The 72,089-nt window shown below is 33.0% G+C and overlaps 4 protein-coding genes across 4 annotated transcripts; 2 read left to right on the top strand and 2 right to left on the bottom strand.

The window, feature by feature from the left end:
• Window positions 1–14,598: 14,598 nt before the first annotated feature.
• Window positions 14,599–15,024, top strand: LOTGIDRAFT_111605 (hypothetical protein; the record flags this gene model as incomplete). The annotated part of the gene is made up of 1 exon (XM_009049777.1): window positions 14,599–15,024. One exon carries the CDS (start codon window positions 14,599–14,601, stop codon window positions 15,022–15,024), a length of 426 nt encoding a protein of 141 aa, XP_009048025.1.
• A 23,404-nt stretch (window positions 15,025–38,428) lies between these two features.
• Window positions 38,429–47,028, bottom strand: LOTGIDRAFT_111943 (hypothetical protein; the record flags this gene model as incomplete). Its single annotated transcript, XM_009049776.1, has 3 exons — window positions 38,429–38,662; window positions 43,621–44,327; window positions 46,599–47,028. 3 exons carry the CDS (start codon window positions 47,026–47,028, stop codon window positions 38,429–38,431), a joined length of 1,371 nt encoding a protein of 456 aa, XP_009048024.1.
• A 3,944-nt stretch (window positions 47,029–50,972) lies between these two features.
• On the top strand, window positions 50,973–52,418 carry LOTGIDRAFT_157569 (hypothetical protein; the record flags this gene model as incomplete). The annotated part of the gene is made up of 3 exons (XM_009049775.1): window positions 50,973–51,120; window positions 51,394–51,549; window positions 51,880–52,418. The coding sequence occupies 3 exons, from the start codon at window positions 50,973–50,975 to the stop codon at window positions 52,416–52,418; spliced, it is 843 nt and encodes a 280-aa protein (XP_009048023.1).
• A 5,638-nt stretch (window positions 52,419–58,056) lies between these two features.
• On the bottom strand, window positions 58,057–58,506 carry LOTGIDRAFT_111952 (hypothetical protein; the record flags this gene model as incomplete). The annotated part of the gene is made up of 1 exon (XM_009049774.1): window positions 58,057–58,506. One exon carries the CDS (start codon window positions 58,504–58,506, stop codon window positions 58,057–58,059), a length of 450 nt encoding a protein of 149 aa, XP_009048022.1.
• Between the last annotated feature and the right edge of the window lie 13,583 nt (window positions 58,507–72,089).

Below are 72,089 nucleotides of genomic sequence, written 5' to 3'. Positions count from 1 at the left end.
AGTTTGAATCAATTGCAGTTGTTAACTTGATACCTTGCAAAACAGTGAATTTCATATGATCGAATTAAGAACCGACAAAGAAATAAATGGTTTTTTTCTTTTGCCTTAGCTGATCATGAAATTGTGGTACCATAAAACCCCTCTTATTTAACACTTGAAGTTATACAATTGTTCTCTTCCATGTTTCATTACCTTCTTTCAGATCATGTCTATAATTAACTCAGGTCTATCACATTTCTAGCAGATGATTTAAAATAATAAAAATAATTTTTAATTGAAACCCGTATGTATTGTTCAGTTGATGTAGATAATTGTGAATAATGCAGGTTTCAATCAACCCCTAGACACTTTCTTATTACGACAAGTTTTTATTCTTGAAAACAATATTATTTATTTATATCCTGAAAAGAAAACCCTCGAGTCGAAATTTTAACCTAGAGAACTCGAAAGTAAGTATAAAAGATGCACAATACACTTACTTTCATCAAAAACAATGTATTTGAAAAACATATCACAAAATAAGATATTTAATATGTCATGGTATAGGTGTTCCATACTCTGACGTACGTGTGCTTTTTTATCGAATGACTGTCTGAGTAATCAGCCACAAATGGCAACGATTATTTCTATACGACAATCTTGTTCCGACCATCGGATTACATGACGATACGTTCCGTGGAAATCATGCAACTCTTGATATTACAAGACTTCAAACCAATAATTTGTCCCCAATTAAGACGGGAAAATTAAAGAAATGTTTCCAACATCATTGGTAGTGTCAAATTGTTGCACGTCTGCTTCTGACGTCTGACAAGAAAATTGCAAAACACGACGAAATTTCTTTCTTTTTCAAATTATACGTTGAATGAAGACTAATTAGTTGACAAGACAATTGATTATGTAAAAGATAACAGTATAATAGATTATCTTTTATTTTCTTTTCATTACATTGTTTATGTTTCAATTTCTTATTTTCAATCGAATTATTTCATCTCAAAACATCAGTATATCTGATTGTGTTTCTTCAGGTCAATCAATAAACCTACGTCAAGTAACAAGACTTATTGCTAGGTATGCCGGTCCTGGAAAAAACCCTTTATAATTGTTTTTCTTTCTGGGAGATATGAATACTTTCATAAATTGCTTCATTTTACTTCGGCTTAAAACTGAAAATGGACATACGAAATAATTTGTTGTATATGCGTTGATTAGCTAATGGTGTCCAAGTGTTACTCCAATCAGACCAGAGATCTTTAAACGATATAATTAAGAGCGAAATATGTGTAGACCTATGAGACAACTAGGACACTATAATTTGTAATCAATAGTCCAAAACAGCTGCTAACTTATGACCAGCTTTGACAATACACACGTATGAATAACCCTTTTTTTGTTATATTTCTGATTGGCAGCAAAAAGAGCCAAACTGGATTTCTAATTGATACAAACGCACTGCTAGAGAGGTTTGCTAAACTACCGCGAATGATTTACATTAGGTCAAATAATTGTAGACAGTTCTACTAAGAGTTAAAGTTCATTCCAAAGAAAATTACTTAGCTTACTCCTTACAAGTTTCCATTTTTTTTATTTATGAACTAAACGTGAATAGAGATTGGCGACACGTATCTCACATCCTTTAAAGTAAACCTGCTTTTAGTTAAATAAATGAGTCTAATAAATTTTAATGGTGAGAAGGAAAGGAAATTGTAATGAAATAAAACTCTCTCGGGATAAATAACATTCAGTAAGAGTTTTATATTGCCCTCATTAAAACGCACATTTTTATATTTTGTCGCCTTTTAATTTTCTCTCTTGCTGATTCAATTCCCCTTCTCTTTAAATGGATATTTTCAAATGAAGCATCATGTCTTTGGTCGAATTTAAGAATTGACCATTATACTAGATTTTGCATGACTTGTAGGAGTGAAGGTTTTTATAAACGAATTTTTCAGGAAATTTGTTTGAATGACCTGGTACATGCAGATTCGATTATAATGATAAAACATGCTGACTAGATATTGAGTTGCTGACTAGGTATTGAGTGGCATGCTGACTAGATATTGAATAACATGCTGACTAGGTATTGAGTGGCATGCTGACTAGATATTGAATAACATGCCTGACTAGATATTGAGTGGCATGCTGACTAGATATTGAGTAACATGCTGACTAGATACTGAATAACATGCTGACTAGATATTGAGTGGCATGCTGACTAGATATTGAGTAACATGCTGACTAGATATTGAGTAACATGCTGACTAGATATTGAGTGGCATGCTGACTAGATATTGAGTGGCATGCTGAGTAGATATTGAATAACATGCTGACTAGATATCGAGTGGCATGCTTATTAGATGTTGAGTGGCATGCTGACTAGATATTGAGTGGCATGCTTACTAGATATTGAGTGGCATGCTGAGTAGATATTGAATAACAGGCTGACTAGATATTGAGTGGCATGCTGACTAGTTATTGAGTGACATGCTGACTAGATACTGAATAACATGCTGACTAGATATTGAGTGGCATGCTGACTAGATATTGAGTGGCATGCTGACTAGATATTGAGTGGCATGCTGACTAGATATTGAGTGACATGCTGACTAGATATTGAAAAACATGCTGACTAGATACTTAGTAACATGCCTACTACATATTGAAAGGCATGCTTACTAGATATTGAATAACATGCTGACTAGATATTGAATAACATGCTGACTAGATATTGAGTGGCATGCTGACTAGATATTGAGTGGCATGCTGACTAGATATTGAGTGACATGCTGACTAGATATTGAATAACATGCTGACTAGATACTTAGTAACATGCCTACTACATATTGAAAGGCATGCTTACTAGATATTGAGTGGCATGCTGACTAGATATTGAATGCCATGCTGACTAGAAATTGAGAGACATGCAGACTAGATATTGAGTAACATGCTGACTAGATATTGAGTGGCATGCTGACTAGATATTGAGTAACATGCTGACTAGATATTGAATAACATGCTGACTAGATATTGAGTAACATGCTGACTAGATATTGAGTGACATGCTGACTAGATATTGAGTAACATGCTGACTAGATATTGAGTGGCATGCTGACTAGATATTGAGTAACATGCTGACTAGATATTGAGTAACGTGCTGACTAGATATTGAATAACATGCTGACTAGATATTGAGTAACATGCTGACTAGATATTGAAAGACATGCTGACTAGATATTGAGTGGCATGCTGAGTAGATATTGAATGCCATGCAGTCTAGATATTGAGTGACATGCAGCCTAGATATTGAGTAACATGCTGACTAGATATTGAGTGGCATGCTGACTAGATATTGAATAACATGCTGACTAGATACTGAGTAACATTCTGACTGCATATTGAGTGACATGCTGACTAGATATTGAATGCCATGCTGACTAGATATCGAGTGGCATGTTGACTAGATATCGAATAACATGACCAGATATGGAGTAGCATGCTGACTAGGTATTGAGTGACATGCTGGCTAGATATAGAGTAACATGCTGACTAGATATGGATATTGTGTGTCATGCTGACTGGCCATTGGGTGGTTTACCGACCAATTATTGAAAAGACTACAAGATGTACAGTATGATAGATTGCCTTAAGGTGTAAAATATAGCGGAATCCTTGACTAAACATCATAAAACACGCTATTACCGCATTATAAACCTTGATTATTGCTTCGTTTACAAATTATCCTTTCTTCTCGTGAATGTCACAAAAGACAAATTGGAAATCTATAATATCAATCAAGCAAGTCACATTTACAACTAATGGAACAAAAAAATACCTGATACCAAACAAATGAGTAGGTCTAATTTTAATCTAACAGAACATGAAATCCAACTATAATATATACGGACTGGATCACCCAACCATTTATCAGGCATTGTCAGTTATTTCAACCAATGGAACCCTATAATAAACATCTTTTCTACAAGAAACGCAGCTTATTTCGGCAAATTCTCATACATAACCTGATCAATATTTCCTATAATTGAGTACAACCGTTCCCAATACTTGTTCATTTGTAACACTACGTTCCCGTATACCACCACCGAATCGATGTATCATTAATTTCAAATCGGAAAGCTTTGAAACTTTACTCGAACGGTTATAAGAAGCTGACTGAATCTGAGACCATATCACGTATTTGTAGAATTCTTTAAGGTTCCTGCCAAATAAAATGTGGAATGGAATTCAAGAAATAGCGTAAAGAGTTATAGAGAACTGTTAGTAGTTATCTTTTATATATCTAGAAACATGTATTGATTATTACAGCTCTTCAACTCTTTTCCTAATAGACGAGGTTAATAACCCTATTAAGTATTCCCTCCCTTTCTCTCGTCTGCAAACATCGATTTGTCATCTTGCTAAGGACCACGTCTCATAACTATTCAATTCTTGCAAGATTTCACTGAACATTCACCATGACCATACATTTTTTTCCAATAGACTCTAGTTTGAAGCGTATATATAATTTGATATCCGTGTATTATGATCCTTTCAGTGAGTCACTGGAGATCACACCGTCAGTAGCAAGAGAAAGAGGGGATCAGCGTTAATTTAGATCCGAAAAGAGACGAAAACATTTTTTAATCTGTTTTTGGGACCAAGAAAGATTTCTAGATTGTTTTAACAAATTATCTCATCAGAACGAAGGATACTGATTCAGAGTGAATGACATTTCCTGGACGTAGATCTTGAAATAAGCTTCTTCTGGATTATGTGAAACACCTTAAAAAATATGCTTTTCCGAGAATGTCCCCTTTTTGGGCTTCTTTGATCAAAGGTACCAATCAGTAAATGCAGTGATACAGAAAAATGATTTTTTAAAGTTAATTTCAGCACGTTAGTCGCCATTTAATCACACTACACATCTAAATCACTATACGGAAAATAAGTAAAGATGAAAAAAGAATCAGATTAAGTCCAAACATAGAAATAGACTTTGGTTACATTTCTGTAGGAGTAAGATTTTAATCTTTGCGAATTAACCAAAATACAAATAGAACAAACATAATTTCCAATAATCATCTCCTAATTTCAAAGATGAAAACTTTTTTTTACGATAATTCTTCTTTTATTGCTGATGTAAATCAATTTCATGCTTCAAAGAAGTCTACAAACAAGAGAGCCGTTGGTTATTGAACATTTCTGTTAATATTTCACTGTTTTGCCTTCTACGTCAAAGAGTAAGTTCCAACCATTCTGGGCACACCCACAATGTATGTGACGACGTATTGAAAATAATGTTGCATCCGATATGTTTAAGGTTTCTAAGAAAAGTTGTCAACAGTATTTATTCTAAAGAACATTAAATCAAGTATTGTAAGTTTAATTGTGAGATAAGTATTGATTAATGATGAATATGGAAGATTCTGAACACAGATTATATCCACCCAGCCATTTCCGTACCTTATCTAAAAGAGAAATACATTAAGATAATTACACATGCGTTCTAAAATAACGAATCAAGCTCCTGTTTGAGACGAGCAACTGAACACAAATTACAAAATATTTTTTTCGATCATTATTTCTAAATGATACAAATTCCACCGCTGTTGATATCTTACAATCTTGGGTGTCCCTCGAGGGTAAGCATGCACTGCTTCCAATATGACATACGAAATACACATTATTGAAGTCAAGCTCTGAAATGTCACAATAATCATTGTAAATTGTTACAATCTACGATTCAAGACCTGCTTGACTGAGTGACAACGACAGGGGGGCAATAAACAGACACATTTGAACGTCTGGCAGGAAACAAGAGGATTAGGCTCGCCGTAATATGAGCATCAGATAGGAAAGGAGAGCATATTAAAGGAAATACTTGTATGTAATTACTGGTGACTTGCGATTTCCCCTGATACATACATCTGTACTTTTGGTCAGCAGGGTTAATGTTACAATTAGTTTGGTTCAGGCACAGCCTTGTCGTGTGCAAAAATTCGTTGACAAATTACTATCATATACACACTAAAATAGTAAGCCTACTAACTTGTAACTTTTCCTACAATAATTTTTTATTGTTCTGAAGCTACAGCGAAAGAAAGTTATCTTCCATTGCTGATCGTCCATCTTGCACATTCACACTTATATTATCCAATTGTTATCAAGGATTGGTTTGATTCTTGTCTGATTCTACTATACAAGTCGTAATTTCAAAATACGCACTGAACACACTGTGGGGCAAGTTTTCTTTGGGAATGGAGGGAGTGTAATAAACAAGACATTTATATAAAATTATTAATAAATAAAGATTTCCCTTGATACCTTACTCCTAGATACTTATAATAAGGTTAAACAAGTGTAAGTGACTTATAACAAAACGGCCTATTGCAAATATTGCCCTGAACACATTATAGGGACAGTTTTTACCGAACGTAATGTAATATAAACTCATTGGAGGGAGTATAATAAAGAAGGTACTTTTATAAAATTGTTAGTGACTTGAGATTTCCCTTGATACTTTTACTCTTAGATTAATATGGTGAGGTTAAGGTTAAGGTCAGTTTTTCTATCAACATGGACTAATCTAGTTTATTCATTTCTTCTTACATTCGACTCAAATGGTTTTCCTATGAGCTATTGATATTTTTATCTTTTGATGGATGTCACCAATATTGATGTCTGTAATTAAACAAGTCTCTGTCACAAGAATTGTAAATATTCATTCCTAGGCTATATCTTGAAAACAAAGCTACTAATGGTTACAAATGGTTAAAAACATAGGTTATTTTTAATCATTTCCGGCAAGACTAAGTCATTATTGCTTCACAGGCCTCCAATGCGGTGATAGAGGCGGGCATTTTGTAAACAATAATTAAGTTCTAGACGAACACTGTCACAGTGGGACTACTTAATGTTGAATTTCTGGTAACGTCTAATTACTTCCAATCTAATTTGACAGAATGAGGTCAATATCTGGACACTGGAATATTTATTTATAATATAAAGAGAGGTCATCATAAAAATATACTTTACAAAACAATTTTCAGAAATATCACTTGATGCTAGAAAAAGTGTAAACATTTATTTTTTAACCCTGTTCATAATGCAAACTGCAGTTTCGTGTAATCCCGGATTATTTTAAGAAAACCAATTTAAAGTCAAAACAAGGTATATATTTTATTTGGATGTTAGGTCTATAAATTGTAGGAAATATTAGAGAAATCGAGCCAAAAATATCCGTCTCCTGACAAAAATCATTCGTCAAAAATTGTAATTTCTTAAACCCATTTCAAGTGGTCTCATCCTATTACACAGTTACTCTGTAATAATTGGTGACTAGAATCAGAGAATAATACGAGTCTAACTATTATCTATTGTCGAGAAAACAGAACAGAAATTTCTGCCAATTATATTAAGACAGAAAGCCATTTAAGATAATAGAGAAGATTAAATTGGTCCAAAGGTTGTTAAATCAAAGCGGCCACAATCATCTTGAGACCAAAATGGACATTAATGTAATTGGGTAAAACAGAATATATTTCTATGATAATAATAATGATGTAAAGGGTCCGAATATCCAGTATTGTCGGATGCTACGAGGCCAACATAAGTTGAAAGGAACATGCTCTTTTTTCTAGACATGGAAATGGACCTTAAAAACTTTGTGAATACCAGACATTTTCATAGATGGTGTTAAAAGCTTTGACTTATATAACTTTTACTGTACTAATGAATAGAACGAAGGACGTTATATCGGATTATCTATTGACTATTTAAGTCTGTACTAAAATATATCTTCCAGTTCAGAATTACTTCTGGCATCATATTCAAACGGTTTCTTTCTGAAATTATCTCAGTACGATATCCTATTACTGTCCACAATAGAAGAAACTCCATTTAAAAGCTATAAATACTAAAATAAGGTGACCTAAAACTATTTAATTTCCTTCAGTTGTATGGTTTGATAGACAGGATCATTTTAATCTCAGACCTCGCTTTACTGTGTCACTTTCATTTGTTTCATCCCAGTCAAGTTGGGCGCCATATTATTATCATCTGACAATTGATTGAATAGGTTATACAAACTCACTTGATTGGCTTGAAATGCTGTGAAATTTCTCAACTTTAATAATGAGTATTTCTATTCAAATGTTCAAACAGTAGTTTGTAGCACTTATAATTATTTATCAGAGCCAACAACAATATATGTTTTCTTCATACGTTTTTTGAACATTTTGTTCATATTTGCCATATTTTGCACGCAACATTTTTCCCAAAGCATAAAATTGTTATTTTCTCAAAGATGGATAATGTGTAATACAATTAAAGTGAACATCTCGTATTTCAATCTGGCTGGAAGAAGATAAATGTAGAATAAATACATGGAACACTTTAACTTTCCTTCAATTCTCCACTAAATTAAATTCACCGCTGACTTTCCAATAAATCAAATATCAGTCGGTGTGAATTGGTTGGTTAAAAAATATCCTGCTAGTATTTAAAGCTGTCTATGACCTTTAAATGCAGTGAAAATCTATAAATGATGATAATTGTTAAACAGACGGGATGATCTACAGTTACAGTTTAATTTTATTGGAGAGAATTGCAGAATGTAGCGGATTCACTTGATAGATTCTGTCATTTTAAAGATTGTTTATTTCCATCATTCCGTAGTTACTAGTACATAGTATAAATTTGGATAGTGGAGATATGTTAATTTAGTATGCTTTGAGATATCTCTATTGTATTTTAAAAGCTGGGGTAAACCGAATGTTATGATGAAGGTACTGAAAATTGTACTTTTTTTTAACTATTTACAAAAATTGACATAAGTGTGCCAAAAGAGATTCTTGTTATTTTTAGGTATATTTTCATTTTAAGTAATAGCTACCTGCTTTCTTAAAGTAGGCGTTCAGACATGTTCAAGATTATGCTAATGTGACTATCGACCCTACAGCAGTTTATATTCTTTCACTGCTTAAAAATACATAATATGGCCTTTAATAAATGAGAGAGTATTATAAGAGAACATAGCTACGAAACTCAATGCAATTCACTTGTCGTGTTGGTGAAAATACTACAGTATTCAATTTTCAAACCATTATGACAACTTAATGCAGTAATTATGCTTCTGTTTTAAATCTCTCATCTACACAGACAAAATCTGTCAAAATGAAATAGGATTTCAATCTGAAGTGATTATTACTGTGGAAGGGAAATAAATAAATTTGAACGTGCTGAAGAAACGATGGAGAACGATCAGAATCGCCACTGTCATTTTTAAATACATTTCAGACTTTTTCCGTCTCCTAGTCGTAGGCTATCATGATTCATGCCCTACTTATCATCTGCTATAGGGTTCTAACCTCCAGATAGATATGATCACATACCGTCTGAAATATGGTCTGTTAGTGATTGAGAAGATTATTGTTTACGTGAATCAAGTTGACAGCTATATAGATTTTCAATTTGTAATTTGATGGCTTGATGAATGTAGCGATTCAATTAGTGAACCTATAATATAAGGTTAATCATAAAGGTTCTTTCTATTTAGACCTTGACAGGCTTTTAGAATAGCGAATCAGTGTTGAAAGACTTGTGTGGCGTATTACTTTGTCAGCACGTATAATTTTGTAATACAGTTATATATCAAACCCCAGTTTCTCAAGGTACACTTACATGTACTATGTTATACCTTTTCTATATGTTTGAACTATGTTATACATTTTCTATATGATGTTTTACACTCTCTATATGATGTTATACACATATACACATGATACATGTTGGAACTACGTTATACACTTTCTATATGTTTTGACTATGTCATACACTTTCTATTTGTTTGGACTATGTCATACACTTTCTATATGATGTTATTTTTATATGATTGGTCTATGTTATACACTTTCTATATGTTTGAACTATGTTATACACTTTCTATATGTTTGGACTATGCTATACACATTCTATATGTTTGAACTATGTTATACACTTTCTACATTTTTGTACTATATTATACACTTTCTATATGATGTTATACACTTTCTATATGATGTTATACACGTTCTATATGTTTGAACTATGTTATACACTTTCTATATGATGTTATACACTTTCTATATGTTTGGACTGTGCTATACTCATTCTATATGTTTGGACTATGTTATACACTTTCTATATGATGTTATACACTTTTTATATGCTTGGACTATATTATACACTTTCTATGTGTTTGGACTATGTTAGACACTTTCTATACACATTCTATAGGATTTGACTATCTTATACATTTTCTTTATGTTTGTGCTATGTTATAAACTTTCTATATGTTTGGACTATGTTATACACTTTCTGTATGTTTGGACTATAGTATACACTTTCTATATGATGTTATACACTTTCTATATGTTTGGACTATGTTATACACTTTCTATATGATGTTATACACTTTCTATATGTTTGGACTATGTTATGGAACCTGGCTAAGGCTTCTGCTTGTCGAATAACACTGCTGTCCTTTCTAATTTTCATGCAAATTGAGAATTATGCAATGCATCAGATTGAAATAAATAGACATAGCTGGCAAATCTGACATCTCGTGCTTGCATACATAGAATATAAAGTAGACAGGACATGAATATAGACATCACACTCGAACTTGACGTAAATCTAATTAATTGAATATATGTATATTGGCTGTGACTTGTAATAGACATCTTTAATTATAGAATTTTGATTAATTAATTATAGATATACGGTTGGTATCTCACCAACTAGTTTCGAGACATGCAAGCAGGTGATAAACACATACTTTTCTGTAATACAGTATTGGGGGATAAGGTTCCTATTTATCGTAAAAACCAGCCTTCATTGGGTTGATGATAACTGAGAAACCAAACTTGTTTATAGTAAGTGATGTCCAGAAACCACCACCACATAGCCAGAATTCCGCCTTCATTTGAGTTGTTGATAACTCTCCGAAATTCTGTCTTCATTTGAAATCTGAATAAATCCAAACTTTTTTCAATGGACATTTATCCAAAATTTTACCTTTATACGATCGGAGATCAGAAATACATCTTCAATTTGGTTTTTGATGACTGTTCAAAAAGCATTGACGTTGTTGAGAGTTATCTTGAAAACTAATCAAATTTCACTGAGTGTTGGTAACTGTTCAGAAAACTAAATTTTACTCAGTGTTGGTAACTGTTCAGAAAACTAAATTTCACTGAATGTTCGTAACTGTTCAGAAAACTAAATTTCACTTAGTGTTGGTAACTGTTCAGAAAACTAAATTTCATTGAATGTTGGTAACTGTTCAGAAAACTAAATTTCACTGAATGTTGGTAACTGTTCAGAAAACCAAATTTCACTCAGTGTTGGTAACTGTTCAGAAATCCAAATTTCTCTCAGTGTTGGTAACTGTTCAGAAAACTAAATTTCACTGAATGTTGGTAACTGTTCAGAAAACTAAATTTCACTTAGTGTTGGTAACTGTTCAGAAAACCAAATTTGGTTGGTAACTGTTGACAATTTTTTCAGGGATACTCTTCATTCGGTTTCTTGATAACTGTTCAGAAACCATTGTGAATAATTTCTGTCTTTCTCTTAGTAATAGATATCGTTAATAAATATGATACACTCTAACTTTAAGAAATTGTAGAATGTATTCTTATAGAGAAATCCATTTTGATTAGGTAAAAACAGAATGTCATTTTATTCTCATATTCATGATGTGGTTGAATTACTGTTTTCATTGTTGGATTGATCAATACACAGAAGTCGAACAAATGTTTTAAAGAATAACAATGTTTCAGGCAAGCTGGGGCCTCTCTATATTGTTGCCTTAACAAAAGGAAAGACGGAATAAAGATTTTGAATAAATAGTTAGATAGATAGATGTAATAGAAGAAATAGTCTACATTTCAATGAATATTTGAATATTAACTAAGACAGGAGTTAGAATAAGGAGGCCAATGATTAATTTATAGGAGATTTCAGACAAAATGCCACTGACAAAGCACAATGAATGATAACTGGACTGAAGTCGAGAAAACAAACATTCTAGTACTGAAAAAATCCTTAAAACATTGGAGGTGGCTGATACAGATCCCCAAATTGAGAACGCCATGGGATCGAGAATTTCGTCAGACAAGCCTTGTAACATCTCCTTAAGCGCAGTACACGCGTGGCAAAGACTCTGCAAAACGTTAAAACGCAATATGGTCATATGGAGGCTTTTTTTCTCATTTTCCTCACAATTGACCGCAATTCTAGACTCTTATTTCGATATGGTTCAACCTTTACGCCCATATTGTCTCATCTCCTTTAGGATAACCTTTTCAATGCGTGCACCTTTTCGATGTCCTTCAAATAGCAGACAAATTTAATCAGCTGAATTCTCAAGGATTATAGAACCCAAAGAAAATCAGCTTCTTGAGAGATTTGATTTGTGTTTATTGAAAAAAAATCTGAAAAGGATAAAAAACATGGAAAGAATGGAAATCTCGGTAGATTTATTAACTTTCAGTAGGCAAGAAATTTGATAATTTTTAAATTCAACTCGTTTTTCTTCTAATACTGGCAATATAAAACAGTAATTTAAAGTTTACAGCCCTCCAGTGAATTCCGTTTCATTTCATTTTCCTTCCATTTGACTGCTTTATGCGATTTGCTGTTTTTCTCTATCCAATTTCTATCTTTTATTGCCTTTTTCGAGGATCGGTGAAGCCTAAAGCAAGTTGCATTAGCAGGTTTGAACGTACATTAAACTAATGACAAAGTCTACTTTATAATAATTTATTGTCCTTGGTCCAAGTTTGATTGGTTTGAGATTTTTACCAGTGGGTCTTCAGTCATGGTTTCTTTTCAGTTGTACACACTATTTGATTTTGAAACACTTGACACTTGTTGTGTTTTTGTCTTAGAATAAGTTTTCAGGACAATAAATTTGATTTAAGTCGCAAACAGACGAGGTACGGTGTCCGGTGCGATGTACGGTGTGGAATAATCGATACAAACGAAAATAGAATTAGTCAACACACGAGGTACGGGTGCACGGTGAGGATACGATTTGTTTCTTCTATTTTCTACTGTATTGATAATCCCACACCATATACTGCACCGGACACCGTACCTTGTCTATTGGCACTTTAAGTCTAATTACTAATTAATAAGCTTACAGTAGTTGAGAGAATGTTAGATATTATGGAATCTGTATGTAATTCATTTTGCCAGCGAGAACCATGTACCCTATAACAAAAATAGACCAAAGGATAAACCAAATCTATAATATGATTTATTATTTTAGTTCTTAGCTTCCTGATACATTCTCTATATAAACATTGATAAAAGCTTCTGTACATTTCACCCCCTCAATAACTTGTCAAGAAATTCAAAAGTAAACGATATATATTGATTGCATTGGAATCTTGCAGCAATATGTACAATGGAAATAATATGAATTTTTAAATCAACTCGTTGATTGCTTGTAGTTCATTACATATTGATAAGAACAAGTATGCAATAACAGTGGTAGAGTTTGAAAGTATATCATCAGATTTAGTCCCATCGTCAGGTCATAAGAACATAATTGAAAAGAAAAACGTTATGCAATAAAAAGGCACTGGAAATAATCTTCGTCTTATTAAAATTCTCGGCAACTACCTATGAACTAAGATACTAAGAAAATGATCAATTTTCATGAACTGAAGATTGTGTCATGTCTAATGTTATGTCAATCTAAGACTTATTATATATGTTATATGTTGTATAAAGAGATATCAGATTTCCCTAACGAGTTTCTAATGAAAATCTATTCTAGAAATTGTTATCATACAGCACCAAGTCAACTGTATGATTTATAATCGAATATTTAGACAGAAAGTTTCCAAGAACTCAATAACTAGCGTATTAAAGATATAATGGTGTATAATACATGTGAAATCATCGATCCAATATTACCCACAGGATTTGTCCTATTAATTTATTTCTTATTTGACACATTTGGTACTGTAGTTATTGTAAAGGTAGTTATGATATTGATGAACAAATATTATAGAATTATGAAAACATGACTTGTACTTAAAAATAGTTTAATAGAATCTGCATATAATACTATTCATGATGTGTCCTTTTTTGTTATATAAATGTAGACGCTCACTATACCAGCCGATAAATCATCTAAACTTCAGCCGTTATTCATGAGCTGTTTTTATTGCAATAAATTGTAAATGTTTTTGTGTATTATTCGATCATGGATTCTTACATGTGAAATCATGACCAATATGCCTAGTAATAAATTTAAGGTACAGGTGCGCCATTTTGGAGGATTGATTTGAGTGTTGAATATATGTAAATAATCTTCAGAATTCCCGTTTCTGAGACTAAGGTTCGATGGGCCAAAAAAAAAATTAAAACCAAATTTAATTTTGTAAAGACTGGTCCCAATGCATGTAAGATTGAGAATAATGTATCAATTTTGAGTAGTTCCTTAACCCGAAATCTGGGAGTGGCTAAATGTAATAACCATGATCTTTTCTCTATTTCAGAGGAATGTAATATAAGAAAACATCATTAAAAACAGAATAAATCAAAATGGTGCAGTTATTTTATTATGAAACTCGTGGCAAGTGTTGTAGGAAGGTGTTCAGTTATGAAGGTTGTCCAACTAAAGTTTTAATGTTTCCTTATGAAGGTTGGGCTCAACCAGCTCTCATCACATACTGGTTACTCAAAACATATTGGTGGAGTCGCTCAAAATGTAAAATTGTGGAGGTTACCGGACCTAAAAAGACAAGCACCAAGGGTAAAATGATAGATAAAGGTAACGGTACAATGATTATAACTGGACGCTTTAAGGATTCTTCGTCCCCGGATTTTAGGATGTTTCTAACGACGAATATAGACCCTGGAGATTTCCAGATGGGGTATTGTGTAACCGGAACTCTAGAACGTGGTGATAAACGCAAGTCCGATCTTCAACTGACACATTATTCTATGATCAAAAGAAAAGGTTATTAGTTTAAACCAGATACTTGTAGCGCCATATTGTGATATCGCTTATAGCTTCTCTCTAGCTTTTTATCTGCTCAATATCAGAATTAATCAAAAAATTGACAGCATGTGGTGGAGTTCGTTTCATTAATGACATATTCATTATAATGAATGTCACTGGGAAGCGTTCGATACTTTCTTAATACTCTGACCCAGTTAAAACTGAATGTAATAATGAAACGGAAGTGACATCTAATCAAGATAGATTAGCTAAGGAAGTTTTTTGCTGAATATGTTAGAAATCTCAAGATGAAAGTCGTCATTCTTTGTTTAACTCTGCTGACTGCATGGAATCTTTGAGAATGGTAAAGAAAGATATCTTAAGAGAAAAGGCGAGAAATCAATATATCCCAGATATTAATCTTATGAATATCATATATCATTTAACCGTGGTTTATTCTCTAAGAATATTTGACCGTGATCAGATCATCTTGTTTAGTACTCTATTCATAAAACACGGGGAATTGAAACAGATTGCCATTACAACCACTAAATTTATATAAATATATATGTCTTTTGCCGTACGTCAATCGATGCAGAAAGAGATATTTGTTACCACGGTGGTCGTATTTTACATGTTTGAGTGTACTTTCTGCATAATTCTTTACAAGAACTAATATTTTTTTTCACAGTCCAGTCATTAAGTTATGAAATGGTTTCTGAAGTAAACATGGACGTTGATTAGTTTTTAATTAAGACGTTTTGATATCATTCCACATTGTTATTCATAAATTCAATTCATTTAGCATGTACTGCCGATTTATTTATCAACAACATGCTGTAACTATTATAAATTCCAAGATTAATGTATTCTTTGATCTCAGTTTAAATCATTCCTGTCTCAGATTGCGCAATCAAAAATGAGCGTTATTGTATCGACTGATGTTCAATCGTTCGCCTTTTACATTCCATATTTATGGCAGGGAATTCTTGTGAAACTGAATTCCAGTCCACGTCAGGGGTGATAAATACGTATAATCAACCATTTAGTAGGAAATTAAATGATGACATCTAATTTTGAAGCAACGACAGACTGTAAAAGAACGTGTAATCCGACCTATATGGCGTCCATGTATGTTATGGTATTTTGGTGTGAATTGTTATTCTTCAATTGTTGTTTGCTCATGCTGAAACGAGAACTGCTTTTTGTGCCAAATATCTAATTAAATCTTTTGAATTGCTTTTATTAAATAAGTCCAATTATTTTATGACAATTCGTGACAATCAAATTCTTAACGTTACAATGTTTCAGATAACAGGAATCAGTGGTCAGATTTACAACTTAGTTATCTTGGACATTTAATGGTCGAGACTTAATTTCTTATACACGAGCTCATAAAAATCGAGCATATTGATGGTGCATTGTGTTCTGCATTCAGTAGTTAGTTTTTGTTAATTTTCTCTACAATTTGAATATCTGAATGTTGTATCAATGATAAATGTGATATATAATTATGATGTGATAGATTGTTTGGTGAATGCCGGGATTAGTATACTACAAAATATTGTACTGGTGACATTTGGAAGCTGACAATACTAATAAGTAAGAGGTCGCCTATATATTACGGCACTATAATATGGGCAACATGTGAGGTTCCAAAAAGTCCTTTTTGTTCTGCCCGTTAATGAGAATGTTTCAGTATTCTTATGTATGTAGGGTAAACGTTGTGGAAGGTATTACAGTGGTTCCATTATTTGCATAATATTATATTTATTACTTTGTTTTCAAGATAGCGACTGAATATAGCCTGATAATTTTATGGCGATACTCAACTCTCATTACCCTGTCTGTTTAAATAGGTAATCTATAATACTAGTGTCTGTTATAATTTATTTCTCAAACCTCTAGTCTCTTATTATCTTTAACAATTCTCGTAAAACAATCTCGGTAATACCACAGAGACTCTACTTACGTTATTACAAATACAAAATCAAATATGCAATTAGGCTGATCTGAAAAAGATTATTCCATAGATATTTAGTCATGAACTGTCTGGTATTGTAGAGAACTCATGTCATTTGTCTTGAAAACAATTCAGACTTCTGGGGGAGACTAAAAATATCTGCCCAAGAAATTATATCACTACCGTGTTCTTAGTTCAGACTTGCAAAATAGTCAGTTTAGGCGGTATTTTTTGGTGAATAGACATCGAACATTTAAGATTTACCAGGTTGGTGAATACGAAGATTAATATGCGTCATATTAGTCCACATGGATTCTCTGAAACGTCATGTCAAATAATAATTGTTCTAGGTTAATTACTTCTATAAGGTTCTACTTGAACCCCTGTGGTACTAATTCTAACACTTCAATTAGTTTAGTTGTATCATAAAAGTAACCCTTATAAAATATCCTAACAATCTGAAATGTAGGTCGTACAATCAAGAACAATGATGTATTCCAACCCTATTGACATCCAATATTATAATACTTAATATTAATGATTTTTTGGTATTGAATGGTAAATTGTTATTAAACTTGTGACATCTGATAATAAATTTGAAAATTAAACTCACTTGGATGATACGACTGAGTCATCTTTCTACCGACAGATTGCCTATAAACTAAGTTAATAGAGGATATTTTAGAGATGTCTATCGGTAATGAGTTACCCAAATGAATCAAGAAACTAATCATTTTAGACGAGAATTATTTATGCATCCAATTTGAAGAGATTGGAATCTTGAGAAATGTCAGCACTGACAACCATGACTTGCCAAAAATCAAATTAATTTTTCAATATTAAAAAAAAAATACTCTGGCTGAAACATCAATATTTTTAAGATATTGGTGAAAATTGAGAAGAAGATGTTATTGACGCGAATAACATCCCATATAAAATATCCCAAATATCACATTTTCAGTTTGATCATTTATCATTGTTTGTGTTTGAAGGACCACTGTTAACGAATTACGTGCACTTATACAGAATTAAACAAAACTCCATTAGTCAATAAAATATATAGTTATTACTTACGAAAGTGACTGTTTTAATTTGGTCTCGAATTATCCAGTGAAAAGCTTTAATTGACACGTTTAATTTAAAAAATACATATTATAATATCATTCAAAGTTATCAGACTATTAAATTAATAACTAAATAAGGCAAATTGTCTATTTTATTCCATTCTATAAGTATTTAAATTGTTTATGTCTTGAAATATTCAGTTATTAAAGCTTACACGTAAATTTAAAATTGAAGGATGTTGTGTGAGCTTTAATTGATCTTTTGAATCTTTTGAAATATATATTTGATGTTATTAGATTGTTATGTGATATTTTGACAGTGTATATGTATATTATAATGTTTATTGTTTAAGTCACATCAAATGTGATAATTAGACATTGATGTTTTATCCCTACAATGCCAGTACTGCAACATCAAAGGAGATGCCAGCTTCTTTTAATTAGCGATGCATATCTTTTACAATTGGACACCATAGACAAGAAATTGGAGACTTGAAGTTTGTTTTGTCTGGATCAGTTAAAATATGCTGGTAAAGAAGAAATGTTTTGTTGAGATGAACATATCTGTTTAAATTTTTTTCTAGTCTAGTTTATATTTGATTGTAAGATTGTTGTGATATTATGTTATAAAACATCAAATGTTTTTATTCTGTGTATGTTAACTAATGTTACAGTTCAATATTTAATTAAAACATCTATATCATTGTTGTCTTATCTACTTATCTAATTGACTGCACTTCTTCTCATGCTGTTGTTTCGAAAACAAAAATCTTCACCAAGACAGCTTGTTTTTGTCGAATCCCCTGAACAATACTGTCATGTATTGGGGGGAGGGGGTGTGGTTATCCATATTGTCATATTGGGGGGAAGGAGGAGGGTGGGGGGGGGGGGGAGATGTTATAAATACGAAGTCATGCATAAATCGTATTAATTTATTCTTGGAACAGAATGGTTTCAGAATTTTGCTGTGCATGAAATACACTAATGTAGCTTGGGCCAATAGCTATTTGTTTATAAGTTATTATTGTTTACTAACGATGGTTAGGTTAGGCTACTGACAGGTCGAATGCATGTGATTGTTGCATTGTTTAAAAATTTAGACTCGCTTTTGCCGCATCCTTTTACGGATGGGTAGATCCCGGATTATAGTAGATGTGTTAAGTCCTGTTATGCATTGATGTTATAATAACGTAACGTCAAGTTAGAACTGTTCATGGCGGCAGCCATTTTTTTGTTGTCGTTGTATGTGGATGGATCTGTTGTTGATATTTGTAAATGGGGGGATTATTGTTTTCATTAATATTTGTATGACATTTTATTGTTATGATTAGTAAGGTTCCTCCACATGGTACATTGTAAATAATACTTAAGTCTAAAGTAACGTTGCTTCTTTGTAACTAAGATGTGCACTATCTTTTGTTTGTGTAAGGATTCGTGCACTCTGGTTTTACGCTGACCTCGGATAACCTCTAAGTCTAAAACACTAATTTAATTAGCATTAATTAATAATTAATTAGGTACTTTTACGCAAGGTAATTATCATATAAAATAACTATTGTACATTCTAAAAAGTCTTAGGAAGCCCTAAATGGCATAACATAATTGATTTCATTTTAATTGTAACTTTAAAGTTTGCTTGTCAGGAAAATTCTACTTGTCAGGAAAACGTAGTACCTGTCAGGAAAAATGCAGGCTTCCGATTGGCTAATCGGCTCCTCCCAAGGTTATAAAAGGCCGAAAGCGCTAAGGCACCATAGATAGCTCTTAACAGGCAACTGAGTAAGACCTTACTCTTACCTATTTCCTGACACGGAATAATCTGGAACGTGTCAGGAACGATCTAAATTACACTTCTATGTAAAATATAAAGGCTCGGATAAAAATTCCTGACAACCTGAACCATGTCACATTGTCACAGCCTTGCACCAAATCCTGACAAGTTAATTCCTGACAAATTATTTTATTTCCTGACAATTAGCCTGACAAACCGAATCCTGACTAATAAGTAATTCCTGACAAACTAATTCCTGACAGTTAACATGGCAAACCGAATCCTGACCAATAAGTAATTCCTGACAAACTATTTCCTGACAGTTAACATGGCAAACCGAATCCCAATACAATTATTTCCTGACAAACAGAATCCTGACAAATAAGTAATTTTCTCACGAACTATTTTCTGACCATGTTATTTTAACAAGCCGCATCATAACAAATGAGCTTGATCAAATGGCAATGCCTTTGTAAATTCCTAACAGACTATCTCCCACCATTCACCCAATTTAACCTGTAAATAACTTCTCCGTGGAGGAACCAACGTTGCCTTGTTTGATTATTTAAAATATTGTTATACAACTATGTTATACTGATGTCCATGTATTAGAGAGACAGAAAAAGAGGATACAAAATTAGAATATAAAGATATCCAAAGATGAATCATTGTCTGCATTCTTCCACTGAGATCGTCCGTCAGAAAAGCCTTGGACCCGGGGGTCAACCTGTTACAATACCGACAAAGGGATGACTTCCAGAAATTTATGGATAATTTGGTCCTGAAAAAAAGATTGCATTTGTTCTTCTATAATCTGCTTTTCCCACCATAGTCCTACACTGTCTGACACTGTCAGCTGTCTTCAAACACTAGAATACCCTCACAGCCGGTGAGTCGGCACGTGTTGAACCTTAAAGATGTGCGCTTGCCATTCAACCAATCTCAGTTAGCTATTGCACAACACACTGAGTACATTGAATAGGCCAGAATAGAAACAGACATGGAAAAAATGAGAGTAAGGTTCACACATTTAAGCGATGTATCGATATGGTAGACACGTATATTCCGAGAAATGCTCTATGAAAACATTTAATTCAATATCGCCTTGTCCTACAGGAAGTTGTTACGTCTAGGAAAGGGAAGCACCAGTTTCTCTTTCGGGAAATGCCTCACCCATGCCCCCATAACAAGTTGTACATGTATCTCTTTTCTTTCCATAAACTTTCCGAAGGCACTTCATCACTGCGCCTACCCGACATCGAATTGTGTGAATTCGTGCACCCGACACTGTCATAATCACAGTACCTTTATATTTCCACTCTCACCGTATTTGTCACAGTGAACCCTTTGACAAGAAATGTATACTAATTCGCGTAGACTGCAGTGGGTCACGTGGTCACATTCCTGAGCATTATGGCTGCTGTTGACGCCTTATTTTTGTAACGGCAATCTTTTTGAAATATAATTTATCAATCGGAAACTTTGTGAAAAGGATACATTAGACAGTGGAAATATAAATAATTGTAGTATTTCGGTCCATCTCTTTGTGGCGCTTGAATGACGATTCTTTTAAAAATAATTCACCACAGTGTAACTCATCGCAGTGTTTCATCTGACCCATTAAGATTTACAGAGTGTTAACTGTGTTTTTGTCTAACAATTAAGTTTTAAGAGTTTACATTTGTACAAATACCCCAAAGTACCAAACAGAACAACAAATCCGACGTGAAACAGACAAAATACGGTCATTAGTGGTAGATGGCATTTCTTTCAAAGTACACATCAAATGTTAACCGATTGGAATCCGATGTGACCGACGATCATGTTGAATTATTGGTCCAACGAGCTGCAGAAACCTCAAGCTCCAGCACAAGGTGATAAAAATCATCTTGTTGCTGTCGGAGACTAAAAATTGCTTGCATGTACGCTCTTGGTGACACATCGCATTCTAAATATGTGATCAAATTGCGATTTGTCCCTCCGAAAATGTGTCTTCTTATGCGAGAGTCTGAGTTTTCATTTGGGACCATGACGCTAACGACGGTAACGCCGTCAATCGATAATATACAAGCGTATGGGGGATGACAGCCGCGTCAGAAGTAAAAACCTGGATTTACCCCTACACATTGAATGGCTGAATAATAGACCGTTTGATATTTGGAGAACTGTTCAGTATTCTTTATCAGGTCATTCTCTTTAAATACTACGAAATAAGGATCCAATTCCCCGTTCCTGTCCTCAAGGTTTACTGATATTAAATAATATTCTGTTTCTCGGACTACATAAAACATGATCACACGATTAAATGCTCATTGAAATTTAAGTTGCACAATGACATTTTCAAGACGATTTTCGATATATCTCACATACAAACGCTTTAATTCTGATTATCAATATAATTTTGAGTTCCATTTGATACATTAACAATGTTGACTTTCTCCTCTACAACTGACATCAAACCTTCTTACACAAACACATTATAATAGTTTCTATAATAAACTTTTATTACATAATGTTTACTTGTGGTGTAACTGGTATCTTTCAGGTGGAACACCTACATCAAATCTGATCTACTCCTATCAGTATCTTTAGGTTAAACTGACTCTGACCATTGTACAGGGGTTTATTTAACTTATAACTATCTTGAATCATAATTACACAATCTTTTATTTGACCATGCCGCTACTGGAAGGTGAAGGCATCTAAAAAGTCAGAAATATGATTGCCACCACAGCCATTACAAAAAATAACACAATTATAACCAGAAATAAATTTCCAATAGGCAACTCAAACGTATATGGATCGTAGCAACTCCAATAAAAAGTGACATTTTATGTCTGGCCCTAAACGTACCGATATCCCATCTGCAGCATATATTACTTCCGTGTAAGGTTACGCCCAGATGGGTATTGGACTGATCAGACAGCCGAAAAACAATCGTTATGAATCAATAAAAACTTGGTCTGAACATTTCTTCGGATTTTTTACATGAAATTCACAAACACCGGATGTTCTTTTGACGGAGTTAATCGATGTACACCCTTCCTTAAAAAATTGTCTACAATACTTTTAATAAACCTAAGACATTTCTTGTCAAAGATATATAATCTTAATAAACATGAGTGATTGCACGAATGTTACGATGAAACCATTAATGACAGGGAAAATAAAATAGATTTTATAGCATGTAATATTCTGCATGTTTCTTCAATACTTCCATTTCCAATTATCTGGTTACACTTTTTATTACTCTTATCATAAATAGTTTTATATTAGATGTTACACTTCACTGCACCTTTATCATTGAATTTCATTTTTCAAAAGAATGATTCAAACAACTGTCTTTTTTCAATTTCGCGAAGACAAACTTCACAGGAAGTGACTGAAACAAGAAAGAGACTATTACAGTCTTGATAAAAGATTAGTGATAAATATGAAAACGACACATAATCATTTTGATTTGACGTCATGTACTTACTTTAAATTGTTAATATAGAAACCAAATTTATCAGTTTTAGTAATAAAAAAAACACCTGGTGGAGTTCGTTCTCAATAGTTTACATGCTTACAAACTGAATACAGAAGTTACAATATGCATAGTCATAAAACCGACAAAAAATATACCAGATCATTCACGTTAAAAAATAAGATAGTATACAAGGCGTTTCAATTAGGCACTTTACTTTACAAACGGTCAACAGCTACAGAAAATGAATTCTTCTGATTCTGGTCAACATCAAATTATTTAATACCCAAGAACAAGTCATTTTGTATATGTACGTTTCCGGGCAATCTGCGAACTTTTTGCCATTTGTATTAATGATGTGACGTGTAGGTTAACAATCATTGCACAATAGTTTATAAAGAAGTCAGAAAGTCCGGTGGTAGACGGTCTTATAAAGTTTCTTGAGAGTTACCTAAGAGTTCCCGCCATTCCATTGATAACATTACAATAGATTTAGATAGTTTTAGCTAGAACAATTCTAGTCTGTGTCATCAATTAGACTGTATATTATTCTGTCTTGATCTTTCTTGTTACAATCGTTATTCTTGAAATATTAGTCCAGATATCACCTTTAAGAAATTTCCCAATTTCGCTTTACGGTCCTAATAAATACTTACTGTATCAACCAAAGCCTACGAGTCGGTCGACCTTCCATACTGCAACGCTTTAATCTCGTCATTTATTTGACTAATAACCTTCTATAATGTGTTATCCGTGTCTTTTTTCACTGTAACCAATCGCGACCATGCTACATACAATGGAAAACAAATTTACTATTAGGGGAATATTTATTTTCACAGAATCTGTTTGGTCGAGAAATTAAGTCGAAAGCTTATAATATATACTCTTGAATATGATTTTTCTACCATTACTGTATCAAGCATTCTTATGACCTTTATTAAATTTTAACGTATGACTTCATGACTTGTGTATTGAATTTCGTGTGTGTAACCAAGAAACTCCACTTCTTAAGATTGCTGTTTCGAAGAACCCAAACGAAAAGTAATTTACGAATACCATGATCTGATTGTCTAAGTTGTTGACCTATGATTACAATGAAATGGATTCTAGTCTGGGCCCACATTTCGTATTCCATTTCAACTTCAAAGTCACGTAGATGTGTCTGCTCTGTGTTAATTGAATAATGGATACAATATAGACTGTTTGGAGCAGTTCACAGCAATCGTATTTCTACAGGCTATAAGTCTTGTCGTATTGAAAGGCTGACATCTAAATATTGTTGAGTTATTTCATGTAACAAAAACGATTGGATAACAGCGGAAACTATCAATAATGACAGTAACCAAATCGAAGCTGGATGTTGCATCTTCGGGGTAAATGGACAGATTTTTAAATTGTTACTGTATTTTTTACGCCTTGAACTAGGTGAAATAAGTAAATAAGAGCCTTTTTCAGTCGAAACCTTGCTATGAATACAATCTAAGCAAGAAACTATTTTATCATTAATCTTGGGTCATCTCGCTCTGATACATTAGGTCTTATGTTCTATTACGTGGGTATCCACGGGGAATTCTACTGTTTTTGTTTATTTTATAATGTAACACCTCAAAGAAATGAGAATCGCATGATTGAATGAATTTGAATATTGAAATTAATTCATTTAAATATCTATTAGCTTTCAGTAAATATCGTGAAATAAAAATCAGCATGCAAAGTTGTACGTGATGTAAGTTATAAGATCTACTTTTGATGTACGAACATCTATAGACAGATCATCAATATTTATTTCAGCAATTTTCCAAATGTTTTTCCAAGCTTGGCTAGTGCATTATAAACGTTTTATCTGTAGATGGAACAATGGAAGGACAATGGATGAAAATGTAACACTGACTGTGACTCAGATCACAGGGATCTAAAAAATTAGGCAAAATCGCAATTGTTATACTCATATCACGTAATAGATAAGTCTACCTTTTCATCGTCTGTTATGGGAATTACAATATTGACGAGATAATCTGAGTCATAAAAACAGAAAAAGGTTTCATCCTCATTACAGATTTCATTAACTTTCTGAGAAATGTTGGCTATCATATGAAGACGGCCGTCGGCTACCATCAAAGACACTTGACAAGAGACGAATCATACAGTCAATTGAAAGCTAGACATCTTCTAGTCAACATATTGATAATGAAATAGCCATAGGTAAGAGTCAATAACTCATCAACCTTTATTACAGGTACTCTTATTGAGCGTGATCCTGAAGATAACTGAGTCGGAATTTCCACAAGGAGTATGATAACATTCCGAGGAGCAAGATCGAACAAAAATGTTCGCCGCTGCATAATCGTATATGTCGTATCGACATCTAGTTTTAGTATACCGACAGAACTGCTACATTTACATTAATTGAAATACTTTTAGATTTATCGTATACTTTAAAACATCTCCATGAGCAGCGTCTTAAGAAAATAATAAAACTCACAGAACATTACTGCAAAATTTTTTGTTTAAAAACTTTTTTTTCTTCAAAATTAACCAGATCGAAAGATAAGTCATGTTTGTACAGACCAATTGCGCACCAAACTATCTACAATATCAAGCTCTACTATTTCCGAATGACTTTTGACCATCAGATTGCTTCGATAACGGTGAATTGCGTGAATGTCAACTTTGAAACCAACCTCGATACTGAGTGGCATTTACGTTAACTTAATTTCTTTCCAAAATATCCACCAATAGAAAATCCTCTGTCTGTGAAACCCAATACGGAGATTGGATCGTGTCTGTTTAACCAATACGACCACTATACAAGATGAGCAATGGATTAATCAGAAAAGAAATGTAATAAAAGATATAATGTCAACAAAAGGATGAAATGGTCTGAGTAAATATTTCCAATCATTATCCACCGAGTTCATTATGTTATTGCGTGTCTTCAGATCATTTACAGTCAACTTTCAGACTAGAATTTCAACCGTTAGAACCACAAGTCAACAAAGCGAACAAGATGAAAATGGTGCTCGTGTTCAGGAAAATAGGAAAAAAGACACAAGAAAATATTTGATCTTCTAAATTAAAGATAGATTAGGTCGGGAATGGCATGAGTCGAAACCATCAAAGAGTGGGGTTTCTGTCCTTCAAATGTTTGGATCAGTAGCTTTATGGTATCTGCTTTGATTTCAGTATTATAAAATATATAACCAACTTATATAGATATATAGAGCCCAACCTAGATTTAAAATGCATTCTCTAAAACAAAATCTTTCTTGTGTACTTGGCATCGCTGCTTCAGAAATAAATCTAAAAATCAATTTTAGTGGTCAATTTCTTAAAACAGAGATGTTAAAAGGACAGATGCGCCTTTTTTGACCAATCATATTTTGGTCTCAATTTTTTTTAACTAAGCCAAGAGTCGTATTTTTATACAGAATAGACATAGGAAAAGAAATTCCTAATTTGAGATAATTTTGAAGGAACTGTGTGTTTTCGTTCATCTAGTACTGAAGGCTATTTACATAATATTAATATTATACCATGAATGCTAAATCCTGCTGTCTTGTGAGCCAGTTACACACATGCTGTAACATAAATAATTCCTTATATCGTATCAAAGACATTTTTTCCCAAAATCACCCTGAGTCGAGGAATAGGATATCATTTAATCATTGTAAGTTGATGGTAATCTGTATTATGGTAATATTTAAACACCCATACTGATACATCAGACAATATTAATACAGAATAAAGAACATTGTAATCTATTATGAGATTAACATCAAACAGTTCATATTCCCAGGTCTAATACTACTCACAGAATCACTGTTTCGAGTGTCTTCTATCTCCAACTTCAAAGTTCAGCTGGCTGTAAATTCAGGGATTATAACTTGGCATTATGTTTTGATTTTTCATTCCTCAAAGATGAAACACGTTCCTGTTCATACTTATTGTATTGAAATGAGTACGATCAATTGATGCGCTCTTAGGGGTTTAACATGAAATCATGGCAACTCTATGTTATATTAGTTTCTATCTATTTATAGAATCAGAAGGGCCAACGTAGTCTTATTTATATCCTTATTGAAAACCCAATTTAAGGCCATTTCCTTAAACTACCACAACCGATTAACTCAACCCTGTGTCGTAATTATATGATATGTGTCTTCTAAATAGGATACATTCTTGAACGTTATAGTGTTTTAATATATTAGGTGTATCACAGAACAAAACAAATACAGCAAAGAAACCATTCTACAAATCAAAGAGAAAATAAAGTAGAATTTCAAAATAAATATTCCCTGGAAGCCACAAGTCCCAAAAGACTTAATTAAACTAAACAAGTCATTTGTATTCTGTATTTGTTTACCTTGGTATGTTTCTAATCGTACCCCTGGGATTAAGATTATCGTGCACTTTGGTCTTGGAGAAAATTTTGGTAATTAACTTTGCCTGGTGAGGTGGTGTTAATATTACAATAATGAAGGAGTTCATCGACGTTTGAGTGTATTCGATCATGTTGTTTAGTAAAAACATACCATAGTACAAAAGGAGGTACTGGTTACACAGAAACCACCACTACAATAGTCACCTCTCTTGTATCACTGAATGCAGCAATTTGATTTGATTACAACCAAACAGAGCTCCAATAGCTATATTCGTACAATCCAATCAAATAGCTGTATTTACAATCTTTGGTGATATAAGAAAGGTATGAGACTAAGTTCGGAATAGCCTGAAATAGTGAAGAAACAGAATTATATACCATGTAAAAATCATATGTCGAAATGTCCAATATTACTCTTTAACGATGTCCATGTAGTACTAACCACCTGTTGATATTTTTCACAATCATGATATAAGTCTAATAATGGAATTTCACTTGCATCAATCCATGCCTTAATCTAGTCTCGTATCAAGTGTTGAAACTTTGACAATCTATAGGAAGAAGAGGAATCGGTTGGTGAAGTAAGAGTCTTAAAATTCTATTGGTGTTTATATTGTAAACTAATAAATGTTGAGACGCGACTTCATTAACTAGTGAAATACTTCACTTCTAGGTCTGGATAATCTAATTACAAATCTCTCAACAACATTCCAATAGACTCAGACAGTCAGGTAATGTTCTTATTAACAATCTTAATCATCTATTCAAATCCGTTGATTTCTCCTGATATTTTTGGAAACGAGACTAGATTTTCAAGAAAAACAAGGCTGATGAGCCATACACTTCTCCGTACAACACCATAAAAACATTATTGACATAGGTTGCATTTGGAACGACTTAAATCTTTAAAGTACAGAATCGGATTCATAGAAGGAACTTGAATTGAATGGCTTGAAAACACGCCACGTGAATGGCTTATCAAGCTCAACATTTGCATCATGGCAGAACAACAAAAACATTTCTTTTTTGTACCACATTGGCCCGTTTGTCCAAACGATTGGAAATTGAAAACTGTTAATTGATTTTAAACGTCCGAAGCTACAATGAAACATCTAGAACTACGGAGGGTTGGAGTTAATCACGGTACTTCCGGAGTCAGAACGGGGGCCAAATACAGATTTCATTTATCACGTTTTTCATTAAAAACAAAAAACTACCTGTGGCTTCACACTCTTATCGTTTCGATTTAAATTCATGACGTTAATGACATCAGATATTAAAGCAATGTTGATTACAAGGATGCATGATGACCCTTTTAATCAGGTTTAAAAGATGTCTTTTTACGTTCTGGTAATTTCGTGACATGAATGTCTTTCAGTTGATTCCCATGAATATTCGATGCGTTCAAAAATGAAATGAAATGGAGTTTCATGACTTAATGATTCAAAATACAAACAGTAGAAGAATCATTCATTTATTTTTAAATGGAAGGGCATTGTATATTATAGAGACGTCAGATCTAACGAAACCCAAGATTAGCAAGAATAAATTTTGTGGTCGATATCTGTCGAAGTTTCGTTTCTACCACGTCGCTAATGATATTATTTTGGTATTCCTATGACCATGAATTATTTCTAATGTCTCCTTCATTAGAAAATAGAGTGCCATTATTTTCTGCGATGCATCGATGGCCAAACTTTTGGAATCGACTTTGTACTTGGTAACGTTTTATGCGACACCTTCCGCATCTCTTCGCTTGTTAAGAAAATAATGAATACCCTATGATAAATGTGAGACGCACCCTAACATTTCAACGACGTCTTCTGCAACTCTTCGCTTGTCATGAGCTAAATGGATACCAAACAATAATGCAAGCAAGCTAAGCTTTTAAAAAAACTGCCTTCACTCGTCAATAAGTCAATGCTCCAGTTTGGTTCGAGGACCAGAGTTTAAGCAATTGTAAGGAGTAATGTACTGTTACAGATTGTTTTGAAAGGCTTCTTTATTACATTAGGCTCTCTTACACAAGCATAGATATAATCTCATTGCAATTTAAAAAAATGTATTTAAATCATTTGATTATAAAGTTTCAATACGGTTCTCTAATTTTCTGTATAATAACTTTGTTATAGTGTTCCGTGTATATAAATGTGCTATATATAGTCTGTAATTACTTACACGATTCAGGGTTTCAGCAATAATCCCAGAAGGAATTGCAGACATTATTCAAACTGTCACAAACAAAATGTTATTTCAATGAGCAGCAAAAGAACCGACTTTATTATGACTTATCGCGACAAAATCGTCGTATATTACTAGTGTCTGCTATATACACATGTAAAACTTTTATACTAAACCTTTTAATATTATGAGTTGAGTGAATATGACATGTCCAATGGGAGATGAAAATCCAATATATTAAGTGATCGGAGTTTAGTTTTTTTGACACTTTAGTCCCCGAATAATTGAAGCTTATAGTGGTATTTTTTTCAAACTTTACAGTCCCCAAAGAATTAAAGTTTATGGTGGTATTTTCCAAACCTGAATGACCTTATATTGGACTTGATAATATGTTTCTTTGTCATTGGACAGATTAAAGTCTGTAGTATAGGTGCTTTACGGTAATTTACCACAATGCGGCACACCAATTTATGGTTATATTTATATGTATTTTCTTTAGTATTTAAGCTTACACACTTGTGGGTTTAATCAAAAAATATAACACTTTTCGTCACAGGTTGGGAAAAGAAACAACCAGAATGAGGTGATGATACTGATCTGAAACTAATATTTTGCTGATTCAACTTCAAATGTCCATGTTTGATCATAAAACCTGTTAATGAGACCATTATTTAGGATTAACGTTTGACTGGAGCTATACTAAGGTTGATAAGTAGCCGACATGAAGATGTAAAAACACAATCAAGCGAAGGGAAATTGGAACTTTATTACTGGATCGATTCGTTGTTATGTCTGGCAAATTCAAATTTCTTCTTTAAACCAAGCTTCTAGTCCATTATCCACATAAAACCATTTACAGCCCTGACGATGTGCTCCCTATGACGTCCGTGTTATGTAATTGATTTTATTTGTTGCGCTATGTACCTCTTAAAATCGATGCTGTCATAAATTGTTTACAAAGTCAAAATTGCATTTCTAATTAACTTCAATTTTAAATTGGAGTTCATATTCTTCATTCTGTCATTACCGTTATAGAAAGTGCTGTCTCGGATGTCCCGATTATTTGACATATTTTTGTATTAAAATTAAATCAGTGTAACTCTGTTTTCAGTCGCGATGTCTTTACACTTAGAATTGTGTGTTCGTCTTCAATAGCCCTGCTAGGGGCAGAAAGGGTGTATGTATTTAGGTTTGTGTGGTAAATATTAATTGTTTTTACAGATTTTGAAGTCATAAAATACAAAATATCTATCAAGACTGTCCGAAAAATGGAATGGTTCAGGGGATCAGTAAATTTTCACAAAAAAATGAAAGATAATTTAAAGATATGATTCTTATTCATATATTGTTCATAGGAGTGCTTTCTATGACGTCCGTGTTAACATAATATATTCCATATTATGTTGCGCTTGCTTACTTACTAGTCGAAGTTGGGCAACGCTATGAATAACATTCATTACACCAGGTCTTGTTAAGTTTGTTCTTCTGGAATTGTATATTCATTGCATTCAATCTTTTATTCAATTATTTCTCAAACCATTTTCAAAATTGAATTAGCATCTTCTTCTCGCAAACTGTATAAACTTCCTAGCGAGTCAAATTCTGAAGTCGAGTTTTTTCTTCAAATTAATGAAATAAATGTGACATTATTGTTGAAGTAAGACAGTTTACGACCAGCAACCACCAATCTAATCTATCTAAAGAACGTTATTCCAAAACTCTCTATCAGAATTACCCAGCTTATTTGCATACTATCCTTTTATCTTGTACTTTAATTATGGTAACGTTTGGAATTGTTCAGCTATTTACCAGATTTACAGAATAATGTGTTGTTGATATGGTTGCTGTAATACGAGAAATTTTTTCTCATGAAATTGTTGTTAAACATTTTGTATTGCATCCATAGTAACTGTTAAAACTTGAAACACTTAAATGTGCAAAGGTATACACATTCTGCTTATCCTGTTCTCCCATTAATAAATTAAAAAGCAGCTATATGTCCTCATGATCAAAAAATCACAATAAAACTGGCAGGCAGAATTTCTAATAATGATAACTGTATCACTGTTAAGGTAAGAGTGTATGCTTGTATTGATTTAATCTGTCAATTTTCATCAATTATTATAAAGTGACACCAGTCTTTAATTCAGTCAGTTATAACTGATTAACTTGACAAAGTTGACAAGAATAACAGGAAATAAAACAACATCCCCTCTCTCTTTTTCACCGACCAAGTTTCCTTTTATAATTGGTATTTCAGTACGTGTTGGTGTATTCCATATATTGAGGTTTTTTTTTGGGGGGGGGGGGGGAGGGTTTGTAAAAAGAAACAATAATTATTACAAGGATAACAACTCCATTAGAATCATGTCTGCCAGATGATCCTTTCAGGTTTATCCGTATTATTTACAGCTGGACGACATAGAATATGGAGGATTGACTTATTTGACTTGATGTTTGCAGACTTTCACATGACGACTGAGAAAACCAAGCAAATGATGTCAAATTCTGACTTCGACGTTCTTTCCGGGCTTCAGAAAATCGTGTTTTCAGGCTTCATATGAGCTTCCTCGGTTGCAATAAAATAGCAATAACTCTATAGAGAGAATCACTGTAATGCGTAACAATTCACAAAGTTATCCTGGAAGGGAGGGAGTACCTAAACTGCCCCCCTTAATTTGACGTTTGCCCACCTAGATTTACTTGGCTGGCTACGGACCGGACCGAGCAATCATGTCCTGATGATGTTCGTCCTTCGTTGTCGAAGATGACCACATTTTCTTTTCAGTCTCGTTTTTTGCGATGGTGGCTAATCCAATCCTAGCCATAAACATACTACCAAAAACATCACGCTTGAATGCCTGCAAGTGATGGTAAAGTTCTCTCTTGCCTTACATAGGGCCCTTCGTTTCTCCCTCGCTTCTGATAGTCGCCTAAAGGGCTACTTCCCTTTGTCATGGAGTACGCTTTTGGATTCCCTTTTTGGCTGTGTTTTGACAAGGTTGAAAACGCATTTTTAACAATTTGTAAGTTACTTTGATGGTGCTACTACTGATATGCCATGGAGTTATTTCCTATTTATAACTAAGTCTTAATGAATTGTGAAGTAACTTGTGTTTCAAACAAGAACTTCCCTTCATTTCCAATTTACATCCACTAAATCTTCCAATCACACTGCAATATCCGGTATTCAGTCACGTGATCTCCATTTCAATCTCGCAGGAAATGTCAGATTGTTTCAATAAAATAGGAGCTAATATTTTCATTATGGTAAAGGCCCCATCACATCGGAAAGACGTTCTTACTGCTATGGAAAATTGGATCAGAGTGTGTTAAGGTCGCTATAAGCGCGGTATAAGCCATAAAACATGACAAAAACGCTCCAAAAACTTTAGAACGCAATATGAACTATTTGAAATGACCAGAGCAAAAAAAGCTTGTATTATATTTTAATGGTGACGGGCATTATTCGATCATAGCCCAGTCACACAGGACTGTCATCATTTACGATCTTGTGGCGACAATAATGTACCAGAACGCCGGAAAACGTGTAGAAAAAGATCCATTAAAAATCACAAATTCCAGTCGTGCTCGAACTGCTATATCAGGGGCTCGTTTCTAATAAAATCAATGGTGCAATTTTCATTACCTTTATGAAGATGTTACGGCACTTGTCTAAAGACATTCTCGATTCCGTGAAATCAATGGTGCACTTTTCATTGCGTTTATGAAGATGTTACGGCGCTTGTCTAAAGACATTCCGTGGCGATCTCAACGGCGATTATTAGCGACAATAGCGCCCACCTTACGATATCTGATATCCTAATTTTTTCAATGGGGACCTAGTTATTTCCATTTCTAGAGACCAATTGCTTTGTGACTTATAGTTGTACTTTATGGCCACGCCAGCGTCTAACATTGGTTTAAGTATATTGCCAAGTCACAGAATTGCTTATCTGAGAAATCCAACCTGCAAAAATTGACAAGATATGTGGATCTACTTTTATTCAGATTGATTTATTCATCTGGTAAAAAGAAATTAACAGTTCTAACCTGAAATTTCAATAAAGTTTCAATATTTCTTACTCTTCATATTATGTTGTGTGGTCAACTTTTCGTACACATAAACGAATCTATTTATTTAAAAAAAAATAGACTTCCAACAACATATGAACACGATCTGCGTGTAAAGATTACAGATGGTAATACAAAGCATGAGATACATAGACAATAACCGTAAGAAATTGTGTATGAAGATAAAAAAGAAAGTGTAACATGAAGTGTACATGTTGGTGTGATTGATGATAAAAGTGTTTTTATTTTTTTATGTGAGAATAATGTTAGTTTAATCATGTTACTGCTGTCTCATTGTTCAATATATAAGAAGATTTAACTTGTACTGTCAGATTGCAATAACCTGAGATGTCGCTAATGAAGTTCAGATAACACCTAAAATACTGTCGTTAACAAATGAAAAATATCTTTAAGTAAAGATGCCATTACCTGCCAAGCCTCCTCAATTCTTTTCTGAAACGTTAAAAAATTACTTCACTCCGCAAGAAATATAGGTTAATTGAGCGGACATTAATCTCAAATGTAAAGGTATAACACCGATTTTGTGTTGATTAGTATATATTTCACAAATGACTGAAATGCATGTATGGAACTAGACCAAATCACAAAACACTTTCGACCATGCTTGAATTTGGCCACGTTCATTTAATTCACAATTTGCACGAACTCAGATCAATGGCTTCTTTACTTGATTTTGAGATTTCTTGAATACTCGTCATAGCCACAGAGAAAACGACAAACTTTTAGTTCAAATTGCATTGATTTTTTTTATTCCTTGTCCGTTGGCGGTAAAATATTTACCTGGCTTAATATTAACATTTCAATCTTCACGCATTTTGATGAAATCTTTAAACCTTTTTTTAATGAAAGGAACAAAAACTTTGCTATCACAAAAAGTATTGTTGGCGAATTAATATAAACACAATAATGAATGGTTGTTATTGCAACAGAGATTTTAACAGTACATGGATTAGTTTAAAACAATTGAATAAATCAATTAATATTTTTATACATTACATAACATTTACCTTTATTTTCTTAAGACATCAGCTTATTGAACAGAGTTACATAAACTCTTCAAGATGTCAGATCTTTTTACCAATTTCCATTAAACTCAATAAAAATTCTACATTAAAACTGGGATCACGAAGCTGAAGAAAAAATTCTAAGTTTAGTAATGGACTTGCTCAATGTGATTATCAGAGAAGTGAAGCAAAAGGCAAAAACTTGTATTTGTTATTATGCGTTACGTGACAAGCTAAAAGGTCTTGCTATCCCCAATCACTGGTTCAAATTGTTTTCATCGATTTTAAGCAACTTGCAGGTCACAATTAGATTTAAGGGATTAAAGTCGTGGAATGATGAGTCTGTATTCTAATGAAACCTGAGGAAAAGAGTTAGAAATAAAGTTAAGGTTGTTTGATCAGAGATTGATTCATAGTTGCATTATTACTCTGTAGTTGATCACATTTACTTTAGAATTTACTTAACAGGTACTCACCCCCAAAACCCGAGGTGTACCCAAACTACTGGTGGTTATAGTTCTCAAACCACTAAACCAGATATAGCTTCTAAATCCCCGGAACACTGGCACATACAGACAATTCTTGAAAACATGATGGTTTTACCATATAGTTGATAAGAAAAAATAAAAAGGTCCTAATTTAGCCCTAAATATTCTTATCAAAATATTGTTTTCATTGATTACTGTTTCATGATGTGGTTTAGTTTAGTTTTTGTATATTGAGATTTCTAGACTTTTGATTTAAATTTTAGAATAAGCTGGTTTAAATTCATCGTATTGCCATATAACTAGGCTATTTGATTGACATACTATCAAAAAGTTTTTGCACAGGTTGAGATGTGAAATTGCCATATTAATATTATTTCTATTGAGTCGACTCACATTACTTTATCTTAAAGTGGAACTGTCTAATATCAACGACACTTTTTTCGTCATCAGGAAATGTTTCCTCATTGTTGTGCATGTTTGTAAGATTTTTTTTTATCTATTTAATTTGATTTTTGTGATCAGTTCTCTCCCTGGAGCTGTACTAAAACTTTTTATGCAAATGCTTGGCCTAGTTAGGAGTAATTTTAGCAATCCTCTGCCTCCCTCCCTTTTGGGGTTTTCGTATGCCCATTTTCAACTTCTTTTTGATCTAGGTTTGGAATTTGATGTCTGAATTTGCATTTTCTTTCAGGTTTTAATAATATTAATAATAGTTGTTTTATGTGCAGTGGCAGTCGAGCGGCTGTTGATAAAAATGTAGTGATCTACTTTCATTTAGATTAGCTCAAGATATATTGAATTTTTTATCCAGAAACTAAGTATTGGCCAGGCTTTCGTGTGACATATTGCACAGATTCCAATAAGATTACTGAAAAAAGTTATAGAAAATTGAATTTCTTGATTTAACATGGAAAAAGATGGCAAATGAATTACCGGTCTTACTCCACAAATATTATATCAGTTACCTCCCTTGCACTATTCAAATTGATCCGTCGGGTCACTATTTTGTTTTGCGGATCGGATCGTTAGTATTTGATTTATTTAATCGAATCTTGATTAGAGCTTAACAACATCAAGCAACTCACCAACAGCATGTTTGGCATATTTGCCACAAAAATTATGAGAAATATGTGACACCAATCGTCTCTCTCTTCACGTTGAAAGGTAGAATATAATCTAACGGACTAAATCTGCTTAAGTTGGTAAGTCGTAAGCACTAACAAACAAATGTGGAAATTTCAGAAAGATATTAACCATTTGTAATATAGGTAAAAACATTCACATAGTTTTGAGTCTAGACTTACTTTCTGCTGAAACATCTTCATGATAGTGTAGAAAAGTGGGACGTAAAACTCCATTCATTTCATTTTAAACATCTTCATTGTTGTTTGTGTTGTGTGTTGCTTTTTCGACAAAGTACAGTTCCCACTTTAAACATTGAAATTGAAAAAGGGTTTGTGTGTGTGTGTGTTTTTTTTTATGTTATTCACGTGAACTGAACTGAAAGTATTATCATACATGACAGTCTAATTCCTTCATGTTCTCTTACTGGATACAATAATTCAGGGGAGAAAACAAAGAATATTCAAAACAGCCAACATTAATATCAATTATTACTTCTAGAGACAGCTGCACTATTAGAAATTCTATCAATAGGAATGCAGGATAGAAAACGTGTTTTAATTTTAATGTGACAAGTTACATGTTACAGATAAATAATGTACAACTTAGATTATATATAACATGCCATACAGATAACATTAATACTCCTTTTACAATAATATATCAACCATAAACAACAATGTAATGTGGCCTGAAACAGCCCGAATTTACATCAACCCACTGTGCATGATTAATAAACACCCCCTGTCAATGTCCATAATCTAAAGTGTCTCATACAAGAGGAACTTGTGTCCATATTTATATGTTAAGTTACACAGAGAGAAATTTAGATATTTTACCACCAAAATAATGTACATTACAGAACCCTATGACATAACACACCTAACAGCATAAAGTAGGTTCAGCGTTCCTTCACCAAATGCAAAGTAATGCTTTAGCCTTCAAGATGGAACTTACTTTGAGTTAATTAGGTGACCTCAATTGGGGTTCTAAGTCCCCCAGAATTCTTTTTTTTTTAGAAATGGAATAATTTTTGTGCATTCTGACGAATATTTTGATTTTGGGGCAACAAGATAGGCTAAACAAATTATATTTTGAAATTTCTTAGAAATGAAATGAGGGAGGGGAACAAGATATTTTTTTGGGGTCAAGTGTTCCCCAGTATCGCAAATGATGCGGCAACTGATCCCTTAATATGCAATTATGTAGCTATTTACAATTATTTCATAAAAAATGTACATTTATTCAATATGAAATGTGAGCGTATCTAACAACTTGTGTATTGTAGATATGGTATACGAATTTTGCATTCACTATATCTGTTTCTTTTGTAATATATGGTTCTCATAAAAAGAAGTATATCGCTCTCGCATCATCCCATTAAACAAATTTATAAAAAATAAAACAAACACAATGAATATTTACATAAAGTGAACAATGGTTTTAGGCACATGAACGCATAAGTCCTACTCGATTCTGTTATTAGTGTTTTTCATTCCCACCACAACAGCTAATCACATTCAAGGGAAATAACTCACCTGATTTCCAAGACGACATTCACACATCTTAAAATCGCCGATAGTAGACAATGATAAAATGGTTCGCATGCATCAGTATGCACATTAATTAATACTATAATTATAATGTTTTCGATGATAAAAAAAACGACATGTATAATAGGCCGATGTGAACACATAATACAGCTTGTTGCATCTTCTGTTAGTCATCTATTACAAATAACTTTGTTATCTAATATATCTGGATTTGAAGGATGTATTACTTCCATGATACATTACAGGAATAATACTGAAACTACTCCTTGGTGTACTCATTTCGATGTTTTACTCTGCCAATCGAATTGCATTGCCTTAGACAAAAGTAACAGTTCCGAATGGTCACCGACATCCACATTCCCCGACCACCATATCATCATACTTATGTTTAAACGTTATAACATTATTCTCATCATAATACAATACTGATATCGGTAATAGTCTTGTTGGCACACAACATGCACGAGCATGCTTTCTTTGGTTGTACGCGTGCATTTTAGTCTGAATGATAGCGTGTAATGTTGGTGATAAATGTTCTCCTATTGGTAGATAACATTTTCCAATACATTCGAAAGCCTGAAATAAAAAATCAAATTAGTTAGCTTAATACGGGACATAAGGATAATCTACGAGTGTTGACTGACAGCCTAAGAGGGATATCTCCATCGGATTGAAACATTTAGAGAATCATAGACATAAAAAGTCCAACTGTATTGTTATTATTGTATCTATAACCATCATGTGCCAAAGAACTTGACAGCGGATCAGAAAGTGGCAGTTTCCACAAAAAGAAAAAGAAAAAAAAAAACAAGATTTAAAAATTCTCGTAGCTCAGACTTGCGTATGTGTGCGGCCATTGTCCCTCATGCCCAGTAGTGGAGCCAAAATGGGGGCAGAGCGGGCAGTCCCACCCCCTCGCAGCCCCGAAAGCAATATTTTTTGGCAAAAATCTCATAACTAGATTCGGGCAATCTCAGATATCTCGCCCTCCCTCGCCCCCTCTCGGACGTAAACCTCGAAACGATCTTCGATATCCGAGAAAGAGTAATAGAAGTTAAGACCCTATAGGATATCCTAGCGCTAAGATCGTCTCGAGAATACGTGGCCATGAAGGACAATGACCGCACACAGACAAAACAACTCAGTAAAAGAAATCCTAAAGTGTTCGTTATGTCTCAAATAATTAACAGATGTGCGGTACAGCTGTACCAGTCTGTTTCTATTCATGATAAGCATAAAATGTTTCATTTGTTAAATTGAACATATGATTTCTGTTTTATTTTTGAAAATAAACTATGACATTTGGCATTGTGACCTGGGGACATAATTAACTTTTTTAGACCTTCAAGATAGATTTATTGACATTCTTTGAATTTTCAGAGGAGGCAGATGACATTATATCTACCCATTTGGGTGGTCAACAGATATATCGTGATGCGAAGTTTAATGCTGGTCAAGAATGAACTCTTTATCTACAAATAGGTAGATGGAAGCAGGTTTTATAACGGCAACCTTAAAGATATCTTGCCAGGCAAGGTAACACACGCCCACAAAATCTTTAGTGGCTTAATAATGAATTTTCAAATAATCTTAAAATCATCTATAAGTCAAGGCGAAAACATGAAACAATTCATTAAATTATCATCAAATTCAAACATGAACAATGTCTCATTGCTGTACACACATAAGGTCAATAACTCTGAAACTGTTCATCCGATTATTACCAATTTCGAACTTGACTGAGATCTCATCAATGTATACATGCATACCAAGTTTCATCAAGATCAGTTATAAACTGTTGTCTCTATCGTGCCTACATGCCAAATTTGACATGTTTTTAATAAGTCAAGGGCAATAACTCTGAAACCGGCCATCCGATTATTACAAATTACAAACTTGGCCGAGATCTCATCAACATATAGATGTATATCAAGTTTCATCAAGATCAGATAAACCTGTTCTCTCTATCGTGTCTACAAGGCAATTTTGACGCGCTTTTACTAAGTCAAGGGCAATAACTCTGAAATATTTCTTCCGATTATTACTCATTCGAGATCACACTTGAGAGATTGAATCATTTTGTATGTTTGTGCGATCTCGAATGAGATTGAATGATTTTGTATGTTTGTGTAATCTCGAATTAGATTGAATGATTTTGTGTGTTAGTACGAACTCGAATTAGATTGAATGATTTTGTATGTTTGTGGGATCTCGAATGAGATTGAATGATTTTGTATGTTTGTGTAATCTCGAATTAGATTGAATGATTTTGTGTGTTAGTACGATCTCGAATTAGATTGAATGATTTTGTATGTTTGTGGGATCTCGAATGAGATTGAATGATTTTGTATGTTTGTGCGATCTCGCATAAGATTGAATGATTTTGTATATTAGTGTGATTTCGAATAAGATTGAAAGATTTTTTATGTTTGTGGGATCTCGAATAAGATTGAATGATTTTGTACGTTTGTGTGATCTCGAATTAGATTGAATGATTTTGTATGTTAGTGTGATCTCGAATGAGATTGAATGATTTTGTATGTTTGTGTGATCTCGAATGAGATTCAATGATTTTGTATGTTTGAACGATCTCGAATAAAATTGAATGATTTTGTATGTTTGTGTGATCTCGAATAAGATTGAATGATTTTGTATGTTTGTGTGATCTCGAATGAGATTGAATGATTTTGTATGTTAGCGTGATCTCGAATAAGATTGAATGATTTTGTATGTTTGTGCGATCTCGAATGAGATTGAATGATTTTGTATGTTTGTGGGATCTCGGATGAGATTGAATGATTTTGTATGTTTGTGGGATTTCGAATGAGATTGAATGATTTTGAATCTTTGTGTGGTCTCGTATTAAATTGAATGATTTTGTATGTTTGTGGGATCTCGAATGAGATTGAATGATTTTGTATGTTTGTGGGATCTCGAATGAAATTGAATGATTTTGTATGTTTGATCGATCTCGAATGAGATTGAATGATTTTGTATGTTTGTGGGATCTCGAATAAGATTGAATAATTTTGTATGTTTGTGTAATCTCGAATTGGATTGAATGATTTTGTATGTTCTAAGTACGATATCGAATGAGATTGAATGATTTTGTATGTTTGTGTGATCTCGAATGAGATTTAATGATTTTGTATGTTTGTGGGATCTCGAATAAGATTGAATGATTTTGAATGTTTGAACGATCTCGAATTAGATTGAATGATTTTGTATGTTTGAACGATCTCGAATAAGATTGAATGATTTTGTATGTTTAAGTGATCTCGAATAAGATTGAATGATTTTGTATGTTTGTGCGATCTCGAATGGGATTTAATTATTTTGTACATTTGTGTGATATAGAATGATATTAGAATGATTTGGTATAATAGTGTGATCTAGAATGATATTGAATGATTTGGTATAATAATGTGATCTAGAATGATATTGAATGATTTGGTATAATAGTGTGATCTAGAATGATATTGAATGATTTAGTATAATAGTGTGATCTAGAATGATATTGAATGATTTGGTATAATAGTGTGATCTAGAATGATATTGAATGATTTGGTATAATAGTGTGATCTAGAATGATATTGAATGATTTGGTATAATAGTGTGATCTAGAATGATATTCAATGATTTGGTATAATAGTGTGATCTAGAATGATATTCAATGATTTAGTATAATAGTGTGATCTAGAATGATATTGAATGATTTGGTATAATAGTGTGATCTAGAATGATATTGAATGATTTGGTATAATAGTGTGATCTAGAATGATATTGAATGATTTGGTATAATAGTGTGATCTAGAATGATATTGAATGATTTTGTATAATAGTCTATGCTTTTATATAGTGGTGATATTATATTGGACTGGTTCGTAGTTGGTATTGATTGGATTGGCGGTTTTGGAGCAATTGCACTTGACTGGAAATAAAAAATCAAATTAGTTACCTTAAAACGGGACATAAGGATAATCTACGAGTGTTGACTGACAGCCTAAGAGGGATATCTCCATCGGATTGAAACATTTAGAGAATCATAGACATAAACAAAGTCCAATTGTATTGTTATTATTGTATCTATAACCATCATGTGCCAGTTTCCTGGCGTCCTTGACTATAAAATTTATGCCCATAATCTTTTAGTCCGATTTAGCTCCTCAGACCTTCCCAAAATGAAAAATGAAAATCGGACAGGATTTAAAAATTATCGTATCTCAGACTTGTGTCTGTGTGCGGGCCATTGTCCCTCTTGCCCAGTGGCGGAGCCAAAATGGGGGCAGAGGGGGCACCCCGAAAGCAATATTTTCGGGCAAAAATCTCATAACTAGATTCGCCCCCTCTCGGACGTAAACCTCGAAACGATCTTAGCGCTAGGATATCCTAGAAAGAGTGATAGAAATTAAGACCCTAGGATATCTAGCGCTAAGATCGTCTCGAGAATACATGGCCATGAGGGACAATGGCCGCACACAGACAAAACAACTCGATAAAAGAAATCCTAAAGTGTTCGTTATGTCTCAAATAATTAACAGGTGTGAGGTACAGCTGTACCAGTCTGTTTCTATTCTATGCACTTGACTGGAAATACACAATTTTCCATGGAACGATAATGAGTTATTAGCCTTGATTAAACCGCAATGCGTCCAAATTCGAATGCAATAGAGACGATTTTGACTTTTGTAAAGTTGTGTATATCAATGAAGTCATGGATGATTTTGACTGTCATTTTTAGATGAACAGTTTTTTTTAATACACGATGATTATGTATTTTGTGGAGAACTTAGACCTACTGTCTTGTTGGTAAATTCAACGCGTATTCTAACAGAGGGCGATTTTTAGCAAAAAAAAGCTTTAGCCTACATTATCATCAACGCTGAGGTTTAAGACTGTACTGAACTGTTTGCCGGCTGGCGTTCGAATTCAACTAAAACTAATTTCTAGACAGTAGTTGAGTGCAACTTTCGAGATTTTTCAACGAATTAATTTTTTTTCAAAAACCCTCTTATCTCTCTGTCTATTTGGTTAGATTATCCTCATTCCCATAAATGAAAGAATATGAATATAAAAGACTCATTGTCTATCGTCTACTACCATATAAAATGGCACATGCTCTTCTGAATGAAATCTACAACTGTTTTTTGTCTGTCTGTGACTTTTACTGTTATGTCAGTTTTATCATTGAACATTGCCAATTGATAATGTTTGATATTCAGATTGCTGTATTCAAATCTGTTCTAGTGTTTTTATACATGTATATCATGTGTGAGAAATGGATGGGAAATGTTACATTTTGTTTTCAGATTACTGATTGTCTAAAAAGTTCACCTCATGGTGAGAAATAAAACGTTGTTTAAAGGATTGAATTATCACTGACACTGTTTGTCATAGCCTGATTGAACTACCGGTTCCTCGGATGTGATATACAGATGTGATTTTCTTCTAGGTGAGGGTTTTTGAGAATTTCACCTGTGAAGAAATCACATCTATGTTTATTAGTAGCTTAACTTTCCAAAACCCTTACTTACCATATAATGATGGGGGGCGATTATCACATTATCTAAATTAATTTTACTAAATTCAACCATCATAGGTTTTCTTCTACAACTGTTTCTTCTATTTCTTCGGCTTCTTTTTACACGACTTAACGCTAATGTAGAGTTAGAAATTTCTAATTCGGAACCATCTGTATACTCTTTTATAGAAGCTGCAAAGTTTTGTTCACTTTTTATTTCGTAATTCATAAATTCTCGTATTTCAGTGTCGTGTTGGTGTTTAATGTCATTGTCATTAGAGAAGACGACAAGAAGGGGATCTTTTTGATGGGACGGATTGACGTCTATATCCATATCGCCCTCGGTTTCTTCTGAAAACACACTTTCTACTCTAACCTCTAAAATCTGTACAGAACTCATATTAACAACCCAACGTTTCACGGCAGATGTAACGTCAAATACCTCCCATCCATTGTCATGTCCATATACATGCTTTTCTGAAATTACTGCAAATTGTTCCACTTCCGGTGACGATCTGTCTATCATTTCAAATACAGAAACTTTCCGGTCAACGCCCACATATATCCCCCTATCCTTTACGACCAGTGTATACAGACGTAATTCAGCTAAAATGATATCCTCGTCTGACGTCATACTCGTAATATTGAACGCTAATCTGTGGATTCTGGCTTTTTTCCCAGGTAATTGTTTACTTCCGGTCAATCCACCAATCTCTTCGTCTGAAAGAAGAAAAAGAAAAGTAAATTATATAACTAATATAAAGTTAAGTCATTCTCTTCTTCATTTATGTTTTGTAATTTGAAAGGTATATACCCCCCTGAATATTAGTTTTAAAGGAATATGATTCAAACGTATCGTTCGTCAATGATGCAATAAAAACATTCTGGTGGAAGTGATGGAAGTGTACGTTTCCAAATCGTGGTAGGTACAAGATATCTTCCAAGATGGGACGAAAATTATACATGTAGTAATTGTCAAGGAGAAGTAAAAGTGAATTGTGACAGTAGATTATTATAGGTTTGTATCCCTTAAAATGGTAGAATGTTTCCCTTAAACAATGTTATTGACCTATCTATGAGATAATGTTCTTTTAACTTTCTTTATCGTACTTATCACAGATTGGGGGTGGCTTTAAATAACTAGAAATTCTATTTTTAATTCAAATTTCACCTAAATCATTTCTGGAATTTTATCGAAATCTCACATGGCGTTTCGGTGCATTAAGAACCTTTTTTTATATCACAAATCATAGACCTGCATCAGAAAAAAAAACAAAAATTGCAGAAAACTCGCCAACAGCACGACCACAGTGCACATTAAAGTAAAGTCCAAAGAAAAAAAGCAGTCCAAGTATTAGCAAACTTGACAGGAGAGGAGCAACTGAGACAAGAAATACGGCATCTAGACTCTCTTTCGCGTCACTATCTCATCATTCATCAATCCTTGCATGGTAAATTTATATCACTATCTAAATATCAAAATATCCTTCCTGAATACACCAAAGCCCATTATCTAACTAAAATAAGGTGAGCCATTTGACGATTTCTGGTATTTTAAAGCCTGTATTTTTCGAAATGTAACGTGTCAAAAAGAATCTTTTAGGTTGATTTCGGTTCACCTTCGTGTGGTCTTGTAATGATATATTACTCAGGTGCAGCAGTAGATAGAATGTATTTCCGGTTGCAATAAGCCTTATCTAACTAGTTATTATTTTGACAAATTGAAAGTAGGAATAATGGTTGTATTATGACGATTATTGTGAGAAAATAAGATATAATGTTATATACTAGATATCCTGCAGACAAGTGAACGTGAGTTTCAGCACTTCTGGTCAATTAAGCTGCACGTGGTGTTACCAATTTCAATCTATTTTATCTTGAATTTTTAATTCTATAATGTAGTTATCAAATTGAAGTTACTAAATAAAGATTAACACCCAAAAGTATAGTGATTCATAAAACTCACCATGTGAAATGATGTGGTTACGTCATTCACTAGACTATGCTGTGGTTACACCAAATGTTCCACTGAATGACTTCCCTTCAGAATGTGCTAACTTACTTACTCCTATGGAAAGGTGGTGAATGATGATATTGTAAAATATTTTCCTTTCACGGGTATAAAAATCTGTCATTAGTAAATTATTCAAGATTGAATTAAGTTTGGTATCGGTAACAGTTTTACAGATTAAAAGGACGATATACAAGGACGGAAATATATAATATTCTTTCCACGAATTCAGTGGAAATATTAAGCTTTTAGTAAGTGTGAAATTGTATATGTTTTCTTCCAAATAATTCTTGCATTTCTTCTGATCCAGGCCAAACCTACATCATTCACCATAGATTTATTATCGGGAACAGAATTAGAAGCTAGTAGGCCTACTTGCCAATTGTAGCTAAATTCACAAACACTATATTATAGATTTTAGTAACTACTAGCGAGAATAGAGTCTATTTCTAACATCATAGTGGAAATATATTCCGGACTTGTTCTGATTGAGTTTTTGACGCCCTCTAAATGTGCGCAATTGTATTGAAAAGAATCTTAAACCTATGTAGAATTTATTATTTGTTTTGAAATTTTAGGTAACTGGGCGTAGTTTAAATATGACTTTTTTTTAACCATTCAAATTCTGGAATACGCAAACGAAATAATATTGTTGTGGTTTTAATCGGTCCTAATTTCTATATATGAGAAATCGCCAAAATCATCGTTTTCCTGGTTATGTTACTCTAAATAATACAAGATTTCCATTATTTTAGGCAAACTGTTCGAAAAACAAGAAACATGAATATTTGCTCTGTTGAATGCACCTAGTAATAAAAAGAGAGATAACGCTAGTTTGCTGCAAATTGATTAATGTAACAGCTATTTTGAAAATCAGAAAAAAAATCTAAACAAACACTGTAATGGTAAATATGCCCTGACACACCAGTTCCATCTGTCATAACTCTATCTTAGTACATGCATGTATATATGATTCTTACCTTCGTCGTTAATATTCATATAACTTCTAACAATATTAGCTGACGGATGTGTAAACTTCTCTTTGGAAAATAAATCATATAAATCCAACATATATTCCGGAGCTTTCCGTGGTGGAGTTCGGAGACGTAACGTTTCTGTTTCAAAGAATAACTCCTGTTCGATTGGTCCATCTGTCTTTTCCTCAGTCAGTGGAACATCGATTGGAAGGTGCACTTCTAATTCTGGTAATCCTGTCAAAAAATTAAAATCTTTAGTTTCATGTTTATCTGTTAAATCTGTTAACACTTCATCCTGATAATCGTAATCCCCATACTCTCCATATTCACCCACAGTGTACCTGTCATAATCACCATCTAAACTTAAACCACGGGTTATATTCAGGTCGGAGAGGTCCCAAGTGGGCAGAGCATTTGATAATTTCAAGAACATGAAAGTCGTGACGAATGTAAATAATAGACAAACTGCCATGATTAGATGAGATTGGAATCGTTATGGCGCCAATAATCCATAGAGAAGGCGTTGTCCACTCGATTTATTAAACGAGTTAAGATATGGGTCGGAATTCTTCACTGATATTAACCAAATTGTTTCTTTCTTTTATATCTATTCGCCTTTTTGACATTTTGGGCGGTCGGTTACGACAAGAGATACACAAAACACGAGGCACAATTTAATTTTTTTTTCATTGATAAGTGGAAAACTGTAACGTAATTGCCGCATATTTGTGCATATTCCACACGTTGGTGCCTTTCTTTCATTTCAAGTGGTACACGTAATTCTGGTTTCTTATAACAAACAATGTCTCAACATTAAGAGTATAGATAATGGAATGACGCAAGGTGATTCTTTATGTCCCGTCTTAACCAAAACACTTGTGAGTGACATGTACATTAGATTATAGAAAGACTGTCCAAATTGTAATCAATAACAAAACAGATAACACAGATAATAAAATCCTTTTCTAAATGAACAAGAGTTCCAGAGTAGTTTTTCTACCGATAACTGAGAATAAATTACAAACGATTCAGATGGTTAGTGGTTAAAGCAATATTTTACATCACGATAACATTTTTACATACACCACCAAAACCACTTTAAACTGCGAAAGATTCTCAACATAAATGTTAATGAAGTGAAAGTGAGCAAACAAGTATTGTTAAAGGCCAGTAAAATTATCAATTGAAGATAAAGAACACATCAGATTTCAAAATGATCAAATCATTGGATACTTTAGTCTGTAAACACTGTCTATTTCTATTCTATTGTGATAATTCTATTACTTTTTGGGTTAGTGATGAATTTACATGGAAGTGATTCATAAACCCTATAACATTGCTTGTAAAATAAAATTTCTAAACGAATATGATATGTTATTCAGATATGCAGAAGGTGAACCCCAATTTTAAGCGACAATATCTTCTCTAGCAAGAGTCTATAATTGTAATCCTTCATGTCAGTATTTTGACGTGAAATTGATAAATATGTGCTTACAGAATTTAAAATATTAAAATGAGAGAATGATCAGTTATAATCTTGAAATGATCTGCAGGTGACTAGTATTGCGAATAAAGTTGATAAAATGAGATATATTACATTACGGTTTTTTTTTCAAGATTATGGTTCAAATTGTACTAGCAGTTCAGGGTGTCCTCGGCTGATATAACGTTTTGTCAAGTTTTTTTTTATATTTACTGTAGTACGGCTGATGGTATGGTATTGTGATGTTTGCAACTAAGAATATTTAATATAATACCAGTCTGATTATTGCATCAGACAAGACATGATAGAATCTGCTCTAGAAAGTAAAACCTGCATTAAGAGACCACTCAAGGGATGATCTCTTAGGAGAGAAAGTCGGCAATTTGCTAGTTCAATCATTTTATTTCATTACATGATAATAACAATAATAATTATATTCATATTACATGTAAATGTAATTAGCACTGCATCAAGGTGTGTTTCCTGCCTCTATTAATTTTCTTTATTACAGTCAGTTCCTTTAAATTCATGACTGTTTGAAGCATGTTCAAATCACAGAACTGAACTGACATTCTCAATTTCATTATCACTATGATCCATTTCTTCCGCTGATAAATCCTTCGCACTTTTTCTCCAATCAACTGGTGATTGGTCACATGTAGCATAATCGTCAAGTTCTGGCAACTTCTCGAACGAAAATCGAAGAGTTCTTTAGATTTTCTGAACACAGATAGTGGCACATTGTCATACTCGTCATCATTGTCACTGTCATCTCTAAAATTCGGCATTGGATTTGCCTAACTGTCTGGCTGTCTGAACTTGCAAACAAGTTAGAATTACCGTACAGTAACAAAACAAATTGTTTAAACACAGTTTTTTGTGTCTGTATGTGCCATAGCACAAACTATTGTATCTGTACGTTACTATCAATTTGTTTAAACCAATTTGTATCTATCAGATATCAGAACCCAACCCTTTGCTACAAACTTGTCTGAGCCCAATTTATTGTATCTGTACTTGTCAGAACCTACCCTTTGTATCTGAATGCTATTTTAAACTTGTCTGAGCTCATCTAATGGTATCTGTACGGTGCCACAAACTTGTCAGAACCCAACATACTGTATCTGTTACAAACTTGCCTGAGCTCAACTTATTGTATCTGTAAGATGCTACAAACTGTGCGCATCCAAATAGTATTTACAACTTGCCTGAACCCATCCTATTTTATTTACAAACATGTCTTAACCCAACCTATGGTATTTACCAACTTGTCTGAACCTAACATATTATATCTACCAACTTGTCTTAACCCAACCTATGGTATTTACAAGCTTGTCTGAACCTAACCTACTGTATCTACCAATTTTTCTGAACCCAACCTATGGTATTTACCAACTTGTCTTAACCCAACCTATTGTATCTACAACTTGTCTGAACCCAACCTATGGTATTTCCAGCTTGCCTGAACCCATCCTATTTTATTTACAGACATGTCTTAACCCAACCTATGGTATTTACCAACTTGTCTGAACCCAACCTATGGTATTTACCAATTTGTCTGAACCCAACCTATTGTATCTACCAACTTTTCTGAACCTAACCTATTGTATCTACCAACTTTTCTGAACCCAACCTATGGTGTTTACCAACTTGTCTGAACCCAACCTATGGTATTTACCAACTTGTCTTTACCCAACCTATGGTATTTACCAACTTGTCTGAACCTAACCTATTGTATCTACCAACTTTTCTGAACTCAACCTATGGTATTTACCAACTTGTCTGAACCCAACCTATGATATTTACCAACTTGTCTGAAGCCAACCTATCATATTTACCAACTTGTCTGAACCCTACCTATTGTATCTACCAAATTTTCTGAATCCAACAATTGCATCAGTATATTACTAACTAGTATAAGTACGTCCCATTTTTAGGCTAAAACTTTTTAATTTTAAGGCTCAAGTACATTTATGTTGGCAGTAATTAAGTATGACAACAATACATCCGTAAATATTATGAAACTCATGCACCACACCATGGCAATCTCAAACGATAAATAAAAACTTGGTAAAGTAAGATTTAAGTTCAAAGAAATAAAACTTCTGAAATAAATATGGCACAAGAAAAACTCGAGTATTGATAAAGGAATAAATCTTGATAAATGGAAGTGATGAAGTGACTTTATATCATAACTCCTGCTGAGACATTTTTAGTATTCTTTACTTAATTTTCTGATATGTAGTCACGTCGGTGGTTGATCCTCGATTCCTTTCGGCGCTTTATTTGCTTAACTCTTGTCATGGTATCAGAGAAAACACAGGACACAAAATAGGACCAATTTGATATTGTGTTAAAAATCGCGTATAGGTTATTATGATTTGCGAACGTGTACTCAAGATATATTGTGTTTTAACGTCAGTAGATAAATTTAAAATATTTGAATAGCAGTAGGGTGGGGGTGGGGGAGGGGAGAGGGGTGGGGGGGGGAGGGGAGAGGGGTGGGGGTCTTATATAAGGACTAGGCTAATGTGTTTCAGAAAAAAAGGTTATTAGAAATCGCAAAAATTGACATTTTCTAACCTTTCGCCAAATTTGTCATCGACATTCGAATTATAGTGTGGCTGTACTCCATTTTTCTTGCTATTTAATATAGTATTTTGCAATACAATGAATAGTTTAATACATTTCTGATACCAAAATGCCAGTGCAAAGGAGACAAGCCGCTGTGACTTTAGTTTTTCTATTTCTGGAAATAAATTCACACTGCGTTAATAAGGTTACCGAAGGCCTTATAACGTCACAATAGAGCAATAAATATAGGACGTCAAAGTACTGTTTCCAATACGGATAGAATCTCTTGATAGTTAATGGGCGTTCACTTCATTTCGAAAATGTCTCGGCTTATTTTCAGAATACATCATATCTGTGATGATCGCAGTGCAGTAGCGCTGATGGGGTCATTGCCAAAATTCGGTGAATGGAATGTTAACAAAGGTCTTCGAGCAAATCAACACCCAGAAGGAACATGGGAAGCTGAAGGTGAGGTACTCAAGTAATAGTAGTCTAGAAAAAGCAAAGGCAAAAGCTACAAAAGAACCTGTTGATATCTGATATCTGATATTTGATATCTTTTCAGATGATGATCCTTTTGATAATCTTATTGCTCTCTTGTACTAAATAAGAAAGTAAATTACATTTAAATGTCCATATACATTAAAAAAACAATTGTTATAATGCAGTCTAGTAGTTTTTATGGTAAAAAGGCATTTAGTCTCCAAAAACTCATCCAGGTATATTTTATTTATTATCCAGTATTAATGGTACCTGGACAAGAATTGGAGTTTAAATGGGTGGTATTATTTGCTGATGGTAATATGAAATGGGAAGATAGATCAAACAGATACATAATAACTCCAATAAGAGATACAGTTTATACTGCTTTATGGAATGGTGACATGGAAATATCAGGTGGGTGCTAAATTAATTATCAATGATTAATTTGATTCGATTGTTAACATAATTAATGTTTGGCAAAGTTGTAAATTTAGTTCGACTGCAATATACATAATCATGATTGTGTATTGTAGTACATATAAAAGGGAGAGTAGTACATCTTCATCTTATACAACTGTTTAAGGGTTAACAGTTTTAAGTCGTGCAGGTTTCCTTTTCCAATGTCTTTAGTTGTAGTTTATAAGGGAAATTTCCAAATTCCTACTGACAATCGTAATCAAAAGTCGTTGTTGTCTTAGGGACATATCTTTGCTTATCTCGACCAATAAACGTACTCTATTGTAGAGATAAAGAGTACTTATGGTGGATCAGCTTTAAGAAACAGAAAGAAGGACGCTTATGTAACTGTTTGCAAGCTTCAAAAGGCAGTTCTGGGAACTACGGATGATAGAGCATCTGAAATGTCTGAAATCAACGAAACTTACCATTCGTTAGTTCTTGAAGCTGAAGAAATGTCATCTCGAACCCATGATAGTCAGGTATCTCCATCTCAATATAGTCAAACTTCAGATGCATCAGATTGCGGCAACTTATCAAGGTCACATTCTTTAATAAACTATGATGGGGATGAAGAAATAGATGAGAATGAACTAGCAGCTATCAGTGGAACATCTGTACATAGTCAGCTATCGGCAGAACGACAGTCGTTAAAGAAGACTTCTTCTTTATTAGAAGAAATAAGAGCTAACAAACAGAAGGAAACAGATAAATACGGTTCTATTATTACCGTTATTTGTGATCTACTAATATTATCTACTTTTGTATTTACTCTTATAATAATCTGTTCATTGGTATTTTCTGTAAACGATGAAGAAACAAAATAGGAGGATATTCTATCCATATTGATAGTTTTGTAGAACGTATTTATTATTTAAGTCACAAAGCATTTGGAACGTTTTCTTATTTCAGTCCTTAGTCCTTCGGGCTTATTAACGGTCGTGTTTCCGTCTAATTCTAAAAATTTTCTAGGCGAGATCCTCAGACCTAATACAAATAATCTTTGATGTCAGGAAATCACGTTTCAGAGAGTCAAATACTCTAAAATTTTCTAGGGGAGGTCTTCAGAAAATCAGTGTTTCCAGGCTTCCAATGGGCGTGCTCGACAGCAATAAAGAGAGCAATAACTCTATAGACAGCACCACTGTAATGCATAACAATTCACAAAGTTTTCCGGGACGGGAGAGGGGGGATATCTAAACTGCCCTCCTTGATTAGACGTTTGCCAATCCCCCTCCTTCCCACCCAGAAATACTTGGCTGGCTACGGACCTGTACTGTTCACGGTCATAGCCTTCTTCCAGATAGAAAATAGTTTCGGGCTACAGACCATAAAATAAGAAGAATGAATGAAGTCTGTACTAGTCAGATGGTGAAATAGTTGATAAGTATCGGTGTGTTTAAGAATTGGTTGCCCACACTCAAGATACGAACTTACGTCAAACTTCACCCACTTAAGTGGTTCCTTGAATGATAGAAATTAATTGAAATCCTATAAAAAGTGCCGTCAGATAACCACTTAATTATTTCAAACTTTTTCCCAAAAAACTAAAATAAACACAGACGTTTGATAGCATTCAGCATTTTACATCAATTGAACAATTTTTATGTGACCTTCCGGCATTTTCTAATAGAATTCTTTTTATCTCAGACAAATGTTTGTAGAATGGAGTGTTTATTTGAAAATAATTTGATTCTGGTGTTGAACTGAAATACCTCCATTCAAATCTGGATCTCACATGGTAACCACATGTTTTAAAGTGATAATTTTTAACAGATCGTAGATAGGTCAATCCGGAATACAAGTGATACTTTTTATTGTTAAATAAAACCAACATTATCTTTTACGATGTCTTTATAGAAATAGAATTTAGCTTAATTCGAACAGGATTTCTCTGAACAAATACTTTCAAAGGTTATCAATGCGTTATATACTTCGTACTTGAAGAGTAATTTTGTGCAACGGAAAGAGGTGAAAAGTTCCCAACTAACACAAGAATCTGTACAAGCAAGACAATTGCCTTCCAAAGTATGGCGAAATCGAGAGTAAAAGTAGTATAGTAGTGGACTCCTCTAAAGAGAAGTACCATTAAGACTATTACCCAAAATATCTTAGAAATAGAATATCCATTGCGGGTGATATCATTTAATTGAAATGAGAAAACCACGATATCCCTCGGAAAACATCAACCAGTAACGGAAAAAATACATTGTACGTTTCACGTCCAAATCCAATTTATGTGCATCTGAGTTAATCCTGCTATCCCACCATGACTATTGGCATACTCTTTCTATTCTTAAAAGTCGAAGGATATTTAACATGAGCATTCAAAACACACAAATAAAATCAAATGGAGTTTTACATCCTACTTTACTGGACCATGTGGGCTAATTAAGACAGGCAACGCCATGCAGGGTGTAATGAGGGAAATTTTGCCAGGAAGCTGCATTAGCATGCACATTTTCGATTTCCAACTGTCGAGGGGTCTTTAACGTGCACAGCCTGTAGCACACGGGCCCCGGTTTATTGAAATATCCGAAGGACTAAGCGCTTTTTTCATGTCAGCCCTTCCGACCTGCATCACTGACATGGGGGAAACCGGATTGAAAAATGCGAAGGTATCATCTCGGACTATGCCGGGATTGAACCTTGGACCTTCAGGTTAGTGAGCAAGAATCTAACTCATTGAGCCATTGATAACACACAAGGCTGTGATCTAGTCCTTGGGTAATCGGGCAATCAAGCTGGTGAAGAAGTATTTAACTCAGCCATGTGAAACATTCTCGACATAGATATACATATGGCATGGCTTGAAAGATGGATAATTGCAAATGTTGGTATAAATATAATAGATTTATTTGAACAGCTAGCTAGTCATATACGCACTACAATTATACAACAAAATTTAACAAGATATTTTTAAAAGAGACGTTATGTGGAGCTGTACTAACTAAATGTCCCTAACGATGAATCATATCATTTAACCACGGGGAGCTGCTTTTATGCCAGGAAGAGGTGTTGCCTAACAAGATAAATAACCTATTTTCAAATCAATGACGTAGGCTATACTTGCAAAAGTAAGCCTAATGGTGGGAATCAAAGTTGACAATTTTACTTTTTCAAGTTGCCAATTAGATTCTGTCACAATAAAAAAACAGAATAAGTAAGCAAGAAAGGGATGATCTTCTCATTATTACTAGCACTACAAATAATAAATAATTCTTAAAGTAAGCATTGCTTCTGTAAAATTGACTGAAAATATTGAACTTGAAATTCATCCTATTCAACTAATAAATACATCATCACTTCTCATATCATAAATTTGCTACTGGCATATAAAGGAAATTTACCTTTTGGGGCATGCAGTAAAACCATTCTATTTTGGCTTAGGAAAGAAGAAAGACTCGAAATTGACTAGAATGTTATGGCATCAACTTTACCTCTATTATAATAGATGTAAAGTATATTATAGATCAGCATAACAGCTCTGGTCCTATTCAATCATCACTTATATAATTTGTGAGAAATTGGGTGAGACCAGACTTGTCAAGCTAATTATAATGGTGCAGGGGGGGCAGGTGGTGATGTGACATGATATGCTGGACCAATTTCTGAATCTTTACATGGGAATGGTTTCTATTGCTCAGCTCATGAAATCAGTCAGATCTTTGTCACAATACATCAACAATATCTATCACAATATGTAAATAATACATGTTTAAATACACACATATACAATATACATGTACTTCATTATAAACCTAATATTGTGACATTAAAACTGGATCATTGTAATTAAAAGTCAAATAAATCACAGAAATATCACAATGCAAATTATGGGGCATTTTTTACTTTAAATGGTCAGTATTGTTCAACAAATCAATCAATATTTAATGTATTATGTGAGTTGTGGTGAAACACCCACATCCATGTCTGATTCTAAATACTATTATTTTTAGCCAGTTAATCTAGGGAGTTGTGAAATCATGACAGTGAATTCAAAAGTTAGAAAACTGGAATTTGGTGTATGAAAAAATTAATCATTAGGTATGACTAAATCAGATTAGGCCAGTCTTGAGAGGTTTACTAGCATTATGAGATTCTGCTTAACAATATCTTGCATTGGGTGTATGCAACATTAAATTCACGATGTAGGTTTATAAGTACAAACTGTAACAATACTTTGAACAATATCTAGCTAACAACATGATTGGAATGATAAAAACATGATCAAAACATGATGCTTACCTTTAGGTAAATAATAATATAGCACCAAATTGGGACGACAGAAGTATAAATAATGGAATAGTCTTGACACCACATCACCTTAATACTATCACAAACCATAAATTGATTGGCACAATCTTCACTTGCAGGATAACTCTCCAAAAGTCGCTTGAGCTGTTTTATATAAAAAGTTATTTGCAAAAAATGTGGTTTTAAGATTTAAATGTCCTACCTTGCTATATATTTTAACAGAAAAACTAATTTTTAATAAAATTAGATATGAAGATGGCATTTTCAATCATTTATGGTACAAAATTTCACCAGAATTTCCTTAAACTAATCACATGAATGGATTTGCCAGGATATTGAAGGTTTTTTATAAAACAAACGAAGACTGGTATATGTTAAATATGGTGTCAAGATAACCAGATAATATATTACGTGTATCACAACACTGTGATTATAGCTTCATTAATCAACACAATTACGTTTGTCTTTTAAATGTTTCTAGATCAATAATCTATTTAAATGTTTTTAAAGGTAATGTTAAGCCAAATTCTAAAGTTTACTAGGGAATCAAGAATTCTTATCTGAAATTGTATGTAACTAACATTACTGGTGTGAGGTTAACATTAGATATTTAATATCAAATAAAATATAAATACCAACATTCCTGAGACCTAAACTAAAAAACTGTCCTTTTGTACATTGAATATCAGAAACCAACTGTACTTTTGTCAATATATAGCCTAAGAGAGTGGTTTTAGTTTTTCAGTTTCAAAAGTCAGCATGTCAAATTATTTAAAAAGCATAAAATATTGTATTGACAAATTTGTTTGTTTTTTTTTATTTGTTGATACCAAAATATTCACCTGATAAAAAATTGTATAGTCTAAAAGAGTTGTGTAACCTGTATATTGCAAGGTTGATATTTCTAGTAATAAACAAATATTATGTATGGGAGACAACTCCAAAAATCTACATAAATTTGTAGATAAGGATAGTAATGATAATGCACATGTTTTATAATATTGAACAATAAAAGGACTACAGGAAGTAGTATGCAAGAAATAGTAAAGAATGGGGAAGTTAGAGTGATGAAATATCACTTGGTTTGATTCTACACCTGATAGATACACAAGGCAATAAATAAAACATACATTAACATATACTTTCATACATCTAATTCATGTGATATAGCATGCCCATGTTAATCGAGCACATCAGCTATTATAGTTCCATATTTTAACAGTTATCAATCACTTAACAATTGGATTTAAATGCAAATCTAGATGTTTCTTTTCAAGTTTCCTCTACTACATTTGCCATTGTATATCATAGTCACAATATATAACATAATACAACAGATCATGATTGTAGTTACTCATGGAAAAAATACAAAACAAAAACATATAAATCTGCATATAAGCCAATCTGTTACATATTCCATGGCATGTTTATTTAATAGGAACTGATCTCTATGCAAGTTGGCAAGAATGTTTGCCATGCAGATGCAGACGTGATCCATGATTATGTAATAGCAAGATTTCAGTTAATTATTTGATGTAGGTGTTGCAGTAAAAAATTTAAAATATACATGTAAAATGGTTGCCAAAATGACAATTTAATGATTATAGCAGATCTAATGACTATTGTTTTTCCAGCTACAGGCAATTTACATCTAAAATGTTGATTTCTGATAATTCATTTAATGTTGAAGATATCTTAAATGGAATTAAGCAAATAAACTTACAATCAAACCTGTTAAAGGGAGCCTACTCTGAAAAGTTTCAATATCAAAATTAAACTTTGTGTTTTATTATCAATATGGACAATAAATATCCATGCACATTGAGAAAGGTACCAAAGTGGCCTGTTTACTTTCTTTTGCAGTCAAATAGGTAGAAATTGACACACTGTAAAGCTGTGCTGTTTTAATCTGGTATTGTACCCAGGTTAAAAGTAGGCTGTTCATGTTAAAGTTCTGACTGTGCATGGATATTATTTATCAACAAATCATTCATCAGTCAGTCAGTCTGTAAACAAGTACACAATAGAATAGCTACTTTTCACATCTTGCTGCTCCAAAACACTATCTATATCAAGATGTAAAAATTTTCAATAAATAAAATTTTCCTTCAAGTTCAGGCAGAAACAGTTTTATCTTATTAACTTTAACTTGATGTCAATTTTAGCACACAAACAATAAATCTTAATAACATTATAATAAATAAAACACTAGTCTGTTTTTACATTTTGATTTTTCCTATCATTTTCATGTTCCACAAAATCATCTAAAAGACTAGGCCATGCCTCTGTGTCATCATATATAGTTAAATCATCTCCAACTTGTTCCACAAAGTTCAAAAACATGTCCCATGTATCTTTTGGAATGCCTTTAACAGTTGGATGTTTTTCTAGAAATTCTAACCAATCTTGTAATAAAGTAGGTTCACAGCGAGAAAATACTAATTTCCATAAACTAATAGCTACATCAACAGGTAAAGTTCTCTGTCCATTTTCACAATCTAAACAAAACTTATACGTCCACTTGTACAAATTCTTAAAACATTCTTTATTTTGCATTTCTGCTTCCATATCAGGAAATTTTGAACGCATACTTTTAATGGAGTCTACTTTGAGATTCTTACATCCAGTCACAAATTCATCTTTGGTAAATTTACACATAGTTTCTGCTTTAAAATTCCATGCAATTAACAAAACAATAAATTCTTCAGGTTTAACATCTAAATCTTCACAAAAATGTTCAATACCTTCTGCTAGAATTAGATCTTCATCTGGTTCTTTGTAAGTTTCAAACAACTGAAGTATTTTTGCCTCTGACACATCTTTTGATACAAAAGATAATCGCTTAGTTTCGCCATTACCAGGACGTTTTAATGGAGGGAGTTTTGAATACTGGGGAAACATTTTCTTTTCTGTAAGCGTCACTGAAACACGATTCTGATTGGAGTTGTCAGGATCAACAGGTCTTTTTATTTCTTTGATTTCAGAGGTTGGATATTGAACTAGGCCTCGTGAACGGTTGACTTGTTGTAATGGTTGAGAGCCAGGAGAGAAGCTAGTTGTACCCTGATGGCTTTCAGCCTCACAACATGACAAACAGTTCCCCATCAGATTCTAAACAAACTACTCCTTTTTGTACCATAAGCCTGAAATATAAATAATACTACATTTTCAACCTTCAAATAGCAATTATACGGTGAGATTAATTGAAGTCATAGCTGAAATTTATTCTGGAGTGATAAATCAGTTTTTGTTCAAAAAAAAATTCACCATAAAATAATATTGATGATATCATAATTCTATAGTTAGAGTTAAATCCATTTCTACACTGATTGTGAAGTGGTACAGTTATGTCTATCATTCAGCTCAACACAAACACAATTGTGATTTCACAAGAATAATTAGGTAGACGATGTCTCTGAATTGTTTGCCTCAAGTCATAAAAAATACCAGAAGTCTACAGCTTACAAAAAACCTATATGACAATTAAGCCTTTAATTGGCATGGCATTGTCATGATATTATCAACAGAATACACTATATAAAGCTAACCCTGTAATAATGATCAATATGTTACACCTACATAGGTATTATTTACAGTAAATAATATAGAAATATCAATATCATATAAACTTAACGATATTTTCTAATAAAATACTCCTATATCACACATGTTACATCATATTTTATATACCACAGACCAAATACTTCTTTTAACTTTTGTAGCTAACAAAAATTAATGAGCTTATAAGAGCAGTAATTGTGGTACAAAAACCCAACAATATAATGTATTTCTGCTAAAATTGTCACCACAATTTCTGTTTTTCTTTTATGTCAATAGCCCGAGTACTTCTTGTTTTCTCAATCTCATACAGAACAATTTGATCATCAGTCTTATACCATCCTTATTCTTATCAACTAAAACATAATAGAGATAATTATCATCACTATCTTATTACACTTTGATGAGAAGGAAAAAAACAAAGACCATCCTTGTTGGAATATGAGAAACCAATAAACCTTGTCGGTTTTACCCACTCTCATTACAGGGAGTATGTATCAATTTACTTCCAAACATCATTCAAGATTTAAAAAATATTCAAACTGATCAAGTGATTTCCATATTAAAAAACTTTGTACTTTTCAATAAATCTTTTCCTTAACACTTATAAATGTCAATAAATTAAAGGTAGATATCCTGTGCAGCTGAAGTTAAAAGTCAGCCACAGATAAAAAATGAAGCCAAATAAATTTATCATGTTTAACCACACATATATCAAAATAGATAATAATAAGCTCAGTGGGAATTCAAACAATAAAGCTTCATTAATTCTCAATAATTGTAAAATATACCACCATTACAAAACACAACAGATCTCAGCACTATATAAAAGTACAATTAAAAATAAAGAGTTTAAATAACAGAGTTTGCCTGAGTCAATATAATGATCTCTACTCTTTTCTTTCAACTGTCATAACCAGATAGCTCAATTATCTCTTAACAATACCTTCATTTTCTACACTCTCTTTGAAGCACATACTTTATCTGGTTAAGTTAAACACAGGTTTAAATTTAATATCACCAGAAAGTCTCCTAAATATTGTTCAAGTAAAGAGTATTTTATCAATTTTATCTTCCAAGTCCATGTCACAATCATGCATTTTCATTTTAACATCTTCCAAACCATCTGTCTGAATGATGGATTTTATATTAGAAACATGTATGGACAGTTTAAAATCAGCTCTTGTCAATTATCTCTCAGAATGGTAAAATATTCTTGCTGTAGTATGGACCATTTGGAAAATAGGAAGACAAAGTATGGAACATGGCCAACATGGCTGCTAAATTTAAGTAAAGACTGTAGAGTCAGCAGATTTATAGTATTCAACACTACCTGCACCTTTGCAGTCCAACACTGAAAATTTGTATAAACGTCAAAATTGTTACTTGTCACTTTAATATAACCATTTAACAATATTACTCATTAAAATTGAAAATATTCTGTAAAGAATTTTATCCTGTAAGCAAAAGATAGGGAGTAACAATTTTACTCAAATTTTCATCAAAATCCATCAAAGATGAAGTAGCTAATTAACCAACCAGATACATGTGAGCAAATAGTTTTCACAACATCCTAAACTTTTTTCATCCTTAGTTCATACACTACCTCTACCTCCTCTTCAAATTTTCAGATTACTGTAAAATATTTCAGAATTTGAAGGTATCTGCCCCAACTGTATTTATATTGTGATATCAAATAATGATAATATCTTAATATCCTTTTATAAATACTGCAGTAATAAACTACAAACATGATACAAAGAAATAGTTTTCCTGTATTCTACCTAAAAAAAAGAATTGGTTTGAAATAAGCCAAATAAAGATAGCAATGTTAACATGTTTTTAAAAGCTGAGACATATAATTAACCTGATAATACAGACCTGTCTTCCATATTCTTCACAGTACACTATATTTTAACAAACTCTACCTGGCAATTTGCCGTCAGATTTCAACTGTGTACAAGTTTAAATTGGTATAAAGGAGAAAGGTTTTTATAGTATTTGTTTACTCTTAATGTTCTCTCCTAGATACTACAGAACATCATTTATTTATACAATATTGACCAATCACTCTCTGTTATTTATAGATCATCGAGACTATTCTGCAGTCGATTTGTTTCGGTACTAGTACTATTTATTACAGTAATTATCAAACTATTTATAGAACTATCCTTCAAGCTAAATTAATTTTATTAGAAAGTAGATGTGTTGGTTTATTAATTTGTAATAAACTATTCAATATATCAGCTGTATATATATATATATATATATAGCTTTATATAGAGCACTATAATTAGACCTGTAAGTCGGGAAAATCCCAATATGGACTGCTTGTCAATTCCGTATCAACTATCTAATAATTCAACACTAACTGATAAAGATCTTTCTATAATCTAATCTTATCATTTTGAATATCAGGTTCTACCTTTCCAAAATCCTCAAATCGAGATAAAATACCAAAATCTATTTCCCAGAAATTAGTCAATAATAAATTGATGTAAAATATTTCAGAAGGGACTCAATTATCTTTATGTCTAGACTTAAACCATTTTAGCAAATAATTAAAAAAATACATTAATATTAAAGAAAAAAGAAAACTTAAAAATACAAATAAATTCTTGCCTGCCATCAGAATAACAACCTACAGTAATTAAAGACTGTAAACAAGTGGGTGAGTCTTGTGGAATATAACTCACTAGTTTTCATAATGACCAACAATAACACCAATCAATATACTAAAACATAAACACCTTTCTTTTTTTTTTTTTTACCAAAAATAATCATGACAATATCTATTATTGGATAAAAAAACAACATGACCTTTTAAACTTTGATTCAAACAAAAGATGGAAACGATCATAAATTCTATTGAATCAAATATCAAAGGATATTAAAGGGATACAAACACTGAAACTCATAGGCATTAATTCCACTTTGAACAAATACCAAATATTCAAGGACAGTCATTTAATAGTTCTTATTGAATATTTAGTTCTTATTGAATATTTAGTTCTTATTGAATATTTAGTTCAAACTGTTATTCAAGCAAATAAATCATGGCTTTGAAATCAATATCTATATGGTATTGAAACTATGTGAAAAACAAAAACTTGATAGAACTGTTTTATTCCAGTATGATTATAATCAATATGGATAAATTTAATTTCATCATCATCAATAAGCTCATAATATATACCTTAACTTTTTGAAATCGTTCATCCAATGAGAAACACATCTAGCAAAATTTATTCACAATATTCCTATTGGGTAGAAAACTTCCAAAATATAATGATAGCTTACTATCCAATCAATCTATTAAATTAGGTGTATTTCCACTAGAAACACTATTAAGTATAAAATATACAACGAACTTATTATTACCTTTTTGATTTATGACTATGAGTGACAACTATGAGTTACCTATATAATGTCTCAAAATAAATAGAGAAATTTTCCCTTAATCATTGCAATATAACATCCTTTTTGTCCTTTGTTTAGTACAGGTGCTAAAAACAACAAAGAACATAAGGAAATTTTCCTTAAAGTTGGTCTCAAACCTCCGAAATATGCTCTGTCAAATATGGAAAATCATACACAATAATACAAACCCAGTTATTTCATTTCAACAAGTAAAATTCCTTCAAACAATATTGATCCGAAGATAATTTTTGAAATTTTTGTTTTTCTAATAGAGTGAAGCAATCCGTGTAGAGCATCCTAGACAATTGTTTTTCTTTATAAAACTAAATGAGTATTACCTGAAAACATCTCCTAAACACCTTTAACAGAAAATATTTAACAAATGACACAGTTAACAGAATTACCCACAGGATTATTCACACTTGACAATACAACACATGTGCATTGGTCAATATATTTATCACCTCTATATAATATTAATGATACTGCCTAATTAGAGGTAACTAATTAATGTTATAGTGTAAAAAAAGCACCTGCTGGTCCAGAAGTCACAGAATGTGAAAACATAGTATTACTATTAGTTACTAGTCCATGGAATAATAAATGTTACAACTTTCAAATGTTGACTATTTCAGTAATATATCATTTTCCATACAGTATAGTTTAACAATCAATACAAAATGACATCATATCAACCATGTTAGGTAGGTTTAATGTGCCATAGTACTTCTAACTAAATGTACACGTATATCAATATCTATAATACTGTTTTATTAATAACCTTTCTTCACTTTGTGATTTTTCTTGAAAGTTAAAATTCAATTTGGTTTGTATTTTATTAGCAAATAGAACATTAGCAAATATTACAAACAATTCAGTTTACATTCATGAGTAGCATTTTGATTTCCTCCTTCATGTAGAAAAACATCACCTGATGAATAATAGTTAAATGATATTTACGATAGTTCATGGTTTGGAAGAATTAAAAAAAAAATAATTTGATAAAAACTGGGCATAACCTTCACTAGCCATCCAGTGATATGCTTGGGATAATTATCAAATTGTCATCACTTCTGTTGATTTAATTAGTTTATTATTGATACATTCAAAACAACTGAAACTTCAAATGTGTATACTAGGGAAGTGGGTAGAAAAACCGTAAGTTTTCCTTTTTCTATTCTCAACTAATAGACATATTTGCCTTAAATAACATAATATAATGTTAACAAAAGATGGAACATCATCAACTACAATAGAAATCACAATTTTTGCATCATTAGTAGGCCTAGACATGTATACAGTTAATCAAAAGCTTAATCATTTTTGATTTTGATAGAATTTTTCAACTCTCTGGTGCCAAAATAACAAATCATATGCCTGCAATAAAAATCTTATTCTTATCAATAAAGGTCATAAGGTAAATTGCACCAACCAGTACTCAGCTCTAAGCATTTGTTCCCTATATCACATTTTATTAAGATTAGTATTTCCTCTTCATTTTAACTCATTTTTAAAGTACATCTGTCAAAATTTATAAAAAATATCAAACAATGCCTTGACGTGTATATTAAATTAAAACATAATATATTAGCTGATAATGTTATCAGTTACTATTTATATCATATCATTCTTAACTTTCCCTTATACATTATATTCAATACATTTCAACAATACATTTCAACAACCAAATACAATTTAATAAAACATGCATGTCTTTCCCATTGTAAATTGTTGAAAAAGAAACTTGTTTAAGACATGACAAACATAAACATAATAATTTAGAGTGTTTAGAGTTTAATTCGGTCAGGACTCCAACCTTTTATGTGTGGCCGAATCATCCATATTGATTGCATAGATAAAACAACTGGGCCATGGTAGAAGTATTTTACCTTAAGGCTAGCGCACACGAGAGCTCTCAGCTGAGCAAAATTTCATTCATGCCTCTCAGCTCAGCTTGTAGCTCTCGTGTGCGGGGAGTGTACGTAAGGTTTGTTTTCATTTGAGGCGTTAAGGAAATTATCTGTTGTGTTTGATAATTTTTTCCTCGAATGAAAAAAACCTTACCGTGTGCACACTCAGAAGCTCTTAGCTTTCGACTTTGAACTCAAAAGCTCTTAGCTTTCGACTTTGAACTGGAGTGCATGCGCTAGCACGTGATCAAACAAAAATGGCTGCGCCCATCGGTGAATGTGAGTTTGTATCTGAAGCAATTATCTTGGCGTCTTTGAATCCATCGGCGTATCCATAGCTTACGAGAGCTTGCAAGTATTCTTCATGGCGACGACGCAAGGGACACATTTGAAGGGTTGTCGACATCTGACATGATTCAGTCATTTAAGACATTGGCTCGTTAACTTGAAGGGCAAGGGTTCAATCACAGCATAGGACAAGCTTTTCCGTTAATTATTATTCAACCCTAACCCTCCCCTTCTTTGATGAAGCCACCAGTTGTTCAGATGGGAGAGTCCTGTGTGTTACAGGCTGTTAACATTGATAATTTTCCTTTACTGTTGATTAAAACAGTGTCTCTATTACTGACAGATTTCTCCCAAAGAAAAATACTCCTTGTTAAATAGTCAATCAGACACCAAGCAGTTTAACACTAGATGACTAATGAGATGATTTATTTCTATACTATACCAACAGCTATCAAATTACTCCAGTTCCATTTGTCATCAAAATCAATTGTTGAATAGCTCTATACAGGTACATTTAGATAAGATCTTTGCACTTAAACAAGAGTTTGGTAGGAAATATACTCTGATTTCAATTTAAAAGAACTGTCTGAAAACATATGACCCATATCTTTTCAAATAAAAATAGGTGACCAAACCTATATCAGGGTGCTTATGCCATCTTGAAAAGAAACTCAACAAGACAAAGCTGGGCATCATCGAGATGATTATGGTACAAAATTTGAGCATAACGAGTCATCTCTAGTCTGCTACTATTTGCATTTACTTTCATCTGTTCTACTTGCTTTATCTTAGAGGCATAGGCAACAGAAATCACATAGAAACTTGATGGTAATACAATGTCCTGGGTTAGAAAAATAGAAGTGTTCTTTTGATTAAAAGCATAAAATAACATATCACCCTTGGAATTGTATAAGTAAAATTCAATAAATATTTTATTTTCTGGTTTTTCTCATTAATTACGTTTTTGTAGGAATGCCATTGAAAGTCCTTGTTCAATTTGGCCTGTATTGTCCACATTTCATTTTGCAGAAAGAGACCAAACCCTGCTATGATTGGAGCTATAATTTGAATAATTTCCCTATACATAGGTATCTATTCAATGCTTTTTCAGTATCATTGGATTCAAAATAATAGTCAATCTAATTGTAAATGTGGAAATACAAACTGGACGTAGACAGAGCTTAAATCATCCCTGTAAAATAAGGGTTTGTTCCTTTACTATTACTAATATCTGATTCAATTAATATCTTTATAACAACAGCCAGCAAAGAAACAACATGACATTGTAAGTTTTAATGTTTTAAAATCAATAGAGTTTGTTTACAATGGCTCATCTTCACCCACTAAATGATAAATAAATGATAAGCCTAAGTTTAAAGAAAGCCAACAAGAGAGTTCTGATGCCTGAGATCTTTAAATAGTTATTAAGTGGTTGCCTGGCAAGATACGCCCACTTTTCCCTGATAAATTTTCAGTATATCAAGTGCAGTCACCAATCTATGTTATATTGTACCAAAATCTAACTTGTCCAAGATATTGTTGATTTAAACCAACACACAAAATTTAAAAAAGAATTTGACTTAAACTGTCTCCTGTATAGCCGCATTTAACATAATTGTGTATCATTTAAATCAGATAAAGACTGTAGTTTCTATTGTGTTCAGTGACAAATTTTGATGCATTTTTCCTATTTCAAGGGCAATAACTCAAAAACATTCATTTAATCTTGACCAAGATCATTTTATTATAGATGTTCACACCAAACATCATTAAAATCAGATGAAATCCTTATAGTCTCTACTGTATTCATGAATGAATTTTGACGCGATTATACTAAGTCCACGGCAATAACTCAAATTAAAATGTGGGCGTATCAAAACTGATATACTAGGATGTTTCCAGTCAGTAATGTATTTGAAGTAAGCCTATCAAAATATAAAATCACTGTATCAGGACACATTTTATTTCAAAATAATGCCTTTTTCTCCTACTTTATAGCCTTTACTAAAACAATGGCATAAGCCCAAAGCAAACGTGGAACATTTTAAGCGAACAATCGTAAAAATTTTGTTTCGATCATATTTTTAACCGTCTGCGGATTACAGAAACACAAACAAAACTGTTCGTGAGAATAGTGAAATCAAACATGTTTGTTTTTTTTAAATTGTTCGCCTCCCGAACAATTCTTTGTTTTTGTTCGCTGTCTGCGTTAACGAGGAACATTAGCGCCGAACATTCATCGACGAAAGACCAATCAACGATTGAAGCCAGACCACATGACACTCAAAATGGCGACGTCCAGTGGATCCACCAACACAAAATTTTGGACTGTGGAGAAGGAGCAGATTTTAGTAGATATGTGGTCGCAATCTGCCTGTTTGTTTATGATTTTTGACTTTGTCGATATCGCCGATTTCTGGGTCGTGTTGCCGAACACACCCTGCTCTTTACGACGTTGAATCCAGGTACGGACCCAAATGCTCCTTTTTCGCCGTCTACGTTGGCGTCTTTTTAAAATTAATAAAATAGCCAACGCAATTTTACATTTTCTTCTGGACGTCGCCATTTTGAGCTCATGTGATTTTCCGCGGCACTGGAGTATTGTTCGAGCTAAATATTCGTCTTCTGCGGAATTATGTTTGTCATCTGCGGTTAATGGAAAACAAATATATTTTTTTGTTCGTCGACAGAAATGTTCGTCGTCTGCGTTGGGCTTTACATTTTATTGAGTGTTAATCAGGGAAAATATAAACTTGAAATTTTAAACTGGCACAGAGTCTGATTATCACAAGATTAAATTTAAGCAATTGATATACAAAGTCTTAAAAATGTAGAATTTTAGAAATTTAAGCTTTACATGTGATTTGAAAACCTTGTTGAAATTACACACTTTTTAAAAATTCAACTTATTAAAGGGACATATGCACCCTTTTTTGAACCTTAGTCTCAGAAATGGGAATTTTTTTGCTATGTTAATCAGTAATAATAGTGTTAATTATCTTAGCTAAAAAATTCCCATTTTTTAGACAAACATACAATTGGTAAAGAAAATGACAAATCTTTCCCCAAATATTATAAATATTTGATATATCTCTACATCCATTACCGTCATTGTACCTACTTGTCAGTAATTAATGTAGGCGGTTCTATAAGAAGTATAATACTTTAAAGACCAGTTTATATTATCTATTATAAAATATTGAAATCTATTTTACTATCACTACCGGTATCTAGATCCTTGATATCTTAAAAAGAAAATGTACCTTCAATTTTTAAAGAATGTAAAGATATTTAAAGGTGGTTTGTGTGGGTCCAAATTTCACTTCATGTATTTTTTAGGTTTTCAACTCAAACAGGTATAATTCATTAAGAAGTCACTCTAAAACTCTTTAGAGTGGGCGAACAAGCCAGCTGCATATTGTGATTTAGTCCTTGGTAAGAAAATTCAAAATTATACATACATATAAAATGTTTTTATTCGCTAATATTTTTATTTTTGCAATAAAGTGAGTCCCGTTTTTTTGTTGGGAAGTTGGGAAGTTATGAGTATTTATTAATGAAAACTATGGACCAAAATGTGTCTCTTGCATTATCTGACAGTTTCAAATTTAAATATTCATATAACTGTTTTTAACTGTGAAAATATTTTATAATTGTAACTGGCTGGTCATCCAAATGCATAGAAATTAAAATACATGCTTACATATCACAATGAAAAGGATACACTACAATACAACACCATTGTGAATGTAAATGTAACAGCAGTAAAATCTTGAACATTTATCATCAATATTCTCATTTAAAAATATACAACCGCAAAAAAAAATCATTAAAACTTTGAAGATAAAGTGTTCCTTTGTATTGTATCATCCCATATCTTGATATCTCATACAGGTTTTATCTTGCCATTGCAATATATATGAATACTGTGATATTGTTGGTTACTGGCAACTCCAAGCAGTATTGAAAATTTGTAATGAATTTTTCACATTGATTATATTCAACATTGTCACTAAGTATGCATGAAGATCTAATCCGTTAAAGTCATTATGGGAATACAATAAATCTGATAGATATATAAATGGAGAAAGGGACTAATTAGAACTTTACTTTATTTCGTTTTTTTTATCTATGTCATAGAAATGTAAGCTTACTATCATAGAGGTTATATTTGGATACTAAAAACAGTTGCTTATAATCAATATTTCTATAGCAGGTTTCAATAGGCACTGGCTAGCATTGGCTTTTTAAATCAAATCCATGGAATTTATGAATTCATCTAGTGACCTACTGATACCTATGAATAGGCTACTTTTTTTAACAGAAAACCATCATTCCAAGAACTAATCATAAGCCTACTAAATATTGGTCTAAACACTGTACTTTAAATGAATACATGTACAGCAGACAACAGTACATAGGCCAATGATATAATCTATAATTTTGGCTTAAGGGGTTTTCCATACAATATTTGACAAAAAGTGAAGAAAAGCTGAGTTTCATATCTGCCTGGTTACGAATTAATAGCTGATAAAGAGGGAAAATGAAATATTTAATAAGCTTCAATGGCACTCTAAAGAATGTTGTAGTTCGCCACACAAGCCAAAACTCTAGAAAGAGTATAGGCCTACGTATCATTAGCAATTTTGGTGTGAATAGTTATCCATAATATCGAGATAAAACACTAAGAATGGTAAATTTCTCACCCCAACTTTGAGCTCCTCCTTGGTTCGCATAAAATAAAATGCATCACTGAATATTTACCAATTAACAGCCATTTCAGGCAAAATATTTAAAATCGATAAACTTCATTCAGGAGTCGAATAAACCAGTTAATAAGAGACGTCTAAGGTGTTCTAGTTTCCGATGAAAATGGACGACCACTTCCTGTAAGGTGGCTGACGTCATCACCAGTAGTAGTTCTGCTGAGAGTGGATCGATTTTATGCTAGAGCAACAACAGTATCACATAATCTCTATATTAATACTATTATCTCATTGTTCAACAATCTCTTATAACTGTACACATTCTATAAGCCTGTCATTGGCAAAAACATCTTCTTATCTAAATAATTAATTTTATAATGATTGTCACCGAGTAGGCTAGGCTAGGCCGAGTAGGCTAGGCTCAAGTGGCTGGTCCTGTGAGTCGTGACAACCTCTTTTGGCCCAGAGTTTCCTAACTTACCTTAGGCTACAGACCTACCTTGGCCTATAAGGCCTCTCCTTAGACATCTAACCACACCAGGTCCGCGTGCATTCCTTACGGATTTTTATGCTTCTAGATCTACTTCCAAAATTAGGTTTTATTTAGGCAAGTCCTGTTGATAATGGCTACGTTCTATCAAGAATTGAAAAAAAGTAGCCTATAGGGTCTAGCCTAGATCGCCTGTCTTTTTAGATCAGGTTTCGTTCATTCTGGTCTGGCATAATTTTAATATCTATCAGACCTAGTTTGTTGCAGTAGCCCAAATCTTCTATTTATAGGCCTACGCCGATATAGGCCTGTCAATTATTTGATTTTTGTTCATGTCATTTGGAATAGCTAGGTTATAGGCTATCACATCCAATTAAAGAAACTCTAGCTTCTTAGATCATCAGACTGCAATAGTGCTAATCAATGCGCAACGGCACCGTACTTACTAAAACATAAACCGACCAGAAACGATCAGGAAACGACTAACGAAAATTTGAAACGACCAGGAACCATGCAGGAAAACAACAGGAAACGACCCCAAACTAGGCCTATTTAGCGTGAATTCTAAGCATGCTAAAGGGTCACCTGTTCGTGGTCGTTTCTGATCGTCTCATGTTTTGGTAAGTAGGCTACGCAACGATATAGCTCTTAAAAGACGCGTATATGTTCTTGAAAAATTTGCTTCGAGAAATCAGTACGCTGTATAATCGTAAGCTAATCATTATCAAAACAATCAATATCTCCCAAAATAAGGGCAGTGGCTATTTTCCACTGGCGTGGTAAGAGTGATAGACATAAGTACCCTTACAGCTACATACCACGGCGTGGTAACTTGTTAAATTAGACCAATGTCACCATATTAATTAGTCTATGGAGACAAAACTAAATTTTACTAGGTTTTTTTTATTTGGTGGTTTTTATTTATTAATACTTAAAAAAAATCACAATTTTTAGGTTTCAAAAACATAAATATTGTGCACATTTCACATTGTTAGCACACTAGAATAAGCATTTTAATATCCCTAGCGAAGGAAAATATCCCAATTTTTGATGAACACGATGATTGTTATAATGCAAAATCGTTATTTTGAATATTTAGGTAGTTTTAAGCAATTTTTCACGAAAGGAATATCAAATCATGACTAATTTTATTTACCACGCCGTGGTAAATAGCTGTAAGGGTACTTATGGCTTTTTACCATGCTTACCACACCAGTGTTAAAAAGCCACTGCCCAAAATAAGAGCATGTCATTTGATATGAAATGATGTTTATCTTTTATTCAGTGGGGTTTTTCTTGCCGTCATCCATGTCCGTCCGTCCATAATTGCTACAAGGCACAATTCTTGACTGATATCGACGCAACTTGATTGTTTGTAATTACCCAAAGATGAACCCTATTGAAAATCGAAAAATATTTAGTTAGAGTTGTTGCCCTTGTTCTTGAAAATGCGTTCAATTGTTAGCACGTAAACACTCTAGAAGGCACACTTTTTGAATGATTTTGACGAAACTTGGTATACGTGTTAGTAACCTAAGCACGAGCCCTGTTAAAAAAAACCCCACAAAATCGAAAAATAATAAGTATGAGTTATTGCACTTGTTTTTGAAAATGCGTTCAATTTTTAACACGTAAACACTCTAGAAGGCACAATTCTTGATGGATTTTGACGAAACGTAGTGTGGGTGTGTGTAATCAACCAAGGATGAACCCTATTGATAATCAGAAAAATCGAAAAATATTTAGTATGAGCTATTGCCCTTGTTCTTAAAAACGCGTTGTAGCCTTTAAACACTCTAGAAGGCCCAATCCTTGACATATTTTGACGAAACTTGGTAATACTCAGTATCGCCTCAATAAGTTCAAACG

This window comes from Lottia gigantea (genome assembly GCF_000327385.1).
Source record: "Lottia gigantea unplaced genomic scaffold LOTGIsca_14, whole genome shotgun sequence".
Classification (NCBI taxonomy): domain Eukaryota; kingdom Metazoa; phylum Mollusca; class Gastropoda; family Lottiidae; genus Lottia; species Lottia gigantea.
This window is presented reverse-complemented; position numbering and strand designations above follow the sequence as displayed.